The sequence below is a fragment of the Scyliorhinus canicula genome, chromosome 16 (assembly GCF_902713615.1).
Source record: "Scyliorhinus canicula chromosome 16, sScyCan1.1, whole genome shotgun sequence".
In the NCBI taxonomy this organism is placed as follows: Eukaryota; Metazoa; Chordata; class Chondrichthyes; order Carcharhiniformes; family Scyliorhinidae; genus Scyliorhinus; species Scyliorhinus canicula.
In genome coordinates this window covers 8,052,166-8,124,254 of record NC_052161.1, presented here as the reverse complement: position 1 = coordinate 8,124,254, position 72,089 = coordinate 8,052,166, and positions in this window count along the sequence as shown.

Here is a 72,089-nt window from a genome sequence, read left to right as displayed (position 1 = left end):
GAAACAATTCTCAGACCATAAATATTAATTCTTTGGAACATCGGTTCTTGGGAAGGATTGTGGTGGTAGACGGCGTAAGATTACAACGCGCAGCTTCCTTACTCACAAACCAATATTTTTGTTCATGAGCTGGAAGGGATGTGTGAGCAGACCTCGACTTTCCCTTTGAAGACGGAACAAGTGTCCTTCAAAGATACGCACACAAACTAAAGGAGTGGGGGTGACCTCTCCCCATCTGGGATTTGAGAGCAACTTGTAACCACCGAAGTTGGCCATTCCCTCAATACAAAATGGAGGAACCCAAAGCTTGCAGGGTAAAATGGACAAAGTTTGCAGCACAAGCAGGCTGCAACAAGCCACTGTGTATTCTGTCTGTTAAGAGAGCAGACAGCACCGAAACGAGCATTCCACATACAAATGAAGCAATCTCCAGGACAGTTAGCATGGTAATGGGACGATCCCAGGGACAAAGGACACAAATGGAGAAGTGATTGCAACATTGTATGGGAAGCCAGACACCCCGGCACCAGAGGGGTTCAAAGACAAAGCACCTGAAGGCCTGCCCAGCAACTGAGGGACAGCCTCAGTATTGGGGGGATTCAAACAAATCGATTGGGAAGAGACCCAATCGATTCCCAGCAGGTAGAGGGTCCGCCCAAAAGGGCACGAAGCCCTGGGACCTATAAAAGACAGGTCCCAAACTTAGTTCATTCTTCTTGACCAGCCCTCCTCTCTTGACCAGCCATCTTGACCAGCCTTTACCGAAGAAGACCTTGACCAAGAGAGAGGAGAGGTTCGGACAGCAGCCGCCAGCAAGTAAGTGTCTCACAACGATCGCTACCAGAGATAGACACTCCTGACCCCTTTTAACCCATACCAACCTGAAGTCTGCGGACCCAGTGCAGAGCAAGAGGCTATTGTCCCCTGATCTGGCAGTTCCTTATTCAGATAAGTATTGGTCTATTTAGTGGTAGGAATAGTTTAGTCATCTTAGCGTGTGCATGAGTAGTTTATAATTGTATTATAATAAACTTATTTGTTCGAACTTACTAATTGGTGTATGGTTTTATTGCTTTGAACTTGACCTTGAAACTTGTGGCGGTATCTTAACGATACCTGGCGACTCTAGAGCTAAGGAACGAAACAGAGCCAAATTGAGTGTTAAGCACACTCACCCAGAACAAGCAACAAACTCCACTCCTGACAGATGGGGACGAAGCTCTCCCACAATAAGGGCCCGAAATGAATTAACTTCCGCAACCTCCTCAGCTGTGGAAAAATAACAGAACGTGCCGGGGATGCTCAGTAAGTCCGGCAGCGCCTGTGGAGAGAGAGACAGAGTTAATGGGGGGGGGGGGTTCTCTGATTCCCCCAGCTGTGTGTTTCTGAGACGCCTTCTGATCGTTCTCTGGTGGCGGGCCCCGCCCCGTATCAACGGGATGTCCCATTGCAGCCAACCCACGCCGCCGGGAAATCCGTGGGCGGGAGATGGACTGCCGGGGAATCACAATGGCCGGAGAATTCAGGCCAATGTTTCAGGTCCAGATGATCTTTCATCAGAATTTTCAGATCATCTCAACTTGTAACATTCTCTCTCTCTCTCTCTCTCTCTCCCTCTCTCTCTCCATCTCTTTCTTCATCTCTCTCTCCATCTCTCTTTCCATCTCTCTGTTCATCTCTCCATCTCTCTTCCCTCTCTCCCTCTCTCTCCATCTCTCTTTCTCTCCATCTCTCTCTCCATCTCTCTCTCTCCATCTCTGTCTCTCTCTCTCCCTCTCTCTCTGTCTCTTTCTTCATGTCTCTCTCCATCTCGCTCTCTCTCTCCCTCTCTTTCTCCATCTCTTTCTTTATCTCTCTCTCCATCTCTCTCTCTCTCCACCTCTCTCTCCATCTCTCTCTTCATCTCTCTCTTCATCTCTCTTTCCCTCTCTCCCTCTCTCTCCATCTCTCTCCCCATCTCTCTTTCTCTCCATCTCTCTCTCCATCTCTCTCTCCTTCTTTCCATCTCTCTCTCTCCATCTCTCTCTCTCCATCTCTCTCTCTTTCTCTCCATCTCTCTCTCTCCATCTCTCTCTCTCCATCTCTCTCTCTATCTCTCCCTCTCTCTCTCTCCCTAACTCTCTCTCCATCTCTCTCTCTCCCTCTCTCTCCATCTCTCTCTCCATCTCTCTCTCCCTCTCTCTCCATCTCTCTCTCCATCTCTCTCCCTTTCTCTCCATCTCTCTCCATCTATCGCTCTCACTCTCTCTCCATCTCCCTCCATCTCTCTCTCTCTATCTCTATCTCTTCCCCTCTCTCCCTCTCTCTCTCCCTAACTCTCTCTCCATCTCTCTCTCTCAATCTCTCTCCATATCTCTCTCTCTCCATCTCTCGCTCTCTCCCTCTGTCTCTCCCACTCTCTCTCTCTCTCTCTCTCCATTTCTCCATCTCTCTCTATCTCTCTCTCCATCTCTCTTTCCATCTCTCTCTCCATCTCTCTCTCTCCCCCTCTCTCTATCTCTCTCTCCATCTCTCTCTCTCTCTCTCTCCCTCTCTCTCCATTTCTCTCTCTCTCTTTCTCCCTCTCTCTCTCCCCATCTCTCTCTCCATCTCTCTCTCTCTCTCTCCATCTCTCTCCATTTCTCTCTCTCTCTTTCTCCCTCTCTCTCCATCTCTCTCTCTCCCCATCTCTCTCTCCATCTCTCTTTCTCTCTCTCCCTCTCTGTCCACAGATACTCGCTGATATAGGCAGTCTCACTCTGAGGGGTGATAAAGGATGAGTGCAGTGTACGTTTTAACCTATGAAACTTGATGCGCGAGAGAGGAATTACGCCCTGCATTTGGTCAGCAACTCCATTCACCTCAACATTTTATGACACTTTATAAAATCGTAATACCTTTCACAGTTCCCGTAAATATGAGCTTGCCTCGCTTCTGTTTCATATGCTGAGACAGGATGAAAATAAAACTTTGATGTGACCTCTCTCTCAGAAAGAATTGTGGAACAGTCACAGCCCAGAAGAAGACCATTCGTGCCTGTTATATCCGTGCTGGCTCTCTGTAAGAGCAACATACCGAGATTCACTCTCCTGCATTTTCCTTGCAGCCTGGAAATCCTTTCCCCTTCAGGTAATTGTCCTGTTCTGTTTTGAATCTGCTCGAATCTGCCTCCAGGCAATGCATTGCAGATCCTAACCACTCTCTGCATGAAAATAAAATGTCCTCATGTCGTCGTTGCTTCCCTTACCAATCGCCTTAAACTGGTGCCTTCTGATTCTCTCTCAATCCTTTTCACCACTGATTTTTTATTATGATCACTCTTTCCCAAGACTCTAACTGTAGCATGCTTGTCATTTATTACAACATAGTATCGTGTGCTTATTTACTGTACAAGTTGTAATGCACCAATTGTTTAGAAGGGATTGGGTAAATACATTATGGGTTCATTTATTGAGACTAGGCACATCAGAACAGCTCTACATGGGTGTAAAACTTGAAGACACCAGAGCTGTGTGTATGTACTCTGCTAAAAGCAAAAGTGAAACTAAGGCTCGAACACATGACATCTTTCACTTCAAGTGATTTTCTTTTTAACATAGAACATGCAAGGCCATTTGGCCCATCGAGTCTGCACCGACCCACTTAAGCCCTCACTTCCACCGTATCCCCATAACCCAATGACCCCTCCTCACCCTTTTGGACACTAAGGACAATTTAGCACGGCCAATCCACCTAACCTGCACATCTTTGAACTGTGGGAGGAAACTGGAGCACCCGGAGGAAACCCAGGCAGACACGGGCAGACCCCGTACAGACAGTGACCCAAGCCGGGAATCAAACCTGGGACCCTGACGCTGTGAAGCCACAGTGCTAACCACTGTGCTGCCGTGATATCATGTTGATTCCCCTCAAAGTCATATCATAATAATACGATATTTCCTTAGTCTCTCTTTCCAATTATATGCTTTGAAGACCCAATCAATTTTTGTCCTCTACCCCTCCCAACCTTGCTAGGTTCCTCAAAAGTAAAAATAAAAAGGAATGGGAAGGGAAAGAATAAAATCTCCAGCCAATAATGGTTGACGGATAAAGAAATTCCTCATTGGGGCCCCAGGCAGATTTATTTTAGACGCTGTGGTGTTCAAGGTAAAGTAAGATATTAATGGATAGTTTAGTTGGGTAATCTAGGATACAGTCTAAAAATTAGTGCCAGATCTTAGTGAATTGCAGAAGTTTGTAAATACCATCCATAAGTGCCAATTGATGATAGATCAATTCTTCATTATAAAACTGAGATTGTTAGATTTTTGTTAATCAAAGGTACCGGGGATAGGGGCCAAAGTTTGATGTATGGAGTTAGAACACAGGTCAGCCATCACCTTGTTGAATGACAGAAGACGGCTTCAGGACTAAAGGCCTGTTTTAAGGGTTGCTTGAATATTGCAACCTGCGGATGTCCTGATACAATGCTTGGCAGCATGTGACTTCACACTGGACGATTTTATGGAGGACAATTGCACCACTGAATTTTGCATGTGGAATTTAGGGGCAGCCCAGTAGCACAGTTATTAGCACAGTTGCTTCACAGCTCCAGGGTCCGAGGTTCGATTCCCAGCTTGGGTCACTGTCTGTGCGGAGTCCGCAGGTTCTTCCCGTGTGTGCGTGGGATTCCTCCGGGTGCTCCGGTTTCTTCCCACACTCCCAAGATGTGCAGGTTTGGTGGATGGGCCATGATAAATTTCCCTTAGTGTCCAAAAAGGTTAGGCAGGGCTACGGGGATAGGGTGGAGACATGGCCTTAAGTAGGGTGCTCTTTCCAAGGGCTGGTGCAGACTCGATGGGCCGAATGGCCTCCTTCTGCACTGTAAGTTCTATGACTCAGCAATGGGGAGTACCCAATGATTGTCAGCCTGTGATACACCAGTGTTAACCCTCAAATGGATGATGAGGCAGGAGGACAGTCTTTAATGATGCTTTGACCCATTCATTTCAACGAAAGGGCAGACATTAACCCAATCATCCAAGAGCCCAGCCGCAGAGGAAGAGGCCCATTGTGGCTCTGTCAGGAAGAGCACTCCAATGATCCCCAGTCTATCGCTCTTTCCTCTGAGCCCCCCAATGTTTTGATGATCAAGGATGTGGCCAATACACGTTAGGTTGACTGGTCCAATGAGGCTTAGCCCGTCCTTTGTGAACAAAAGCTGCCTAATTCTGCTGAAAAGTGTCTCGCAAGACGAAAATACCGTTGACTCTGCGATCTATGAGCACTGCCGATTTCAGAATCCACATGCCAATCTCCACCCTATCCCCGTAGCCCCACCTAACCTTTTTGGACACTTAGGGCAATTTAGCATGGCCCATCCACCTAACCTACACATCTTTGGCCTGTGGGAGGAAACCGGAGCACCCGGAGGAAGCCCACGCACACACGGGGAGAACGTGCAGACACAGACAGTGACCCAAGCCGGGAATCGAACCTCGGATCCTGGAGCTGTGAAGCAACTGTGCTAATCACTGTGCTACCGAGCTGCCCCTAAATTCCACGTGCCAACCTCATCTGAGGTCCGCCTCGTACAGGCGTTAACAGATCGTTTCATGAACTCTTACCCTGTTTTGTGACAGAATTGCAAGAGTCCGTGTTGTGCACACTCCACCAAAGCCAGCAGCTTGAATCCACTCATTCCCGAATCTAAGCAGAGGCTTCTAATTTATTAAATTTCCATTTACTCCCACAAAATAGGAATTTGGGTCTAGCCATGAAATGCCTTGGCAGCCCGGTCTGGCATGATCAAGTTTCAGTTGCCTGATATCCTGTCCCTATAATGACTGGCTTTCACAGTGCAGACAATGGAAGCTGCGTCGCAACAACCTACAAATATTTCTCATATGTTTGGAAGTTATTGAAGCTGATATTTACCAACCAAATTATTACAGCATGTTTGGAGAGATGAGTTCAGTAAACTTGTTGAGCGGTGAGCCTGAGAACAGAGGCAATGCTAAGGTGATGGTGCATCAGCCGACCCATTGCGATTTTCACCAGGCTCAGTGGAAGGAAGGACACGTCCTCGGCCTGAATGTCCAATGATTGTCGACATTCTAACTGAGGGGAGGCAATGGGCTGAATCCATCGAATCAGTACAGTGCAGGAGGCCATTCAGCCCACTGAGTCTGCAGCGACCCTCTGAAAGAGTGCCCTACCTTGGATCACTTTCCCACTTTCCCTGCAACTCCACATGTTGATCGTGGCCTTACCTGCACATCTTTGGACTGTGGGAGGAAACCGGAGCACCCGGAGGAAACCGACTCAGACACGGAGAGAACATGCAAACTCCGCACAGCCGCAATTGAACCCGGGTCCCTGGCGCTGTGGGACAGCAGTGCTACCCCCTGTGCCACCGTGCCTTCGATGATGAGATGAGAGAGAATTTGACACCAAAACAGAAGACCATTCAACCCAGCATGCCTGTGCCAGCTCTTTGAAAGAGTTATCCAACTTTTTCTAATTTGTTAGAGCCATAGGGGTCTACAGCACAGAAAAGGCCCTTTGATCCATTGCATCGGCGCCAGTCAAAAACAACAACCTAACTGTTCCAATCCCATTTTCCAGCACTTGGCTCATATCTTTGTCTGCCTTGGTATGGCAAGTGCACACCTAAGTTGCTTCATAAATGTTAATAGGGTCTCTGCCTCCACCACCCTTTCAGGCAGTGAGCTCCAGACTCCCAATACCCTCTGGTCTTCGAGAACACTCCAACATTCATCCTGAAAACAGCATCACAAAGAAAACCACATGGAAGGTATCACCCCAATTGTAGCAATGGAGGATATCTTGGCCTTGGTCAGTGGAGCTGAACCTATACACGCGAGGCACCTTCCCTTTAAATGTTAACATAGAACGATGTTCAGGTTTGGAGATAATTGCTGGAAAATCAGTCAATGGATCAATTTACATGAGAGTCATAAATGACTGTGTTTGGGTGTGTATGTGTGTCACTACGTGTGTGTGTGTGACTGTGTGTTTGTGTGTGTCTGTGACTGCGTGTTTATGTGTGTGTGTGACTACGTGTGTGTGTCTGTGTGTGACTGTGTGTTTGTGGGTGTGTGTGTGACTGCGTGTTTGTGTGTGACCATATGTGTTTGGGTGTGTATGCGACTGCGTGTTTGAGTGAGACCATTTGTGTGTGTGTGTGTATGTGACTGCGTGTATGCGTGTGACTGTGTGTATTTGGGTGTGTGTGTGACTGCATGTTTGCGTGTTACCGTGTGTGCTTGTGTGTGTGTGACTGTGTGTTTGTGTGTGTGACTGCATGTTTGCGTGTGACCATGTGTGTTTGGGTGTGTGTGTGACTGCGTGTTTGTATGTGTGACTGCATGTTTGTGTGTGACCATGTGTGTTTGGGTGTGTGTGTGACTGCGTGTTTGTGTGTGTGACTGCGTGTTTGCATGTGACCGTGTGTGCTTGTGTGTGTGACTGTGTGTTTGCGTGTGAACATGTGCGTTTGGGTGTGTCTGTGACTGCGTGTTTGTGTGTGTGACTGCGTGTTTGCATGTGACCGTGTGTGTGTGTGTGTGTGACTGCGTGTTTGCGTGTGACCGTGTGTGTTTGGATGTGTGTGACTGCGTGTATGCGTGTGACCGTGTGTGTTTGGGTTGTGTGTATGTATGGCTCTGCGTGTGACATTGTGTGAGTTTGAACCGTTGTCGTTGGCGTTTTCCCATCTCGACACTTGGTGTAACCTTTACTTGCCTGGGAAGATCATCACGGTATTTGTTTAGCCCTGTGGTTCCAATCCAGCCCAGGCCACTTTCTCTGTTCATTCTGGGTGCAATTTATTTGGTTACTTGAGTGGAACCCAAACGCTGACATGGGCCACAAGGCCAAATGGCCTGTTTCTGGATTGTACTTCCAGGTGATTCTGTGTAACCTCAACCCAGTTATAACTGGCCGCGTGTCTGAAGTTTGCAGAGAACCACTCACAGTCTGGTAGCAAACAGCAAATCTCGCTTTTTTAGTTTCATGGCAAAGATGCAAAATTCCTCACCCACCATGGAGACCATGGGGTGAGAAAGTTCCCTCATTCTCCTGCCGTAGCCTCAGCAGGATGCCAGTGAGAAACAGCCAGCACTGATGGCCACATTCGCTCTTCGATTCACCCTCCGACACCCCCAGAACTCTGCGTTCCGTTGACTTTGACCTATTGTCAATTCCTGACTCTTTCTGTCCCAACATTTACGGCTGTGCCTCGATCCCTAAACTCCAGATCCCCCCACCCTAAACACCTCCTGTTCTCTCTCAGAAAACTGATGGATAAACCCAGCGGGTCTGGCAGCATCTGTGGAGAGGAACAGAGTGAACCTCTCTGGTCCAAATGACCCTTCTCCAGAACTGTAGAAAGGTCATTAAGACCTGAAACATTAACTGCGCAGATGCTGCCAAAACTGTTGAACCTATCCAGCCATTTGTGTCTTTATTTCATTTCCAGCACCAGCAGTATTTAGATGTTATCCAGTTTCTCTCTCATCATTTAAGACTAGCTGACGAGTCATCCTGTTACCTCCTTCTACTCGATATCAATTGCTGTCTGATTATGTCCCTGTGAAGTGCCTTTTGGTGTATTAAAGGTGAAAGCTGCTGTTGTAATAGGGTAATGCAGATTGGGAAGTGGCTGGGGTGTTTGTGTTGCAAAATTCCGGATGGTTGGCGCAGTGTTTCACATAGACCACAAAATGGCTTGAACTTGAACAAAGCTATAAATTTATTAGCACTACTAATTTGGATTTGACACGTACTAAATAATACACAGTTGATTATTAATATATAAACTACACTCATCTACAAATAATCTTTACACTGATATAAACTATGATCTGCTCTCACTCACACTATCTTTACTTCTGTCTGTCTCTAGCTAACTCCTGCACATTCTCTCCCACAAGGCTTAGCATCACTGCCTTATATACTTGTAACTGTAGCTCCCTCTCGTGGTTACTCCAGACATTTCATTAACTCTTGCAGTTCTTACATTTATGATAATACCACAGCGGCTGGATGGTAAATGGCTGACCTGCTTTGGCAGTCTTACAAACGCAGCCCGTCACAGGTGTCAAGTGTCTCGGACTCACATTAGGGGCATGTTACTTTTCAAATTAAAACATAGCAAAATCGTAAATGCGCATGCTTGACAAATGTAAAACAGTCAATAAACTCCTCAATGCTTTCTGTCTCGTCCTGTGTTCTGTCAGTTGGTGTGGGTCAGTGCAAAAACCACGCCATTGTGGGTGGGGGGGGGGGGGGGGAGACACTGACTGTGGTTTGAGAGAGAGAGAGCGAGTGGAGGGTTCGATTTAAGGCAATTGACCTCCAGCTTCACATCTGTGTTCATTCTGTGTGATATTTCTGTTCTCGGTACTTTGGGCCGCTTTTATGGGGCTTGACCTTGGCTGCTTGGGTTTCCTTTTTTGAAGTCATTTTTTTTTGTAGAACACATTTGGCAATCGAGTGACAAGTTAAGGCCTCACTCCCTGGAGAAGCTAATGCCACAGGCAAAAATCTCGGAGCTTAAATGCAAACAAAGAAAGACATCTTAAATCCTCGGGAGATTCCGAAAGAAAGAGAGTTGCATTATCCGAGACTCAGGTCTTCCAAAACCTATGCATTGTGTGCCTGCCAGATGTAAGTTTTCAATTGTCAAGAAACAGCTTACATTTATATAACGGCTGCAATTCTCCAGTAGTTGTTGTTCAATTTTCCCGGAACCGTAGCCCGGCCAATGGGTTTCATGGTGGCGTGGGGGGTGGATACAATGGGAGGTCGCATTCACAATCGGTGGGAAGATAGAATCCTACCACCAGTGAATGGTGCGCGACTGAGAAACATGCAGCTGGTGAACTGTAGAATCTCACCCAGTGTCTTTCATAACCTCAGGATGTCCGGAATCCCTTTCCCAGGACTTTTGAAGGATAATCACTAGTGTAAGATAGGAAATGCAACAGGGAACTCGTGCATTATAAACTCCCAAAAACAACAGGTCATCTGTGGTGGTTGTAGTGTTATCAGAAATAAAGGCAATGCAAGAGTTAATGAAATGCATAGAGAGAGCCACCAGAGGGAGCTAGTCCCATAAGTACATACGGGATGGGGCCAAGCCTTGTGGGTCAGATAGATGATGAAGAAGACGAAGAAGATCAGTCAGACAAAAGACAGTGAGGCATGAGAGAGCAGTTGTGTACTTGAGAGTTCTGCAGTTAGACATAGCATAATTCAATATAGAAACTTTCTACTTTCGGAATGTGAACTAATCTTAGTTCGTAGTGTAATAAATTTATAGTTTTGTTCGTTAACTAAGCTTTTGTTCTTTATTCAACACTATCCACATTTGCCTCGCACGTTATACCCATTGTCTTGAATTTTCAGAGCAACAGCTGTAAAATGAATTTAACACAACATAATAGGATGTGAGGTGTCCAACAACGGGTAGAAATCTGCCTAGAGACAGCAGTAGCTAATATTCAAAAAGGTTGCAATGAGATGCGTCTCTCCCCAGTAACGGGTTTAGAAGGCAATTTAGATAAGAGTCAATGTCTTATGAGGAGAAAGAGCTTACAGACAGTTGGGAAGATCAATGAGGTTAATAGTCAAGGAAGTTGATAGGGGCAGACAGCTAAATACGCGGAAGGCATAATCAAAAAGGAACAAAGGTACAACTGGCTGGGTGATCAGAAGCCAGGCAGGCCAGTTAACATCTATCAGGCCCAATAAGCAGACAAGCTAGTTTTCCAGCTGGCAGCCTAGAGGTCACGTTTACATCAAACAAGCCTCTAAGCCTCAGAGCTAAAGAGGTGTTGAAAATGTTTGGAAAGAGAATATATTTGCTGGACTAGGAGAAGATGTTTCCCAGACTTGTCTATCATCCCAGTAACTGTAAACTGCTTATTTAATTTAGATGTTGTTTAGGAAATAGGGAAAATCTTAAGAGTACAGGTATCGTAGAGAGATATTGGAATAAGGGGCACGTTCTACATAGACTGTGTGTGTGTGTTTAGTAATTCATATACTGTAATTCTCTGAGAGTACAGTAGTCCTGTTGGCGTGTATTTGTCTTTTCATTATTTTAATAAACAGTCTTTAATAATTGTTACATGACGATGAGGCTGTTTATTTTCACTGGAGTTTCACTTCACTCCAAAACAAAACAAAGCCATTCGACCTCACAAACAGCTGTTCCAAGTTCGGATACCCTCACAGATACTCTCGCTTCGTGACACCCACATTGCTCGACTAAAGTGTCAAGAAAGACCCTCGGGTACACTCCCACACAACTGTGATGCATGACAATATGTACTGTGTTCAGTTGCATAAAATCCATAGAATTCCTACAGTGTAGAAGACACGGGGAGAACGTGCAGACTCCGCACAGACAGTGACCCAAGCAGGGAATCGAACCGGGGACTCTGGCGCTGTGAATCAACAGGGCTAACCATTGTGCTACCGTGCTATTTACTGCTGTGACCATCGTGCAAATGGTTGCTCTCTGGGTGGACGGCTGCACTTTTCATTTATCTATTTCTTTCTGACATCTAGTAAGGTCTTGCTTATAATAGTTATCAGCTTGCTGTTCCTTACTCACACTGTAAGTACTGCCTTTAAATCAGATAAAAGCAAATTACTGCAGATGCTGGAATCTGAAACGAAAGAGAAAATGCTGGAAAATCTCAGCAAGTCTGGCAGCATCTGTAGGGAGAGAAATGAGCTAACGTTTCGAGTCCGATGACTCTTTGTCAAAGCTAACAGACAGAGAGAGTGGGAAATATTTATACTGTGGAGTAGGAATGAAAGGTGAGTCATAGCCACAGAAACCCAGGAAAACCGGGTGCTAATGGTCACAGAAACCAAGGGGAAAGAGTGTTAATGGCAGTCCCCAGAGAGAATAAAAGATGTGAAAGGTCAAACAGCAGGGAAACTAACATCAGAGGATGAACTGTAGATATGGGGGGGAGGGGAAGGGGGAAGCAAAGAGGAGAAATATGAAGGAAAGGTGGATAAGATTGGTGGAGAAATAAATATATATTAAGAAAGAACAAAATGGTAAAAGACAGTTAAAATGAAATGAAAACAAATGGGTCGAGGTGGGGTAGAGCTGACCATCTGAAGTTGTTGAATTCGATGTTCAGGCCAGAAGGCTGTAGCGTGCCTAACTGGAAGGTGAGATGTTGTTCCACCAGTGCCTTTAAATCAGAGTACATTTGTCCGCACTACCCAGATCTTTTACGAGCATTTCCTTCTCAGCTGTACTCCAGTTGGCCTTTTCATCCTGAGTCTGGAGGTTAGCCATATGTATGAATGAACAGTGCTGATTCTGTTCAATGGCTGCGGATCTCTGTTTCGGCTTTTCTAACTCCTCTCTTAATTTCTGATTTTCTTCTTCCAAATCGTCTCTCTCTCCCTCACTAGCAGGCGAGCACTCAGTTGGACCACTCAACCCCTTTGTTTTTTTACTCTGCTGCCTCAGAACTGCCTCCCATACCTGACTTCCTTTAGGTTTCCCGCGGTCTGTCACGCAGACCAGAACAACGTGGCCACTTTTTATCCAGATACGTGCACGGTACCTGCACCCATTCTGGCTTTGAATTTGTGGCCATTTCTCTTAGCTGGTCACTCGATATCACTCACTGGTCAGTTATGTCCAAGTATGGATTCGAAGGAATCTCTTCACCATCGAAGTAACGCAGCCAAGTCCCATCTGGGTCGTCGGTTCTGTGTATGGAAGCAGGTCCCACCCGCTTGCCAGTGATATCGAGTAACAACCCCGAGACACAAATTCCATTTTGAACAATCACAATGCTTTATTGCACTACAAGCAACTTACGAGCAAAGTATTAAAGTAAAACTATTCTTGTGTGTGCGATATCACCTGTGTGTTCTCAGGTTTATCAGGCCTGGTGCAGAGGTACACCTTCACCCAGGCGCAACATCGGGCAGTCTTCTGGAGAGTTGGTCCTGGAATCTCTCTCTGGATTGAGCGGTCGTAAACGTTCTTTCATCCTCCATTCTTCTGAGCTGCTGGAATTCGACATAACCGTTGTGCTGTTAATGAATTTATTTCTTGGGCCCATCCTGCTGAATGGCTCGTGGTTAGTGCCACTTGTCCTATTCTACACAATAGGACACGATGGGTGTGCCTCCAGGTTGGGACATCTCTGGCTCCAGATGTCATCATTTCTGTTGTGGTCTTGTTACAGTACAATACTCCAGGAAATACTGTGGTGTTCTTTGTGTTTCTAATGCTCAGGATGGATACAGGTTGCAGTGTGCACAAAGAACCACAAAGCCATGTTTAATTAACAAAGCTGATTTTATTGCACTATTCTCAATACAGTTCAAACACTATTCCTAAAGCTAGCAACACTACAAACACTATCTATCTACACTGCAGCTGACTACTGTCTCTAACACGCTAAGTCTTTAACTATCTCTGGACTATGTGTTCACTCCCTGCTCTCCCACCATACTCTCACTACACTCTCCCAGAAGGTATTCCCTTTCATAGGTCTGATTCCCCAGCTCCATCTGGTGGGAGAATAAAGTATCACATTAACACTTAATGTGCCAAATATTACACATAATGTCGCAAATGACACATCTTGCAGTTTGTTTCACGGTGACATTGTCCTTCTGGAATGTGACCAGCATCTCTCTTAATGAGATGAACTCCTTACTGGCTATCACGCTTCAGACCCGTCAGCATAGTGCGGGCAGACAAATTATTACTGCCGGCTTGCCAGGGGAGTTGGAGGGGAACGCTCCTGTGCATAATCAATAAGGTTCCAAGCGCAGGATCTGGCGCGGGATCCCGCCATTCCGGTCAACGGGACAAGCACCGCCGGCGTTGCCCACCACCGCACTTTGTCCCAAAATGGGCGAATTCCGTCCATTGTTTGTATTTCGGATTTCCAGTGGCTTTTGTGCCCATCGTATGTCAGTTTTATAGAATTTACAGTGCAGAAGGAGGCCATTCAGCCCATCGAGTCTGCACCGGCTCTTGGAAAGAGCATCCTACCCAAGGTCAACAACTCCACCCTATCCCCATAACCCCATAATCCAGTAACCCCACCCAACACTAAGGGCAATTTTTGGACTCTAACGGCAATTTATCATGGCCAATCCACCTAACCTGCACATCTTTGGACTGTGGGAGGAAACCGGAGCATCCGGAGGAAACGCACCCACACATGGGGAGCACGTGCAGACTCCACACAGACAGTGACCCAAGCCGGGAATCGAACCTGGGACCCTGGAGCTGTGAAGCAATTGTGCTATCCACAATGCTACCGCGCTGCCCGTTTCTTTCATGTCTGCACACTGCGAGGGCAGCACTGTGGCGCAGTGGCTAGCACTGCTGCCTCAGGGTGCCAAGGTCCCGGGTTCGAATCCCGGCTCTGGGTCACTGTCCGTGTGGGGTTTGCACATTCTCCTCGTGTCTGCATGGGTTTCGTTCCCCCACAACCCAAAGATGGGCAGGGTAGGTAGATTGGCCACGCTAAATTGCCCCTTAATTGCGAAAAGTTAATTGGGTACTCTAAATTTATGGGAAAAAAATCTGCACTCTGCTCGTGAACTCCGTTAGCAAGACCACATTAACAGTCCATCCCGAGCTTCACTGGGAGAGTGGGTCATGACGCTGATGATGGAACCGCACCAACGTTTGAAATTCGGCCCTTCGGAAACTTCCCAAATACAGTCACAGTGTAAACAATTTATTTCAGCACTATTTATCATTAACATTAAAGAAAATGGGCACCCATATTTCAAAACTTACTTTTATTCAGGTTATGATGAAGTAGGCCTGCTCAGTGAAGGAACGCAAATCTCAATGTTAACATTGTTCCATTATTAAAAAGAATGGTTTCCCATCCAACAATACTGATTGATCCATTGCCCAAGATTTGCTCTGCCAGAACATTAAGAAAATATTGATATGTTACTGGTATTTGAAAGGGTGACTGCCTCGGAACCGTGTGTCAGCTCAGATTGAAACGAGCTGAATGAAAGAGCCAATGATCTCGGCGCAGGAGGGTGAATGAGGAGAATGGGTGGGAGAGTAGGTCTGACTTGAGAGATGTGAAACTCGAGTTTTAAATCCCAAGGAAGGGGAACATGAGGGGAAGCGGAGGCAATCTCCGCCACTTAGAGACATCAGAAAGATTGGGTTAATTTTAAATCCAGGCTGCATCACAGCCTGGTATGGCAACTGCTCGGCCCAGGACCGCAAGGAACTTCAGAGAGTCGTGAATACCGCCCAGTCTATCACACGAACCTGCCTCCCATCCATTGATTCCATCTACACCTCCCGCTGCCGGGGGAAAGCGGGCAGCATAATCAAGGATCCCTCCCACCCGGCTTACTCACTCTTCCAACTTCTTCCATCGGGCAGGAGATACAAGAGTCTGAGAACACGCACGAACAGACTCAAAAACAGCTTCTTCCCCACTGTCACCAGACTCCTAAATGACCCTCTTATTAACTGACCTCATTAACACAGCACCCTGTATGCTTCAACCGATGCCAATGCTTATGTAGTTACATTGTATATCTTGTGTTTCCCTATTATGTATTCTCATGTATTTTCTTGAATTCTGTTTAATTCCCTTTTCTTCCCATGTACTGAATGATCTGTTGAGCTGCTTGCAGAAAAATACTTTTCACTGTACCTCGGTACACGTGACAATAAACAAATCCAATCCAATCCAAAATTGCTGTGTGGGCTTAAATTTCAGGCCTTCCTGGAGAGTTTTAAACTCACAGACCCTCATTCAAATATCCTGTTCTGTTAATTGAGGCTAATTATATTTTTAAGCTACAAATATGAAGATATTTGTTAATCATATGCTTTGGAGTACATATAAAGAGAAACTGCTGGGATATTGGGTTGGTGGGTAGGAAGCAGACATATGTAATGCTGCAGTCTGTGAATAAACCTATTATCAAGAAAAATATTGGTGTCCAGTTTCATATCTCACCAATCGGCCAGGGATCAATTTGACACCTTCTCCCAGTGTGATGAGGGAGAGCTACAATCAGCAAGAGGAGGTCCATTGGTCCCTTGGTCTCCCAATGACAGGCAGAGCATGGAGATGTCAGAATGGTTTTGTTGGAGATTAAAGGGATGAATGGACGACGCGACTTTCCTTGTTGTGTCTGGAGGAACTGTCAATTGATCCACATGTCTCCACGGCCGCACCATGTGGCCAGCGGGCTGGCCATGGAGCCATCTCTCAGTGTATGGTCTTGCAAGGTGGCACTCTCACTGTTGATTCCAAATCCCTCTGTGGTCTTGGCCCCTCCCTATCTCTGTAAACTCCTTCAGCCCCACAGGTCTCCAAGATCTCCATGCTCCTCCACTAACCTCCTGTCTTCCCTGACTTCCATTGTTTCACCTTACCTCAAGCACTGTATTTTCCTCCATTAGCCTCTCTACTCCTCTCTCCTCCTTTAAGATGCTCCTTTACACCTACTTCTTTGACCAGGCTACTGGCCAGCTGTCCTAATATCTACTACTGCGACTTGGTGTCAAATTTTGTCTGATATCCCTGTGAAGCAGGAATTGGGGCAATTTACTGCCGTAAAGGTGCTATGAACATAGCAGATGATAAATGCTGATCAAACCAAATCCCTGGGGGAAACATGTCTGAAGGGCCATAACATTTTTCAAAAACCAGAATGGGGACATATTCTGATTTCAGCAGCAAGTGGTTCAGTAACAGTTTTGAAAATTTAAAATTTAAATTAAAAGTAAAAGGTTTACAAACAAGAGGTAAAGAAAACCTAACATAGAACATACAGTGCAGAAGGAAGCCATTCGGCCCATTGAGTCTGCACCGACCCACTTAAGCTCTCACTTCCACCCTATCCCCGTAACCCAATAACCCCTCCTAACCTTTTTTGGCCACTAAAAGCAATTTAGCATGGCCAATCCACCTAACCTGCACATCTTTGGACTGTGGGAGGAAATCGGAGCACCTGGAGGAAACCCACACAGACATGGGGAGAACGTACAGACTCCACACAGACAGTGACCCAAGCCGGGAATTGAAACTGAGACCCTGGCTACCGTGCTGCCCAAATGCACAACATTACAGTTACACAGTTAAAATTTGTCTCACAAAACAATCCCCCAAAACACTCCCTATTTGAGCACAGCCACAGGTAAATACCATTCAGGCAATACTCCCTTCTACGGGTTTAACTTTAAAAATCCAATAATATTACCCAAGGCAAGCTGCTGTCATTGTAATAAAGGCATACCTCGTGATCTCTCAAATTCGCTTCCACTCTGCTGTGAAAATCCAATAAATCTTCAGAAACAAGATGGCTTTTTGCAGTCCAAGACTTTTCTGGTTTGTCTGGATGGTTGATTCAAATTGATCCAGCCCAGAGCTTTTCAACATTTCTCCTTAAATATTCTTTCTCCCCTCCATCCACGATTCCATTGTGTCATGAGAATGTTGCTTTAAGAAATCTTTAGCTGCTCATATTACTGCAGTGATGTCAGAGTGTGGGTGGAGCTGGGCTGTCTGTCAGCTTTTTACTTTTGTTTTAGGCTGTTTTGCTGCAGGGTGTGTTTTAGTTTCGTTTTCAGAGCTGGATAGCTGCAGTCACAGCCAGAAGGTGTATTCGAGTCTCTCTCTGTAATCTAAAGACTGTAAATCGATCCTGGTGATTTAAAACTAATAACAGTAGTGACTTTAACCTGATGTGCTTCTGGTAAAAGGTGTTTTAAGTCTTATGGATGTTAAAAGGAAAGCTTAAAAGATTACTTAGTGTTGTATTCTTTGGGGGTTGTATTTGAATAAATGGTTGCTAAGATGTTCACTGTATGTTTTAAAAAGGTTAACTTGAATTCACAGAATAAATATTGTTTTGCTTAAAAAATACTTTTCCATTTCTGCTGTACCACACCTGTAGAGTGGGCCATGAGCTCCCCATACCACAATATATTAAAAGTTGTGGGTCAGGTGAACTCCATGATACACTTTGGGGTTCGCTAAACCCTGGCCCATAACAATTGTTCTCACCACTTCTTTGAACTGAACGGAACTTTTCCAAAATATAAACTTCTTTCTGTTTCTATTTTGCCCCTGCGTTTGGGTCAATAAAATATAATATCCCCACCTCTGTTTACCCTGGAACTCCTGTAAGATGAAAAATGTTTCATGCCCCCTCTCACCTCCCTTTGACAGACATCAGCTGGAAATGTCCCTGTATATCTACTAATGCAAATTTCCAAACCTAGCATATCGACTTATAAACCACTTGACCAGACAAGTCTCATTACAAATGCATGCATCTCGCACCTTTGCTCTTTTTCACTCAATTTGTAGGGGCTGGTTTAGCTCACTCAGCTAAATCGCTGGCTTTTAAAGCAGACCAAGCAGGCCAGCAGCACGGTTCGATTCCCGTACCAGCCTCCCCGGACAGGCGCCGGAATGTGGCGACTAGGGGCTTTTCACAGTAACTTCATTGAAGCCTACTTGTGACAATAAGCGATTTTCATTTCATTTCAAATGGTCCCATTAACCTTTTCCCAGCTTAATGCCCATGGGTCGTGTCCTATCTTACTGGTCTATTAGTTGAATGTCTGTGTGTCATGTCTCTGGTGCTCCCTCTAGTGTCTATCTAGACACTATTTACATTAACCCCTTGTGTATTTGCAGTGATGCATATCACCACAGGAGCCATTTGGCCCATCAGGTCTGCACCGGCCCTTGGAAAGAGCACCCAACTAAAACCCACACTGCCATCCTATCCCCGTAACCCAGTAGCCCCACCTAACCACTTTGGACACTAAAGACAATTTAGCATGGCCAATCCACCTAACCTGCACGTCTTTGCACTGTGGGAGGAAACCAGGGCACCCGGAGGAAACCCACGCAGACACATGGAGAACGTGCAGACTCCGCACAGACAGTGACCCAAGCCGTGAATTGAACCCGGATCCCTGGCACTGTGAAGCAACAGTGCTAACCACTGTGCTCTTATGCCACCAATCATTGTGTCCCAGTTTCAATTAGTCCTCCATTGGTGGCCACACTTTCAGTTTCTTGGGTCCCATGCTTTGAAATTTCTTCCCTCACGCTCTCCTCGTCATTACCCTGCTTTTATCTGTCAAGACATCCCTTACAACTTACCTCTTTGATGATGAAATCTTAGAATCACAGAATTTACAGTGCAGAAGGAGGCCATTTGGCCCATCGAGTCTGCACCGGCTCTTGGAAAGAGCACCCTGCTTAAGCCCACACCCCATCCCTTTAACCCAGCAACCCCTTCTAACCTAAGGGCAATTTAGCGTGGCCAATCCACCTAACCTGCACATCTTTGGGAGGAAACTCACGCAGACATGGGGAGAACGTGCAGTCTCCGCACAGACAGTGACCCAAGCTGGAATCGAACCTGGGACCCTGGCGCTGTGAAGCCACAATGCTAACTACTATGCTACCTTGCTGCCCTAAAGGGCTTGGTCAACTAACCTAATGTCTCCTTATGTATTTATGTGTCATACTTTTGGTTTATAATGCTCCTGTGAAGGCTCCTCAGGATTTTTCGTCATTATGAAGGTGCAATATATAAATATAAGTTGTTGTTATTGCTGTTACTCTTTAAGGGCTGATTGTGCACCCCAGTTCTCATTGCTGCTGTAACTCTGCAGTTTATTGCACTGACGTAATGCTGGCCTGGCACACTGAAGTCATCAATAACTCAATTCCACCTGTATGATAAGCTGACCTCCATTCAGCCACCTGCCATGGCTTTAATCAGACAGACTTAGCGTGAATGGTTGGTTAATAGGAGCAACTTTACCCTTTAACCTGATGTTTGCACATTTTAAAAAACCCATAAAACAGATTGTGGAGCCCATTTCTTCTTACCTGCTGCAGGTGCGAGCCCCTTTTCACAGATTGCCAGCCAGTCTCTGATAAATGTCATCACTCTTGACAACAAAAGAAAGTTTAACCGATAATGTTTTTGCAGTCATAAAGATTTTTAAAATCTTTCTAAATAACTAACTAGGATCAATAAACCAATAAACATATCTCCCTCTTAATGATGCAGAACAGAGAGGCCAGTTTCTAATGGTGAAAGATTTTCTTGTAAATATTTGGGATGATTACAATTCACAAATGTCAACAAATTAGATCACATTATCAAACCCATCCCAGCAATCAATAGTTATAGAAATCCCCACACGCGATTTTAAAATCCTGATCCTTCTGTATTTCAAATTGCTCCAAGGCTTTGTCCTCTCCTGTTTCTGTAACTCCCTCCAGCCCCACAACCCCCTCCAGCCCCACACCCCCTCCAGCCCCACACCCCCTCCAGCCCCACACCCCCTTCAGCTCCACAGCCCCCTCCAAGATCAAAGAGAACAAAGTAAATTACAGCACAGGAACAGGCCTACGCCGACCATGCTGCCCGCATGAACTAAAACCCCCGACCCTTCCGGGGACCACATCCCTCTATGCCCATTCTATTCAGAGTAAGAAGTCTTAGAACACCAGGTTAAAGTCCAACAGGTTTGTTTCAAACACTAGCTTTCGGAGCACTGTTCCTTCCTCAGGTGAATGAGGAATGAGGAAGGAGCTGCGCTCCGAAAGCTAGTGTTTGAAACAAACCTGTTGGACTTTAACCTGGTGTTGTAAGACTTCTTACTGTGCTCACCCCAGTCCAACGCCGGTATCTCCACATCATTCTATTCATGTACTTGTCAAGACGCCCCTTAAACATCACTATCGTATCTGCTTCCAACACCTCCCCCGGCAGCGCGTTGCAGGCTCCCATCATCCTCTGTGTAAAAGACTTGCCTCGTATATCTCCTTTGAACCTTGCCCCTCGCACCTTAAACCTATGCCCCCTAGTAATTGACTCTACCGCCCTGGGAAAAAGCTTCTGACTATCCAAACTGTCCATGTCCCTCATAATCTTGTAGACTTCTATCAGGCCGCCCCTCAACCTCCATCGTTCCAGTGAGAACAAACCAAGTTTCTCCAACTTCTCCTCATAGCTAATGCCCTTCATACCAGGTAACATCCTGGTAAACCTTTTCTGTACCCTCTCTACCGCCTCCACATCCTTCTTGTAGTGTGGTGACCAGAATTCAGCACTATATTCAAAGCGCGGCCTAACTAAATTTATATAAAGCTGCAACCTGACTTGCCAATTTTTATAATCAATCCTACAAAATGATGAAGGGCATAGGCAGGGTGGATAGTCAGAGACTTTGTCCCAGGGTAGAGGGGTCATTCTGTATTCTGACTTGTATACAAAGTAACTACATAACACCGGCATCGGGTGAAGTGTTAATGAGGTCAGTCCATAAGAGGGTCATTTAGGAGTCTGGTGACAGCGGGGAAGAAGCTGTTTTTGAGTCTGTTCGTGCGTGTTCTCAGACTTTTGTATCTGCTGCCCAATGGAAGAAGTTGGAAGAGTGAGTAAGCCGGGTGGGAGGAGTCTTTGATTATGCTGCCTGCTTTCCCCTGGCAGCGGGATGTGTAGATGGAGTAAATGGATGGGAGGCAGGTTCGTGTGATGGACTGGGTGGTGTTCACGGCTCTCTGAAGTTTCTTGCAGTCCTGGGCCATACCAGGCTGTGATGCAGCCCGATAGGATGCTTTCTATGGTGCATCTGTAAAAGTTGATAAGAGTTAATGTGTACATGCTGAATTTCCTTAGTTTCCTGAGGAAGTATAGGCGCTGTTGTGCTTTCTTGGTGGTAGCGTCGACGTGGGTGGACCAGGACAGATTTTTGCTGATGTGCACCCCTAGGAATTTGAAACTGCTCACCATCTCCACCTCGGCACCATTGATGCTGACAGGGGTGTACACAGTACTTTGCTTCCTGAAGTCAACGACCAGCTCGTTAGTTTTGCTGGCATTGAGGGAGAGATTGTTGTCGCTACACCACTCCACTAGGTTCTCTATCTCCCTCCTGTATTCTGACTCGTCGTTATTCGAGATCTGGCCCACTATGGTCGTATCGTCAGCAAACTCGTAGATGGAGTTGGAATCAAATTTTGCCACGCAGTCGCATGTGTACAGGGAGTGTATTAGCGGGCTAAGTACACAGCCTTGCGGGGCCCCGGTATTGAGGACTATTGTGGAGGAGGTGTTGTTTATTCTTACTGATTGTGGTCTGTGGGTCAGAAAGTCAAGGATCCAGTTGCAGAGTGAGGAGCCAAGTCCCAGGGGTTGGAATTTTGATATGAGCTTGGCTGGGGTTATGGTGTTGAAGGCGGAGCTGTCATCAATAAATCACGTCATGTTGGTGTGCTTTGAATAATCAGCGAGGGGGATCATGCGGTGGGGAGAACCATTAATAGTATTCACATGTATCGAAATGTATTTGAATGTGGTTCCCATGTGCAGGGACCTCGTTACGTCACTGGTGAGGAGCGGGGGAAATCGAGAAACGTGTTGCTGTTTGCGCTCTCGATGAATCAGGCGCAAAGTTGTCCTGGTCTGGCAACTAACCTGGGAGGTGTCTTGGGATGTTTAACGATGCAAAATCCAAGTGCTGGAATTGTGGAAAATCAAAGTGGCTTTCGACTGAACTGTGCATTCCACAGAGTGGGATTGAATAGATTGAGTGGATGGGAAACACATTGACTGATGGCACAAAAATAAATAGCAAAATAAGTTGTCAAGAGGACGCAAGCAGTCTGCCAAGGGATTTAGATAGGTGAAGAGAGTGGGCAAAAATTTGGTAGATGGAGCATTATGTGCAAAACTGTGAATTGTCCACTTTGGCCGGAAGAATAGAAAAGCAGAATATTATTCAAATGGAGATGGACTGCAGAGATCTGCGGTGTAGAGGGATCTGGGTGCCCTGGTGCATAAATGACAAAGTGTTAGCCTGCAGCTACAGCAAGTGATTAAGAAGGTAAATGGAATGTTGGTGTTTATTCCAAGGGGAATTGGTGGCGGCACAGTGGTTAGCACTGCTGCCTCACAGCGGCAGGAACCCGGGTTCGATTCCCGGCTTGGGTCACTGTCTGTGCGGAGTCTGCACGTTCTCCCCGTGTGTGCGTGAGTTTCCTCCGGGTGCTCCCGTTTCCTCCCGCAGTCCAAAGATGTGCAGGTTAGGTGGATTGGCCGTGCTAAATTGCCCCTTAGTGTCCAAGCAGTTAATTAATTGCTTTTGGGTTGAGGAAGGGATTGTTAAATGATAGTTAAATATGTGTAATGTAATTAATGCAAGAACAATGTTGAAAAAGCTAATAAAAATATTTATATAAAAAAAGAAAGGACCTAATTGCATTATGAGTAGTTCGGAGGCTGGGTTATTGAAATTTAAGGCCGAGTTAGATAGATTGTTGATTGGCAATGGTGTCAAGGGTCATGAGGGGTCATAGGGGCAGACAGGTAGATGGAACTGAGGCCACAATCAGGTCAATTTTATCAAATGGTCAAGATGTGCAGCATTTAAAGCTGTACGAGCCTGAACTTCAAAGCAACCATGGACAACAAATCAACATCATCAGACCAATTTGGACTGATCCTAGTGTCAGACCAAACACACAATTGGGGTCCTTGGTGGAAAAGATTCTTAAGATGCATGACAGCTTCAGAGTTAGACAGAAAGACAGAAGCTGAACAAATGAACACACTACTTTATTCAGTAGGTCCAATAGCCGATGATATTATTGCGAGGCAAGGAATAAACAAGTCCTCAGATAAATCTGATCACGTTCTAAACTCATTCTAAACTCATGGCAGCATGGTAGCATGGTGGTTAGCATAAATGCTTCACAGCTCCAGGGTCCCAGGTTCGATTCCCGGCTGGGTCACTGTCTGTGCGGAGTCTGCACGTCCTCCCCGTGTGTGCGTGGGTCTCCTCCGGGTGCTCCGGTTTCCTCCCACAGTCCAAAGATGTGCGGGTTAGGTGGATTGGCCATGCTAAATTGCCCGTAGTGTCCTAAAAAGTAAGGTTAAGGGTGGGGTTGTTGGGTTACGGGTATAGGGTGGATACGTGGGTTTGAGTGGGGTGATCATGGCTCGGCACAACATCGAGGGCCGAAGGGCCTGTTCTGTGCTGTACTGTTCTATGTTCTATGTTCATTTGATACATATTTTAATCTAAGAGGTAACAACATTTCAGAGAATTAAATTCAACACATTTGTCCAACAGTCTGGCGAATTGATTGACTCTTATAAATGATAGGCTTTATAAATTACTGTACAGAAAGGCTGAAGGCTGTGACCTTAAGTCAGTACTCATATAGAATTGTTGCTAGAATGGCGGCCGACGCCCTTTCACACATGCTACAGGCCAAGGAAGATCTGACTGTACAAAAGGCCATCCAAATAGTCATAAATCTGCCCAAAGCACTAATCCATCTTACATGGAGAAAACAAGCCACAATACAGAGCACCCCAACTGTCCAGTTAGTAAAATAACAATGGGGCAGAGAGACTTCACTCCAAGGACCACAACAGGGTGGACAAACCATGTCAGCAATGCGGAGCAGAATGGCCTCACGGGCAGAAGAACATCCAGCAGCCTCAGTGCAGTGTTCAAACTGCAACTTCCTGGGGCACTTTGGAAAGCTACACAAAAGCTGAGACACCCAGACTGGTGGAGAATCCCGTGACAATCCATGAGACTGAAGTACCACAGCTGGAAGACATCCAACCCAAAGCTTCTTGGGTCAGGTCAAGGATCTCTTTGTTGTAATGCAGCCAAATGGTCAGTAAACGGTCACCAACTTCAGACTGGACACAGGAGCCAGAGTTATGGTCACCTCGGACAAGGAACCGAGGCTGAGAGACCTCTGGCTGCCAATAACAAACACACCACGCCCCTGGCCTGGAATCAGGACCCTGGTCATCTGAACCTGAATGTCAACAAGCAGATATTCAAAGTCATGTATGCCATCCAAAACTAATCCTGTTCTCTCTTGAACAGAGATGCCCATTTTGCCCTTAAAATTCTGCAAACAGCCGCCAACTACATGGAACTGCAAGTTACACGAGGCTGATGGGGGTCAATAAAGGTCGATGGGAACTTCAGTTCGGAATTACTTTCACTCTTTGCAGAGCCGGTTTGTCTCGTTTCTCTGCAGGGGCAGAAGCCCCTCTTTGGTCAGAGCAGCCAAACCCTGCAGATAATCACCACTCACCTCGAGTGGGGAAGGCACACAGGAAAATCACCAGCTATGGAAGAATGAGCCTTAACCCTGGGCTCCAGCGGTTACTGTCACACTAGCTGTAAACACCTCAACACAAACACTACAACCTCCCGCCAATGCACAAAGCGGCAAGGTGATGCTGGGGCAAGGAAGCAGCGCCCATTAACTCACCAGAGGGCACCTCAGGAGGCGTAGAAAAACCCTGAAGAACACTGCATCGTGAGAAAATCCAAACTGCAAGGTTAGCCCATGAGGACCATCCAAGTGACAGGGAGAGACACCACAAAATCACAGCGGACCAGACGGAAAAGAAAAACTGGGTTCGTACCGTGAATGAACGGAGTGAACACGTTCTCCAGAAAGAACAGGATAAGCTGGTGGCCCCCGAGCAGAGCAGGTGGGGACTTGGCAACGAGAAGTCCAACTTCAAGGAGCGAGAGAAACACTGACTACAATGCAAACTCTGAATCAACAAGGTTTCCCAAATTAGCAAAGCCTCCCACTCCAGCAAATGTGATCAGAACCAGATCTGGAAGAATTGTCAAGCCTCCAGACCCTCAGAATTTTCAAGTTAAAGACTTGAGGGGGGAGAAGGGGTCGCATGATTGTAATGTAGATGCATGGGGCAAAGACTTGGGAGGCGGTGTGGTATCAGGGTATCTGCACAGCAAGGGTTAATGTGAGACTGGGAAGCAGTGTGATGTAAAGAGACACATGACCTGAGACTAGAAAGAGTTGCAGACTGGACCGAGACCTGTGTAGAAGCAAGCATGGAGTTAGTCCATAGCTTGGATTATACCCTGTATATATGTACCTAGTAATGTCAATAATTACCTGACATTGAACTATACAAGATTTAGAATCTCTTCATGACACCAACTGAATATACAACAGAGAGCACTCCCTGACCTTTCTGATCTCCGCAACACCCTGATTCATTCCTCAGTGTCTCCCAACACATTGTCTACCATTGCTCTTCCACTTCTGCGGCGCTCCCTCAACGCTGCGCTGGGAGTGTCAGCCCAGGGTTTTGCGCTAAAGACTTTGGCACGGGGCCCAAACGTCACAGCCTCCAAACTCAGTGGTGGCCACTGATCCACAGCTGATGCCACACACGAAGCCCTGTCAGGAATGACAGATAGCTGTGCCTCAGTAAAAATCAGCCCTGTTTGACACAAAAACAACTGATCCATTGATTATGAATGATTAACTGGAAAATCTAATAAATTCCCAAACTATCATGACCTGAGGTGTAATACCAGACTAGAATTGGGTTACATTTCCAAGTGTTGCCTGACTCAAATAGTTTTATTCTGTTGTGTGGGGAGATTGTTTTCCTGTCATGAAATCGTGCGATGTTAGGGTCATTGTTCCCCTTAAATTGGCAACGCTTAGATATTTGCAGGCAAGAAAAACAGATGCCCTACCGAAAAGGGCATGAGTTATTCTGATCGTTTTTGTTTACAACAATTCAGTAATTTATGTGAACCATTTTATTCTTGATGGGCCATCAATTGCACGTGAGACGAGTTGCTGTACAAAAGTTAGACTTTAATAAGCTAGAACTTAGCCCTGCGGTCGACTACAATAAATGGACGACCGCTGGGCGTTCTGACTATTTATACCTCGGTATGGAGGCGTGGTTAACTCAGCCTCTCGACCAATCGGAGAGCCGTCACATGACTGGTCTCAACCAATCGTTCGAGAGGTACATGACCGACCAGGGCCAATGGTAAGCCGGTGTTCTGCACCAATGTCAGGCAGCTATGCTAATCATACCACCACAATTCTTGATTAATTTTAGGTAACTAACTTCAAACTCCCCTTACCGCTTTGGAAGCAAGTGATTGATGACACAGCAGAAGATGGTTGGGTCGAGAACACTAAACTGAGCAACTTCTGCAGTCATATCCAGGAACTGAAATGTTTGACGTCCAACAACCCCAATCATCTTCCTCTGTGATAGGCGTGGATTAGAGAATATAGGCCATGATAAACAATCCCCGCTTATCTAGAACTTCTGTCTCAGGATGATCTGTCGAGATCTTGCTAGATTGCAAACAGAAACATAACCATTAGGCTACTGCCTCCTCAGTGAGGGTACTTGACCACTCACTCACCAAAGACTCATTCTCTGGATTTGTTTTGAAATGAGGCCACTCAAATCCAGACCGTGTTCTCTTGAATCAGAGGGCACAGATTTAAAGAAATTGGCAAAAGAAGCAATGGCAAAATAAGGAAACATTTTGTTTTTCATATGAGGAGCTGTTAGGATCTGGAATGAGTTGTGGAGAGTTGTTCCAGGTGAATTGCTCCTTCAGAGAGGGAGTTCAAATACAATGGGGCGATTGGCTTCCTTTCGTCTTCTAACCATTCTGTGGTTCTATGGTTTTTGTTCTACTGTTCTGGACAAGATGGGATATCTTATCATGGCCAATATTATGTAATCCATGCCTGGCACAAAGGAAGATGGTTGTGGTGGTTGGAGGTCAATCACCTCAGCTCCAGGGCAGGAGTTCCTCAGGGTTGTGTATATGGACCAACCATCTTCAGCTGCTTCACCAATGACATTCCTTCCATCATAAGGTTTGCTGGTGACTGCACAATGTTCAACACCATTCGCGACTCCTAGATACTGAAGCAGACCATGTCAAAATGCAACAAGACCTGGACAATACCCAGGCTTGGGCTGACAAATGGAGAGTAACATTTACGTCACACAAGTGCCAGGCAATGACTATCTCCAACAAGGAGGATCTAACCATCGGTCTTTGACATTCAATGGCATTACCATCGGTGAATCCCCCACTATAAACATCCTGGGGTTACCATTGATCAGAAACTGAACTAGATAGAACTGTGGCTACAAGAACAGGTCAGAGCCTGGGAATTCTGCGGTGAGTACCTCACCTTCAGACTCTCCAAAGCCTTCCCACTATCTACAAGGCACAAATCAGGAATGTGATGGAATACTCTCCACTTGCCTGGATGAGTGCAACAACACTCAAGAAGCTGGACACCACCCTGGACAAAGCAGCCCCGCTTGATGGGCACCCCATCACAAACATTCAATCCCTCCACCAACGCATAGCAGCAGCATGGGCTATCATCTACAAGTTGAACTGCAGCAACTCACCAGTACCTTAGACAGCAACTTTCAAACCCACGGTCACAACCATCTGGAAGGACAAGGAGAGCAGATACCTGGGAACCCCACCAGCAGGAGGTTCCCCTCCAAGGCCACTCCACATCCTAACATGGAAATATTTCACTGTTCCTTCACTGTCGTTGGGTCAAAAGTCCTGGAACTCCCTCCCTAACACCTAACAGTGACTTCAACGGTTCAAGAAGGCAGCTGACCACCACCTTCTCGAGGGCACAGAGGGATGGGCAATAGCTGCTTACCTATCCGACAAAGCCCACATCCCTTGATGAAATTAATAAAAGATAATCCCTTTTGAATTCTAAATGTTGCCATTATATTATCTCTCAACTGTACCTTTTCCAGTGGGAACCAGTGACCATTCATTGTTTTTATATCAGATGAACTGTATTGTTGTGTAATGCACAGTTAATGATCTACAGTCCAACCTGCAGTGAACATTTCCTAAATCCACAAACTAAGGTGTCTGTTGACTTTCAGGATTAGATCTTTTGTGGCTGACTATCTTGAGACATGTTACTTATTAAACACACAGCATTTACATTCAGTTGGGGAAACCAGGTGATCAAGGAGGGCTCATTCAAGGGCACCGCAGTAGCATAGTGGTTAACACAATTGCTTCACAGCTTCAGGGTCCCAGGTTCGATACCCGGATTGGGTCACTGTCTGTGCGGAGTCTGTACGTTCTCCCCAGTGTGTGCGTGGGTTTCCTCCGGGTGCTCCGGTTTCCTCCCACAGTCCAAAGATGTGCAGGTTAGGTGGATTGGCCGTGCTAAATTGCCCTTAATGTCCAAAATTGCCCTTAGTGTTGGGTGGGGTTACTGGGTTATGGGGATAGGGTGGGGATGTGGGCTTGGGTAGGGTGCTCTTTCCAAGAGCCGGTGCAGACTCGATGGGCCGAATGGCCTCCTTCTGCACTGTAAATTCTGTGAAATTCTATTCTATGATACTACTGCCCCAAGGTTGAAGAACACAGGAGAAAAGAGAAGACACACAGGCCCAGATTTTCAACACAACGGGGAGCCTCTCCATTGTGGCAAAAATAGTGGACCTGCCCCAATCACGGCACTTCCCATGTTCATGTCCGTGAGAATTGGCGCGAGCCATGCTTTGCACGTGCATGTTTTATGGAGTGGAGATGCCGGCGTTGGACTGGGGTGAGCACAGTAAGAAGTCTTACAACACCAGGTTAAAGTCCAACAGGTTTGTTTCAAACACGAGCTTTCGGAGCACTGCTTCTTCCTCGGGTGTTTTATGGAGGCAGCTGGCCACTTAAATTAGCTACCCCCACTGAAGTGGGATTTGATAGCCTTTGAGTGTGAAACCTGAATTATGCAGATGGAACCTGGTAAGACCAAGTCTGAACTTTGTGGATTGGTTTGAATAATCAGAATCTTTGGACCTGGTCCTGGGGCACCTTTGGCGGAGGTAAGGTGTCCTTAGAAGATTGAATGTCGGCATAAATGTGTATAAAAAGTGTGTAAACTCAACTCTATTAAGCTAATCAGAACTGGCCTTAGAATCCCTACAGTGCAGAAGAAAGCCATTCAGCCCATCAAAAGAGCACTCGAACTAGGCCCACTCTTCTGCCCTATCCCCGTAACACCTCATATTGATCATGGCCAATCCACCTAACCTGCACATCTATGGACTGTGGGAGGAAACCGGAGCACCCGGAGGAAACCACTCAAACCACGCCAGAATTGAACCCAGGGATCTGGTGCTGTGAGGCAGCAGTGTTAACCACTACGGCACTGTGCTGCCCCAACAGATCTATCAACAGACCTGTCAAAACCAACTGTCAGCAGCACCTCTCAAGAGGACCTGTCCAAAAGACCAGTCAAAGGGAGCTGTCAAGCTGGCACGGCATTTAAAAACCCTCTCCTTTAAATCCTTGAAAGAAATGTCAGGAGAGTTGAAGAAAAAGATTGCTTGCTATTTTTCTCTGTCTTGTGATGTGAATTGAGCGTTTCCATTACTTGATTAGTGTGAAGGACTGATTTCACAACCTTTATCACAGTAAGGCGTCTGCAATTTGACAGATTGATTGATAGATACAAGTGGTTATACACTCTGATGTGGGACTATGAATTCCAATGCATGTAGTTGTAAGGGATTGAGAACTTGAATGAAATGTTTGTGGTTATGAGGCTTTATTTAGTATAATGAATGAAAATGTAATGGATGGGTTTCTATAAATGAGTATTTTTTTCAATATAGAGAAGTCTGCAATAGATACTTAGAACTGTATTTCACTGAACTTTAATTATCCTAATCTCTGCATGGGCTGTGAGATCTGCCAATGGTGGATATTGTGAGCTGGTATGCTAGGTGTAAGGACAAAGGTTGGTGGGAGCATGTGTTGGTATGAATTGACATTAAGTTGGCATGGGGCTGTAAAGGATCATGGGACAGGTGGAGGGGTATAGATTGGCATGGAGGATCCATAGGGTGTATATGCGGGGCATACTCCGGATGTAGGCATGAGAGGCCATAGAGGCCGTTTGGGGAGCAAAGAATTGCTAGAAATCCTACAGTGCAGAAGGAGGCCATTCGGCCCATCGAGTCTGCACCTGCCCTCTGAAAGAGCAACCCCATCCAAGCCCAATCCCGCACCCTATCCCCTTAACGTCGTCCAGACCTTGCCGGGTCGCTGCGGAGCGTGCCCCAGTCTCAGGTTCCCAGTCTCAGCTTGGTGTTACTGAGGTGCTCCAGAGCAGTCCCGGTCGCTGAGGAGCTGGCAGTGCCAGGTAACCCAGGAGCACCCAGAGCTCAAACCCAGCTGCCCCGAGGTGACACCCAATGCCCTACGGCCACCGACTGGGAGGAGGGAGCGCTGGAAGCCAACCCGGAGCCTCCTTACAGAGTGACGATGGCAGACGCCAGCTCTCCCGAGCCCCACCCCCCGATACCCCCTCCTCCCCACCCCCCCCTCACCCCCTTACTGTCATAATATCCACTCATGTATATCATGAGATGCAGACAGGCAGTGATTGACACACAGGATAACCAATGAACACACACGACACAGAACAGCCAATCACCAGACAGGACACCACCACGATAAAGCCCAGAGGGCATTAAGGCTCTCCCTCTCTCACAGGGAGATAGTCGAGGTGCACACCATGTGATAGAGAGCTAGTCTGGCCGGTCAATAGGAGGTTATCCGTTAGGTTAATAGAGTGTCAACCCACAGCAGATTATGTACAGCAATCAACAGGTTCAATAAAACCGTGTTGGACCATCTCCTGTGTCGGAAGCCTGTTTCTCGTTTTACTGCATCCAGTTGCAGTCGATGTTAGACCAGCACAGGTAACACATCACTTATGACAGCACATCTTGGGGTCAGCGTGCAGAACAGGGAGACACAGCACAGCATGTGCCACCACCAAGTCAGACAGGGCCCTCCAGAGGACGCCTACCGGGGCACCAAAGGCCACGGGACACGGTAAGCAGCAGACTGCCCCCACCTCTGATGTGCATCCTGCGGGCACACCTAGACATAGTGGTAGAGGATGAAGGGCTAAGCAGGTGGAGGATCAGGTTGAGTTCAGTTGGCTGGGCAGCTGCTTCGTGATGCAGAGCGAGGCCAGCAGCGTAGGTTCAATTCCCGTACCGGCTTAGGTTATTCATGAAGGCCCCGTCTTCTCAACCTTGCCCCTCACCATGGGTGGGGGAGGGGGGGGGGTGGATGGGGGAGAGGTTGAAGGCGTGGAAGGGAGAGGGTCGTGCAAGATGGGCTGGTTGGGGGGGGGGGGGGGGGGACAGGTGGCGGGGGGATTGTTGGGTGGAAAGGGGTAGTAGGGAAGGGTGACGGACGAAGCCATGTCCTATGAGAAGCAGGGGAGGATGAGGGCCTCCTGGTCCTCAGGGCATGCCAGACCCTCATCGCTGCCTGTCCTCCACCATCCGGCTGCTCCCATGGGTCTTTCCTGGGCTCGTCTTCCTGCACTTCCTGGTCTGGCTCCTCTTCGTCCTTCCCCTTGGAGTTCCTCCTCTTCCACCTCCAGCACGTCGCTCCGCTGCTGTGCAAGGTTGTGGAGGGCACAGCAGGCCACCACAAAGCGGGCGACCTTCTGGGGGTGTACTGCAGTGCATCACCAGAGTGGCCAGGCATCGGAACCGTACTTTCAACAGTCCGATCCACCGCGCAACGACAGCCAGATTGGCCACATTGCCTTCATTTTCCAGGTCTCCGCATCGGTCAGCAGCCTCTCTAATGCTATAATTAGTAAGTGGGTACCCCTTATCCCCCCAAGAGTCACCCTGGGGTGTCCCTCGAAGATGCCAGGGATTTCCGACTGCCCCAGGAAGTATCTGTCGTGCTGACTCCCTGGGAAGTGTGCATACACGGGCATGAGATGGTGGTCACACATGAATTGGACGTTCAGGGAGTGGAACCCCTTCCTGTTGATGAAGGGCATTTCCGGACATTCTGATGCACACAAGGCGACATGCGTGCCGTCTATTTCGCCTGGACCTGGGTATCCTGGTGATTGTGGAGAATCCTGCTACCCGGGAACCTTGATGGGCCTGGTCCAGATCAACGTTTACAGTCAGCTGCCCGAGCATACAGGGCATCCGTGTCTTCATGGATGGACTTGTAGTTGGTTGATTAGGAAACGCTGCTCAGGTCCCCGCTCGAGCCCTGGAATGATCCCGAGGCGTAAAGGTGCAGGGCTGCGGTGACCATGATTGCCACCGGGAGTGGGCATCCTCCTCTTCCACGTGGTGCCAAGTCCGTACGGACATGGCACAGGTGTCGCACCATCATCAAAGGAACAATGACGTCTGCACACCTTGGGCAGTCACCAGCTTCCCTCTCTGGGTGCCTCCCTGGCCTGATGGGAGGCCGGGCTGTGGGGTGGACCCTGCACATGGGCCGCGGCCTCTAGCCTCTGTCAACGTTGATGCCGCCACCTTCTCCAGCGTCTGGTCGCCTGGCCTGTCAACACCACCACAAGGACAGCTTCCATGGGAGCCAGGATATCATCCATATTGTAATCAGGAATTGGAGAGGGTGGGAGACCCACAGTCAGTTATGGTTTTCACCCAGACCTACCGGCCCTTCTGCCTCCTGCACCCTCACATCCCCTGCCATCCCTCGGGGTGCCATCCAACCCACCCTGCACACGCACCCCCAACCACAGCAGGGGCCCCTGGGCAATGGACCCCAGACCCTGTACCCCAGGCCCCTGCTGGAAACATGACCGGGACCGGGTGCTGGTCCCCTCCCCGGTCCGCACACAACCCCCTGGTCGCAGGGATGCCCCCTGGGATGGGATGACTGGGATGTGGGGCGGTAACAGTCGCCTGTAACATGGCACGTGTACCCAGGGGGATCCACTTGGGAGCTGTGAAGTGCCCACATTACTGGAATTGCTAATTCCCCAGATCCTTCAGCTGTCGCGGCCGCCATGGCCCGTGGAGGTAAAAGTGACCATCACTGTATTACCGCGCACGGGGCTTTGCCTTGGGGTGTTCGGTGGCACAGACAGACAGCAGCCCCCGTTACGGGTATACACGATCCGGGGGGGGCGGGGGGGGGGGCGGGGGGGGGGGGTGGCATGGCGAAAGCATGAGTACTGAGCTCACCTGCCCCACCCCCAGCCCAGGGAGACATAACCCACCAGCCCACCCACCCCTCCCCACCCCCCGCCAACGATGGTGGTCCACTCCCACAAACTGAGCACGTCCACGCTTGGGCCAGCCTATCGTGCGCAGGAACAGCAGTCGGCCATTCGGCCCGTTGAGACTGATTCACCTTGCGGATGGCCATTACAGCTGTATCTATACATTCCCTGACCCAGCTCTCAATTTAATCACTGAATCATAGAATTTACAGTGCAGAAGGAGGCCATTCGGCCCATCGAGTCTGCACCGGCTCTTAGAAAGTGCACCCTACCTGAGCCCACACCTCCACCCTATCTCCGTTACTCAGTAACCCCACCACACCTTTTTGGACACTAAGGGCAATTGATCATGGCCAATCCACCTGACCTGCACTTCCTTGGACTGTGGGAGGAAACCGGAGCACCCGGAGGAAACCCACACACACACGGGGAGAACGTGCAGGCTCCGCACAGACAGTGACCCAAGCCGGGAAGCGAACCTGCGACCCTGGAGCTGTGAAACAACTGTGCTAACCACTGTGCTACCGTATTTCACATCACAGGAAAATTTATTTGAAATTTGGACGCAGGATAAATGTGTCAACATTGCAGCCCAGACAATTTAGCTGTCTGGAAAGATGATTTGCTGTAAAGACTGTGGAGGTTCAATGGTTCCTGTGTTTGAACATCTGATGAGTCTTCTCACTGGGAGATGGGTCAAACCAGGACACTTAAGACCTGCATTTCTCTTGAACTGTGATTCCCAAACTTTTTCCTGGTGTGAGTTGCCTGACCTCCGAGTGAAAATTATGAGTATGAGAGTTATTGAATGGGGGTTGCGATGGGGTGAGGGGCTGAGTGGGTCGTGAGGGGTGGGGGTGGGAGGGTGTCAATGAGGGAAGTGCCTAAACTGCAGGGTTTTAAACCCTGAATTTTCACAGGTTTTTATTTCAGCTGCAATCAGACCTCAAAGATCCATCTGCTCATCACTCCCACCACCAGGAGCCTGAGCATTTATAGGGGCCTCTCAGTTGTTAGAAATTGAGTTCCGGAGCCATGAGGTCATGTTGCAGCTGTACAAAACTCTAGTACGGCCGCATTTGGAGTATTGCGTACAGTTCTGGTCGCCTCATTATAGGAAGGACGTGGAAGCTTTGGAACGGGCGCAGAGGAGATTTACCAGGATGTTGCCTGGTATGGAGGGAAAATCTTATGAGGAAAGGCTGATGGACTTGAGGTTGTTTTCGTTAGAGAGAAGAAGGTTAAGAGGTGACTTAATAGAGGCATACAAAATGATCAGAGGGTTAGATAGGGTGGACAGTGAGAGCCTTCTCCCGCGGATGGAGGTGGCTAGCACGAGGGGACATAGCCTTAAATTGAGGGGTAATAGATATAGGACAGACGTCAGAGGTGGGTTTTTTACGCAAAGAGTGGTGAGGCCGTGGAATGCCCTACCTGCAACAGTAGTGAACTCACCAACATTGAGGGCATTTAAAAGTTTATTGGATAAGCATATGGATGATAAGGGCATAGTGTAGGTTAGATGGCCTTTAGTTTTTTTCCATGTCGGTGCAACATCGAGGGCCGAAGGGCCTGTACTGCGCTGTATCGTTCTATGTTCTATGTTCTATGTTCTAAATCAGTCCAATCTCCACAGCAGCCATTGCTGCCTTGGAGTTCATCAGCCCAAAATCCCATCTTGTGATCTCATCGGGGGCTGGGTGGGTGGGATATCTGTCCCAGGGTTTGGGGAGCCCTGCTGTAAAAAGCAAGCACCTCAAATGGATTCCGCGTCAATGGCTTTTACAGGAACAATGTGACATGTGCATCTCTCCGAAGAAACCTTTCCCGCATTCCCTTCATCACCTGTCGAGTTCCAATTGAAAGGCTATGTTGCCCCATCTGCTGGCCTCCCTGAACCACAGAGATGGGGGGGGGGGGGAAGCGTCACCCTCATGCCTCTGTGACCTGGCACAGACGGTCGAGGTGTTGCTGGACTCTTTGGATCGCGGCATGCAGTATCCCTTTAAGACACCCGCGACATTGGGGCAGCACGGTGGCGCAGTGGGTTAGCCCTGTTGCCTCACGGCGCCGAGATCCCAGGTTCCATCCCGGCTCTGGGTCACTGTCCGTGTGGAATGTGCACGTTCTCCCCGTGTCTGCGTGGGTTTCACCTCGAAGATGTGCAGGGTAGGTGGATTGGCCATGCTAAATGGCCCCTTAATTGGAAAAAAAATGAATTGGGTACTCTAAATTTTAAAAAGAAGACACCCGCGACATCAAAGGAATGCCAGGCTGTGGCATACTCTCTGAAATATTGGAAGAGCATCAACAGATTGTAGCAACAGTTTCCCAATCTTGGGATCAATCATAATCCAGGAATGCTGCTCAAAGTTCCATTCTGGAGGCCAATGTCACGCTTCGATAATTTTATGTAACCGCCTTTTTATTGTAACCTAACGACAACTATTTGATTGGACTGATTTGCAACTCAGTGACAACCATCCGGGAATTCAATACTCATTCCTAAATCTACCTTTAATAATTTACTTATCATGTACTTCAATACTATGGTTTGAGATCTCCTCGATCATTTTGAAGATAAAGCATACAGGTTTCTTTGTTCCTGATCCAACTGTACAATAACCCAGGATGGTGATTCCTTCACAACTTAGCGAATGCCTTGATTACCTTCACTGTTGTGACTTTTAGCATCCATCTCTGATTCACCAGACGTCAATGCTCTGGAAGGTCAAAGCTGTTATGACTTCCTGGCTGCTTTTCAAACTAAACTGATCCATAAATGCAAAAGCCAATGAAACTGGAGTTTTTTAAAGTTCAGGAACTAAGACCCCCATGGCTGGGGATGGGAAAGGAGAACAGGGATAACAACAAAAGGTTGTGCCTCGATTAAAACCACCCCGAGCTGCCTCTCAGGAGCCTTGGAAAGAAAGTTGAGTTGCACACCAGCACCATCAGAGCGGGCGATCAAAGGTTTGATCAAAGAGGTTGGTTTTAGCAAGTGTCTTCTACGAAGAGAGTGAGGTGACGAGGCAGAGAGGCGTCATGAGGGAATTTCCAGAACACAGTGGCGAGGTGAAACGTTTCAAATCAGGATGTGCGGAATTGGAAGAGTTTAGGGTTCTCGAAGGCTGCAGAGCTGAAGTTACTGAAATGGGGTGAAGCAAGGACCAGGCCAGGCTCCATCCTACTGGCTCAGTGTAGTTTACATTACAGACTCAATCCCATTGGCTGAGTGGAGATCATTCAAATCCTGAGCACCATTCCATTGGTCCAGTATCAATCACTCAGGGGCTAGGTCCATCCCATTGGCTCACCATTGATCCTAAAAGCCCCCAGGTTCCTTCCGTCGAGAAACATGTTGAATCATACCAACCTGCAATTGGACAGCAGGCCCTGTAGCCCCTTCTCTGCCTTCTGGTAAAGTCAGCCCTATTCAGAAGCCCCTCTCCAGTATCCATTGATGCAAGGCTGACTCAGTGGGTGGTCATGTGGGCAAGTGTTCTAAGGATTAAAATTACAGTCACGTTGGGAGTGTGGGTTCCGCAGCTGGGATTTGTGGAGCGATATATTTTCCAAGGTGCTAGCTGGACACCTCCTCCCAAGAGCTAGCACAGGTCGGATAGGTTGAATGGCCTCCTTCTGTGATGTAAGAGAGCATTGATTGAATTTTCCTGACTGCACCTCAATCCCGTGACACGTCCCAAAAACATTTCTCCTGGAGCTTCAGGTAGAAACAGCCAAGGGATGGATCTTCAATGGTGTAGGCTTCTGGAGATTGAGCAATATCTACCCCGGACCTTCTTGCAGGTCCTTCCTGAGCCAAACTCTAGGTTTACCTCAACAAAATTGTCTGGCACTGGCTCATTTTGAGGGGAGGCATCCACCCATGCAGCCCCTGACTGAGGTACCCAATCTTGCCCTCCCCCTGACCCCTATCAACCCCCCCAAAAAGCAAACTACACCCATTTTCCAGCAGAGGTACTTTGTTTTTATAATTCTCTCTAAGTGGCACTTGTCCATAAAGATCTAAGTGTTGTCTGGTTGGTGGGAAGGGTGTAGTGTAGGCCCAGAGTAAAGAATCAGCGAGGCCAAGCCAGACTCAGGCTCTAGTTGCAAGCTCAGCAAGTCACAGGCGGCTGGCCCAATTAAACGAGTCAGTGTGAACTTTTGGGAGCTCTGAGTGTTTTACTCCTGCCAAGTTGCAGATACTGTTACAAAACCAAACTTTATCATGGGGGGGGGGGGGGGCGGATAGGAAAGACGTACTGGGGAACGGTTCCACAGCACACAGTTTAATATTTCAATGTGTATGAAATCAGTTCTCCCCAAGTGACTGAGGCAGCCAAAACGGTCCCGATAGAAGGTTTCACGTACCCAGATTTGACGAGACACAGCACAAAACACACCTCCCAAAGCGCCCGCTGTTGTTTATTTTCAATTCTTTCCTTTATAAGTAGTGTGAGGATCGTAGTCTAGTCCACAGAGTAATTGTTCAAAAGCATAAAGACAAAGAAACTAGGAGTAGAAGGAGGCCATTCGGCCCTTTGAGCCTGTTCTGCCATTTAATACGGCCATGATTGATCCCCTATCTCACTGTCATCTTCCCACTTTCTCCCGCACGCCACGATGCCATTGAAATCTAAAAATATCTATCTCTTTCTTGAATACATTCAGCGACTCGGCCTCCGCAGCCCTCTGTGATAGAGAATTCACTAGTTCATTCCCCTTTGAGGGGAAAAATGTTTTCTCAGCTCAGTTGTAAATGTTCTACACTGTATCCTGAGACTGTGGTCCCTGGTTCTAGATTCCCCAGCCAGGGAAAACATCCGCCTCACATCTAGGCTGTGCTGCCCTGCTAGAATGTTGCAGGTTTCAATCAGATCGCCTCTCGAACCCGAGTGAATACAGGCCCAGTTGAACCAATCTCTTCCCATAGGCAGTTTCACCAACCCCGGCATCAGCCTGGTGAACCCCCGCTTGAACTTGTCGAAGAGGGAGTTAGCTTCATTGCGCCAGCGTCCCGGGTTCAATTCCCGGCTTGGGTCAGTGTCTGTGCGGAGTCTGCACGTTCTCCCCGTGTCTGCGTGGGTTTCCTCCGGGTGCTCCGGTTTCCTCCCACAAGTCCTGCTTGTTAGGTGAATTGGACATTCTGAATTCTCCCTCTGTGTACCCGAACAGGGGCCGGAATGTGGCGACTAGGGGAACGCGGCAGGGTCGGAGAATCGCCGGGAAGGGCGCGAATCCCACCACACTGCTGGGCCGTCGATTCTCCAGCGACCGGAGAATCTGCGCCAATCGCACCAGCGTGGTCGCCACGGCACCGGTCGGGGGCTGTTGAAAGTGGCCCCCGCGGTGATTCTGCGCGCTTGATAGGCTGAGTGCCGGCCGAGTTCCTCCGGCGCCGTTTGCGTATGGTCCTACCCTGCGGGACCTCGGCGTTCTAGCTGTGGGGCGTGTCATGGTGGGGGGGGAGCGGAGGGGGAGCTGGGGGGATCACGGTGGTCAGGCCCGTAATCGGGGGCAACAATTCCGGGGGGGGAGGGCCTATGTTCCTCCGTGCCGGGCCCCTGTAGGGCTCCGCCATGTTGCCCGTGGGCCGGCGCGGAGACGGCCGTGGTGCGTATGTGCGGACCATGCTGGCCACGTAGGGCCGGTTTTAGCACCGGAGCAGCGCACAACACTCTGGCACCGTTCTAGCCCCCGAGGATGGGGAGAATGACTGGGCCTGGACCGCCGATGTCAACACTTGGCCAGGATTTCGGAGAATCCTGGCCACTACCTTTCCTACAGTCTGGCTTCTAGCTTTCTCCTCAACCTCTCACAAGGCTTAGCATCAATGCCTTAAATAGTTCTACATTTAGCTCCCTCTAGTGGTTGATTTGAACATAACATTAACCCTCACAGTTCTGTAAATTTATGATAATGCCACACTTGTGACACTAATAAAAACTATTATTAATAACTGCAGTAAGGCATCCCTACTTCTGAACTCAAACCCTCTTGCAATGAAGGACAACATATTATTTGCCTTCCGACTTGCTTGTGACACAAGCCTCTCCACATTCATTGCCCGGTGTACAAGGACAGCCAGCTACCATTGCACATCCACACTTCCCAGTGTACCACCGTTTAAATAATACCCTCCCTTTCTGTTTTTCACACCCAAGTGTATAGCTTTACCTATCCTTCTACCAGTGCAGGGCGTAAATCTGTAGAGGCAGGAATTTCATTGCCCACAAGCCATATAATAATAATAATCTTTATTGTCACAAGTAGGCTTACATTAACATTGCAATGACGTTACTGTGAAAAGCCCCTCGTCGCCACACTCCGGCGCCTGTTCGGGTACACAGAGGAAGAATTCAGAATGTCCAATTCACCTAATAGCACATCTTTCCCACATAGACACGGGGAGAACGTGCAGACTCTGCACAGACAGTGACCCAAGCCAGGAATTGAACCTGGGACCCTGGAGCAGTGAAGCAACAGTGCTAACCACGTTTTTTTTTTATAACTTTAGAGTGCCCAGTTAATTTTTTCCAATTAAGGGGCAATTTAGCGTGGCCAATCCACCTAGCCTGCACATCTTTGGGTTGTGGGGGTGAAACCCACGCAAACACGGAGAGAATGTGCAAAATCCACAGGGACACTGACCCAGAGCCGAGATCGAACCTGGGACCTCGGCGCCGTGAGACAGCAGTGCTAACCCACTGCGCCACCGTGCGGCCTTCGTGCTGCCTCGATATGATGAGAGTGGGCAAATCCCACACGTCCAGGTCCCACTGCATGAGAAGCTCACTGGCTCTCATTGAAGCTGGAAAGAGGGCTCGAGACTCAGCGAGGTAGTTTAAGAAAGAGAATTTGAGAATGCAAGGAACGTCTGCTAGTTGAAAGCTTGCCTTATATTACACACAGGAGCCTCTGTAAGCCTTAATTAGTCAACTGCAGTGATTTATAGAACTGGATAAGCTCTTTATGTTGTCTCATTAGGATATCGTGTGCCTGCAAGATTCAAACCAGATTCCTGGGCCGTTCATTTGTCAAGTAGGCTGAATGAGGTGCCCTCTTAAATACTTTGAAGTCACCAGGTACGACTCTATAACAGGGCATTACTGGAAGAAAGACACCGTTCAGTAAAGGCCTGGAAATAAGCTGCAACAAAAAAAAAGCAATGGATTAGGGTCCCTGAAGGATTCTTGTGGGGGATATTGCGAAATTGCTATTTACAGGCTTCCCCATTGTTGGACAAGATAGAGGAGCATGAGGCAGGCGACACGAGGTGCAACATGTCCCTGTCTAAGTTACACCGATTACACCAGGGTATTTACTTTTTGTTTGTTACGCCGAACGGAATGAGCTGGAAATCCCGACTGAAACAGATCACAGCGGGGATCACTGATCCTTTAGCTGGCCTCAAAATCCACTTCGTTCACCAAACATACCAAAGCCTGAAGGGGAAAAGGAAGTCCCCTCAACCCCTGAAGATGTTTTTAATAGAATTAACCTTGCGCTGCCCCTTGTGGAATCAGAGAGAAGTGCAGTTCTCGTTCAGGTCTTCAAATTCCTCTGTGGTCTCCTCCCGCCCCACCCAGCCCTCGATTGCTATCTCGATAATCCCCTTCAGCTCTACCATCCTTAGAGAGCTCTGCGCGCCCCCCCCCCCCCCCCCCCCCAATTCTGCTCTTTTGCAGATTTCCGATTTTAATCAATGCGTTGGATTGCCAAGGTCCAAGCCCTGGGATTCCAAAACATCTCTCCACTTCCCGGTCCCTCATCTCTCCACTTCCCTTTCCCTCATCTCTCCACTTCCCGGTCCCTCATCTCTCCACTTCCCGTTCCCTCATCTCTCCACTTCCCGGTCCCTCATCTCTCCACTTCCCGGTCCCTCATCTCTCCACTTCCCGGTCCCTCATCTCTCCACTTCCCGGTCCCTCATCTCTCCACTTCCCGGTCCCTCATCTCTCCACTTCCCGGTCCCTCATCTCTCCACTTCCCGTTCCCTCTTGTTTTCTCCAAGGCACCCCTTAACACCTTCTTCTTTGACCGAGCTTTTGGCCATATGTCATATCCCCTTCTGTCAAATTCTGCTTGTCAATGCTCCTGTGAAGCATCTCAGGACATTTTGCCGTGTTATTGTTGTTGTTCCTCGACAGAGTGAGCTCCCCCACTCCAACCTGCCATCGTCAAGGTTGCCTCGCAAGATCCACACTCCAGGCTGGTCGTGGCAGAACCAATCCGCCATGACCAGCCACAGGGCAGCACGGTAGCACAGTGGTTAGCATAGTTGCTTCACAGCTCCAGGGTCCCAGGTTCGATTCCCAGCCTGGGTCACTGTCTGTGTGGAGTTTGCACGTTCTCCCCGTGTGTGCGTGGGTTTCCTCCGGGTGCTCCGGTTTCCTCCCACAATCCAAAGATGTGCAGGTTAGGTGGATTGGCCATGCTAAATTGCCCTTAGTGTCCAAAATTGCCCTTAGTGTTGGGTGGGGTTACTGGGTTATGGGGATAGGGTGGAGGTGTGGGCTTGGGTGGGGTGCTCTTTCCAAGGGCCGGCGCAGACTCGATGGGCCGAATGGCCTCCTTCTGCACCCCAAATTCTATGAAATAGTTAATAAAAGGTCAAAGGAATTTCTGGTACAGCTGCCTTTCAAAGGGCGTAATTGAAAGCTCTTCTCTGATACGGGCTGTAAGGAGTGGGCTCTGTGAGGGGCTGAGAGAACTTGCATTTATATAGCGCCTGCAGGAGTGTGGATTGAACCATATACAGTTCTCGGTACACGAGATCCAGGAGCGAGATTAGAACGTTCAGCCCTCCCAGCCTCTATGCCATCATTTTGATAAGATCCTGGCTGATCCGTTTGTTCTCCCTGTTCCGTTTCCCTGCCTCCCCCAGTAACCCTCGGCTGCCTTGTCTATCAAACACCCATCTAACTCTGCCTCGAATAAATTCAATGACCCAGCCTCCACTGCTTTCTGGGCAAGGAAATTCCACAGACAAATGCCTCTTGGGGCGAGTTTCTTTATCCTTACCCCCCACTCCCATCTTTAAAGGACAACTTCTTATTGTTAAACTGTGCAAGTGTAGTAATCCCGTCAGGCACTGTGCCGTCAGGTAAGAGTGGGAATCGAGCAAACTCATTTCAAGAAAATCTCAATTGTCCGGCTACTTTGGACAACAATGGGGTTTAGAACATAAATAGGACTTAGTAGCCGGCCATTTGGCCCCTCGAGCGTGCTGTGACATTCATTGTGGCCGATCTTTCACCCCAACCCCACCTTCCCACATTATCCCCAATTTCCTTAATTCCCTTAGGTCAGGATTTTATGTTCCCCCCCCACCCCCCACTGCGAGACCCTCTAGCACAGCTGAAAGTTCCGCCCTCACCCATGTCCATGCTCACAGTGGACGCTGCCAATGTCGCACTGAGATTCCAGCCTCCTGCTCGTAGAGGAGGTACAAAAACTCCCTGAGAGCAGAACGCAGTGTTTAAAATCATGGCTCCAAATTTTATGTCCCCCCCCCCCCACTGGCAGGATTTGAGGCAGGGAGGGGGGGGGGGGGGGGGTGCTAAATTTCAATGGTCAGGCCACAATATTCAGAATGGCAGATATCTCACCTCGTGCTCGATGGCGGACTCCGCCTGCGGACCCGGACCGCAAAAATAGTACCCCCCGCTTTGGCCGCTCACACACCACGGAACCAACCCCGTAGTGCCCCCAGCCCCCCTGCCCGCGGATCGGCCCTCCCCCGACTGTGCCGGACTGAGTCCGCAGCTGCCAGGCTGAGTTCACGACGGGTAAGACCACACGTGTCCCACGCCGCCGGGAACTCGGCCGGTTGGGGACGGAGCATCGCACAGCCGGCCTCAGGCAATGGCCGGAGACCGTGGATATGGCGTGTGCCGTGCTCTCTGGGTAGGCCGCTTTTCAGGGTGCGCAGCATCCCGAAAGCAGCACTGCCCCCCCCCCCCCCCATTTTGGCGTCATGGGGGATTCTCCGCCCCGTCCCCGTACGCGATTTTGGCGTCGGGGATCGGAGAATCCAGCCCATGGCGGTCAGCCACAAATTAGCCGCAATCTCATTGAATGGCAGGACCAGGCTCGAGGGGCCGAATGGCCTGCGCCTATTTTCTGTTCCTCCCATCTTCAAATGTACTTTGCTGTGTTTTCTTTCACTATTTTGAATCAACAGCCTCCGACACATGGTGCAGTAGTTATAATCTTCTGAATTCTTGAGTGGGTTCTGTCATAAAGTGCTGCCCAGTTCACTAGTAAAAGTCTTTGGCGCGCTGCCCTGCTGTCCATTCAGCAGCTGAATTGCCATTTAATACCTCATAAACTCGAGTGTTCCAGTATTTATTGCCCCACCGTTTATCCTCTGCGGCCAGCCCACTACGTAACCAGGGAAGGAGAAGCAATCCTTGCATTTCAGCAGCGCCTGTCACATGGTCACAAATGGCCAAATGCGCTTTGTAAAGTCTAATTGCCTTTCCGAGCCTGGCAAAGTGAGAAGACAGACCTGTGCCAGCTGCAAAGCACCAAACAAGCTGCTAATTTGCTATTTGTTTCCAGGAGCTGGAGAGGGAAGAATATTGTCTGTACTCCAGGCGAACACACAGCTCTGTCCCCGACACAATGGGATCTTTCTGCACTCACTTAAACCACAGGGACAAACCGGTGGGACCTCAAGCGGGTCGTTCAGAGGTTAAGTTGGCTGCCGGTCAATACGTTACGCACTCTCTACTGGGAACTGCGTTTGGAGCAAACATTCCGGGGAAGGTTACGTGTTCAGTTTTTGGCTGCATCATCTGGAAAGTTCTAGAATGCAAACTGGAGGTCACCGAACTTTTAAAAATCTGCGACATCACAAATGGGCAGCTTTCTTGTGTTTGGAGTGTGGATCAGGGATGAAGGGGAAAGGTTCCTTTCCTGCACTGGGGCCCACGACTCAATTCTGATCTGCAGATTAAAAACTATAGAGCAGGAGAAGAGTCATCTTTATTCTCCAACTTAATAAATGCAAAACCAAAGAAAATCAATTCATAAGGCAAATAAAATCTTGCTCACAATCATTTCAACCTTCCTCCTTGTAAATTCCAATGTTCTCAGTTATAATAATAATCTTTTTTAGTGTCAGAAGTAGGCTTACATTAACACTGCAATGAAGTCACTGTGAAAATCCCCTCGTCGCCACATTCCAGCGCCTGTTCGGGTACACGGAGGGAGGATTCAGAATGTCCAATTCACCTGACAACACGTCTTTCGGGACTTGTGGGAGGAAACCAGAGCACCCGGAGGAAACCCACGCAGACACGGGGAGAACGTGCAGACGCCGCACAGACAGTGACCCAAGCCGGGAATTGAACCTGGGACGCTGGCGCTGTGAAGCAACAGTGCTAACCACTGTGCTACCGTGCCGCCTAATAGGAACTATGTAAACTAGCTGTGCGGTAATATATATTCCTGCCAAAGTTGGTTCTGCCGTGTCTCCACTGGTGAATAGGTGTAATGACAGCGTGACATGTTGACATAGAGAGTTGCCATTATCAACGTGGATATTGGAATTGATACGTGAAAATAATTTAAAAAGGGACTCAAGATTTTTAAATGGGGATTGAATTATGAACATTGATCTCACCCTGGCTGGAGATCCTCACTCAAACCAAGTCTTGTTCGTCCATCTCCTCTCTGCCCTTTGACCCACACCAACTCCTGGTCCAGCACTGCCTCAGATTGGAGCTTCTCACCCTTTGCTTCTTTGTCACTGATCCTTATCTCAGTAATCTCCTCCAGCCCTTTAATCCTCCGAGGTCTCCGTGCTCCAACAGTTCTGGCCTCTGGCACATCGCCGGTTTTAATTGCTCCAACATTGGTGATTGGTTGCTGACATCTGAAGGTCAGGAATTTCTAATCGAAGCCTTTCTACTTTTCTACCTCTCGATCTACCTTAAATCCTTTTCTCCCAGATTTTGGTTGCCTGTCCTTAATATTATCAAATTGATCACCCCATCTTTAGTGTCTTGGGATGTTACAGGCACTATATAAATGCTAGCTTTAACTGTTGCCTGCATGCTGAGGTCAAAATATTGTTGTTTAAATTTACACTCAAAGCTCTAAAAAAAAAGGGGGTGGGCAGCACGGTGGCCTAGTGGTTAGCACTGTTGCCTCACGGCTCCGAGGTCCCAGGTTCGATCCCGGCTCTGGGTCACTGTCCGTGTGGAGTTTGCGCATTCTCCCCGTGTTTGCGTGGGTTTCGCCCCCACAATTCAAAGTTGTGTAGGGTAGGTGGTTTGGCCACGCTAAATTGCCCCTTAATTGGAAAAAATGAATTGAGTACAGTAAATTTATTTTAAAAGCTCGAAAGAAGGAAATTGCTGGTAAGAGCATACCCAAGCTTGTGTGATTTAATTTCTGTCCTTAATATTGGAAAAATATGTATTTTAATGTTTTATATATATAGCATATATATTTTTCAACTCATTGTGATAGCTTGCTGATGTAACATGCTAGCTGGCAGCATGAAACTGTTGGAATAAAGTGGGGCTGAATGAGAGTTATCATTTTACATTTTGAGGATGTGAGGTGCAACGGCACGACTGTCCATAAAGTTCAGAAGGTTGTGGGTTTCAAGCCCAACTTCGGGGACTTGAAAATTGAATCTAGGCGGTCACCGCAATGTAGCGCTACATTGTCAGGATGTCTTCCAGACGCAGTGTTAAGCTGAGGTCCCATCTGCTTGTTTTGGTGGATGTAAAAGATCCCACAATAGTACTCAAAGAAGGACGCAGGGAGATTTGAGACATGGCCAATATTTATCCCTTAATTGTGGCCACTGTTTCATTGCTCTCTGTGGGAGCTTGCTGTGTGCAAGTTGGCTGCTGCGTTGCCTACACTACAAGAGTTTCTAAGGGGAGGCGATGTCTGGACGAGCGGTATCTGGGGACCCAGGTTCAAATCCCACCACTGCAGATGGTGAAATTTGAATTCAATGAAATTCTGGAATTAAAAGTCTAGTGATGACCATGAAACCATTGACTGCAGTAGGGCGGCACGGTAGCTCAGTGGTTAGCATTGTTGTTTCACAGCGCCAGGGTCCCAGGTTCAATTCATGGCTTGGGTCACTGTCTGTGCGGAGTCTGCACGTTCTCCCCGTGTGTGCGTGGGTCTCCTCCGGGTGCTCCGGTTTCCTCCCACAGTCCAAAGATGTGCAGATTAGGTGGATTGGCCAGGCTAATTTGCCTTTAGTGTCCAAAACAGGTTGGGTGAGATTGCTGGGTTATGGGGAGAGGGTGGAGATGTGGGCTTAGGTGGGGTGCTCATTCCAGGGGCTGGTGCAGTTTCAATGGGCCAAATGGCCTCCTTCTGCACTGTAAAGTCTTTGATTCTATGATTGTTGTAAAGACCCATCTAGTTCACTAATGTCCTTTAGGGAAGGAAAGTTGTCGTCCTTAGCTGGTCTGACCTACATGGAAGCAATGTGGTTAACTCTTGAGTGCCCTCAGGGGTGGGCAGTGACGCCTACATCCCATGAATGAACTTCAAAAAGTGTCATTTTCACTTCGCCATGACCTGGTGCTTTTGCCTGTAATGGAGAAAAAGTCACTTGCTCCAACAGCGGAATGTAGGGTGGGATTCTCCCACCTCCCAGCCGAGTGCGTGTCGGCTGCAGGAGACGGCACGCCATTCACTGGGGGGGGGGGGTTCTCTGTTCCCGCTGCTGTCATTGAGAATTCCCATTGAAGCCACTCCACACCGCTGGGAAACCTGTGGCAGGGGTGCGCTGCCAGCGGGAGCAGTGAATCCCACCGCCAACGAACGACCGTAGAACTTCGGCCATAATAAGTGAAAGTGTGAGTATTTGTAGAGGAGCAACGTCCCGAAATATATTTGAATAAACGTGACAGAAAATGATATAAAAATGCTTGTTCTTACTATACAGAGCACCAAAGGCATTCATAACATTTGTTTTAATTGAAATACAGCCCTTGGATAGGCTAAAAGCACTAACACTGTTCAGATGCTGGTCATAGTCTTCCATCCCATAACTCACATTACCTGATGTCACTGTCGGTGCCTCCGAATGAGGCAAGTGGGCAGCACGGTAGCATTGTGGATAGCACAACTGCTTCATAGCTCCAGGGTCCCAGGTTCGATTCCGGCTTGGGTCACTGTCTGTGCGGAGTCTGCACATCCTCCCCGTGTGTGCGTGGGTCTCCTCCGGGTGCTCCGGTTTCCTCCCACAGTCCAAAGATGTGCAGGTTAGGTGGATTGGCTATGATAAATTGCCCATAGTGTCCAAAATTGCCCTTAGTGTTGGGTGGGGTTACTGGGTTATGGGGATGGGGTGGAGGTGTTGACCTTGGGTAGGGTGTTCTTTCCAAGAGCCGGTGCAGACTCGATGGGCTGAATGGCCTCCTTCTGCACTGTAAATTCTATGAACTGTAAATTCTATGAATTTCACTGGCAGGTAACAATGAAATCACTAGATAGGTTTAGTAGCCCACAGGCCTCCAAAAAAACACATCATCTAAACTCTGCTGCCCTTATGACCTCAGTGCTATACATCAAGGGGCCTGACCTTAATCTCCAGCCATTATCACCAACTCTCCTCTCTCTCTAATGCTGTTGATTACGGCTTGGCCGCCTGTCCATTATCTGATCAGTTCAAAATCGTTATGATGCTCTGAGCTTTTCCAAAGGATATTCCAGATTTCCTACAACTGACAGCCTGGGCTCCTCTTGATTGATGTGCCAAACTGCCCCTGACTGATGTTTTAGCATCTGTTGCATAGAACTCTGAGCCCTCCCACAGTCCGACATGTCACTGCTCCCGTTCAGATCTTTCAAATTGCACTGGCGAGCATCAAGCAGGCCGTTGGCACCTCATCTGTATCTCCGTCAACGGGCACTGGCCTGTCAGTGCAGAATGTACATCCTAATCACACTCTGAAACGCCTTTTATATTTGAGCGTAAAGCAGTCCCCGGTGTTAAATTGCAACATCCACCCATGTCCATCAGGCAATCAGCGCCTGACGTCGCTCGCTCCAAAGCGGAAAATAGGAAACCGGAACACTGCTACTCATGATTCGATTGCTAGTTCCCTCGCCTGTGAGTCAGAACTTGTGAGTTCCCATTCCAGAGACTGAAAGGACACAATGTTGACCGTTCACTGCAGTAGGTGCGATACCGTCTGAGTTGCCACCTTTTGATGAAAGGTTAAACCTGCCAGTTGGATGTAAAGATTCCATGTTCCTGATGTTACTGCAAAACGTTGAATTTCTCCCCAGTGCCCTAACCAAAAACAAACCAACATCATGAAAATGAGTCATTTATCATATTGCGGCTTGTGGGAGCTTGCTGTGCACAAGCTGGCAGCCGTGTTTTCGACATGACAACAGTGACTACTGTGGTGAATGTATTACAACAACCATTCACCACTGTATTGCATTTTACTATGTTGGTGCCCTTGTGGGCTCCACCTATGGACCATTGTATTACATTACATAGCATTGTATCATGTTGGTCCCCTTGTGGGCTCCGCCCCGGCCCCGCCCCCTCGGGGGAGGTATATAGATCTGCTGCCCTGTAGGCGGCACTCAGTGCAGAGCAGTCGCAGGCAGGCACAGTTCTAACTGATTAAAACCACTCTTCACTTCAACTCTCCGTCTCGTGTGAATTGATGGTCACATCAACTACAATTCAAAATGGACTTCATTGTCTGTAAAGCACTTTGGGGAGTACTGAGGGGCGGGTTGATGCTATAGAAATGGAGATCTGTCTTTCTTTCTCTTCTCTCCCTGCCTCCCTTAGCTCTTGGGTTCCATGATATCAGCCTATATGTTGGGCTGGATTCGCAGTTGCGAGTCCGCCCGCTATCGCTACTAACGAGGCCCTTCCAAATGGGAATTCTCATTGAGGCCACCCACGTTACCGGGAAATCCGAGACGAGAGAACCCCGCCGTCAATGAATGGCCGGAGAATTCCGGCCGTTGTGTTTGAGGGCTCGAAGATATGTAGCGATGACATTATACGTGTGCAGGAACTTTAATTGCAGCTATTTAAAAATCTGTCTACAGTCACAGAATCCCTTCTCTCGTGCTTACAGCTCCTTACTTCAGCTTAGCCTCTCTTTCGCAGATCACCAGACCCGAGCCTAAGTAATCATGGGAGGCGCTGGCGTAGTGGTATTCTCACTGGGTGAGTAATCCAGAGGCCCACGGTAATGATCTGGGGATGTGGGTTCGAATCCCACCACGGCAGAACGTGGAATTTAAACTCAATAAAGTATCTGGAATTAAAAGTCTAATGATAACCAGGAAACCATTGTCGATTGTCGTAAAAACCCATCTGGTCCTTGAGGGAAGGAAATCTGCCATCCTTACCCGGTCTGGCCTACATGTGACTCCAGTCTCACAGCAATGTGGTTGACTCTTAAATGCCCTCTGAAATGGCTTAGCAAGCCACTCAGTTGTAGTCAACCAAAGAATGAAACCGGACAGACCACCCACCATCGACCCTGGCACCAGAAATGATAACGGCAAGCCCAGCCCTGGGGATCAGTACTCCTCCATGTTGAACACCACTTGGAGGAATCACTGACAGTGGCAAGGTCGCAGAATATGCTCTGGGTGGGGGAATTCAATGTCCCTCACCAAGAGTGGCTCAGTAGTACTATCACAGACCGAGCTGGCCGGGTCCTAAAGGACATCGCTGCTAAACTGGGACTGCAGCAGGTGGTAAGGGAACCAACAAGAGGGAAAAACATACTGGACCTCATCCTCACCAATCTGCCTACTACAGATGCATCTGTCCATGACACTATCGGTAAGAGTGACTAAGTGTTTAAGAAAATATTTTATTGAGGCATTTCTAATTTCAAAATTTCAACATTTTAGATAACAGAGAGATCCAACACACACAAAATACCCACAATAACATAGCCAACTCCCCCCAGCCCTAAACCCTAATTCCCCATACATTAGAGTCCTTACACTTATTTGTCACTTTCATGCCTCCCCCCCCCCCGCCCCGCTGACAGTCAATGCTCTTTGAAGAAGTCGATGAACAGCTGTCATCTCCAAGCGAACTGTAATGAACTCCTTAAGGCGAACATCATTTTATCCAACCTAAGCAACCCTGCCATGTCACTGATCCAAACCCCCCCGAATTTGGAGGTTCCAAGTCCCTCCATCCCAGCACAATCCGTCTCCAGGCCAACAGGGAGGGCTCTCTGCTCCCCTGGGCTCCCTAGTCTTCCGACACTCCAAATATTGCCACGTCTGGGCTCGGAGTCACTCTCCCTTCCAGGACCTCTGACATGACATCTGGAAACCCCTGCCAAAATCCCCTCAGCATCATTTTGGAAGGTCGAATTTGAATGCTGAATACAGGGTTAAAGGCAGGATTCTTGGAAGTGTGGAGCAACAGAGGGCTCTTGGGGTTCAACATACATAGATCCCTCAAAGTTGCCACCCAGGTTGATAGGGTTGTTAAGAAGGCATATGGTGTGTTGGCTTTCATTAGCAGGGGGATTGAGTTTAAGAGCCGCGAGGTTTTGCTGCAGCTTTACAGACCACACTTGGAATATTGTGTCCAGTTCTGGTCGCCTCATTATAGGAAGAATGTGGATTCTTTGGAGAGGGCACAGAGGAGATTTACCAGGATGCTGCCTGGACTGGAGGGCATGTCTAATGGAGAAAGGTTGAGGGAGCTAGGGCTTTTCTCCCTGGGGCGAAGAAGGCAGAGAGGTGGCTTGATAGAGGTGTACAAGGTGATGAGAGGCATGGATAGAGTGGATAGCCAGAGACATTCCCCCAGGGTGGAAATGGCTGTCACGAGGGGACATAATTTTAAGGTGATTGGAGGAAGGTATAGGGGAGATGTCAGAGGTAGGTTCTTTACACAGAGAGTGGTGGGTGTGTGGAATGCGCTGCCAGCAGAGGTGGTGGAGTCAGAGTCATTGGGGACATTTAAGCGACTCTCAGACAAGCACATGGACAGCAGTAAATTGAAGGGGTGTAGGTTAGGTTGATCTTAGATTAGGATAAATTGTCGGCACAACATCGTGGGCTGAAGTGCCTGTACTGTGCTGTACTGGTCTAGTGTCACACGGGAGGGTTTAAACTAGTATGGCAGGGGGGGTGGGTACCGGAGCAATAGGTCAGAAGGTGAAAAAATTGAGGGAGAACTAGGAAATGGGGCCAGTATGGCTCTGAGGAAGAGCAGACATGGAGATGTTGCTGAAAACAGTGGGACTGGTGGCCTGAAGTGCATATGTTTTAATGTAAGAAGTATAACGGGTAAGGCAGATGAACTTAGAGCTTGGATTAGTACTTAGAACTATGATGTTGTTGCCATTACAGAGACCTGGTTGAGGGAAGGACAGGATTGGCAGCTAAACGTTCCAGGATTTAGATGTTTCAGGCGGGATAGAGGGGGATGTAAAAGGGGTGGCGGAGTTGCGCTACTGGTTAGGGAGAATATCACAGCTGTGCTGTGGGACGACACCTCAGAGGGCAGCGAGGCTATATGGGTAGAGATCAGGAATAAGAAGAGTGCAGTCACAATGTTGGGGGTTTATTACAGGCCTCCCAACAGCCAGCGAGAGATAGAGGAGCAGATAGGTAGACAGATTTTGGAAAGGAGTAAAAGCAACAGGGTTGTTGTGATGGGAGACTTCAACTTCCCCAATATTGACTGGGACTCACTTCGTGCTCGGGGCTTGGACGGGGCAGAGTTTGTAAGGAGCATCCAGGAGGGCTTCTTAAAACAATACGTAGATAGTCCAACTAGGGAAGGGGCTGTACTGGACCTGGTATTGGGGAATGGACCTGGTATTGGGGAATGAGCCCGGCCAGGTGGTAGAAGTTTCAGTGGGGGAGCATTTCGGGAACAGTGACCACAATTCAGTAAGTTTTAAAGTGCTGGTGGACAAGGATAAGAGTGGTCCTAGGGTGAATGTGCTAAATTGGGGGACGGCTAATTATAACAATATTAGGCGGGAACTGAAGAACATAGATTGGGGGCGGATGTTTGAGGGTAAATCAACATCTGACATGTGGGAGGCTTTCAAATGTCAGTTGAAAGGAATTCAGGACCGGCATGTTCCTATGAGGAAGGAGGATAAATACGGCAAATTTTGGGAACCTTGAATAACGAGGGATATTGTCGGCCTCGTCAAAAAGAAAAAGGAGGCATTTGTCAGGGCTAGAAGGCTGGGAACAGATGAAGCCTGTGTGGAATATAAGAAAAGTAGGAAGGAGTCAGGAAGGCTAAAAGGGGTCACGAAAAGTCATTGGCAAATAGGGTTAAGGAAAATCCCAAGGCTTTTTACACGTACATAAAAAGCAAGAGGGTAGCCAGGGAAAGGATTGGCCCACTGAAGGATAGGCAAGGGAATCTATGTGTGGAGCCAGAGGAAATGGGCGAGTTACTAAATGAATACTTTGCATCAGTATTCACCAAAGAGAAGGAATTGGTCTTTGTTAAGATGTTAAGTCTGGAGAAGGGGGTGTAGGTAGCCTGGGTCACATTGAGATCCAAAAAGATGAGATGTTGGGCGTCTTGAAAAATATTAAGGTGGATAAGTCCCCAGGGCTTGATGGGATCTACCCCAGAATACTGAAGGAGGAAATTGCTGAGGCATTGACAGAAATCTTTGGATCCTCACTGTCTTCAGGTGATGTCCCGGAGGACTGGAGAATAGCCAATGTTGTTCCTTTGTTTAAGAATAGTAGCAAGGATAATCCAGGGAACTGCAGGCCGGTGAACCTTACATTAGTGGTAGGGAAATTACTGGAGAAAATTCTTCGAGACAGGATCTACTCCCATTTGGAAGCAAGGGGTCGTATTAGCGAGAGGTAGCATGGTTTTGTGAAGTGGAGGTCATGTCTCCCTAACTTGATAGAGTTTTTCGAGGAGGTCACAAAGATGATTGATGCAGGTAGGGCAGTGGATGTTGTCTATATGGATTTCAGTAAGGCCTTTGACAAGGTCCCTTATGGTAGACTGGTACAAAAGGTGAAGTCAGACGGGATCAGGGGTGAGCTGGCAAGATGGATACAGAACTGGCTAGGTCATAGAAGGCAGAGAGTAGCAATGGAAGGGCGCTTTTCTAATTGGAGGGCTGTGACTAGTGGTGTTCCGCAGGGATCAGTGCTGGGACCTTTGCTGTTCGTAGTATATATCACTGATTTGGAGGAAAATGTAACTGCTCTGATTAGTAAGTTTACGGACGACACAAAGATTGGTGGAATTGCGGATAGCGATGAGGACGGTCAGAGGATACTGCAGGATTTAGATCATTTGGAGACTTGGGCGGAGAGATGGCAGATGGAGTTTAATCCAGACAAATGTGAGGTAATGCATTTTAGAAGGTCTAATGCAGGTAGGGAATATACAGTGAATGATAGAACCCTCATGAGTATTGACAGTCAGAGAGATCTTGTTGTACAGGTCCACAGGTCACTGAAAGGGGCAACACAGGTGGAGAAGGTAGTCAAGAAGGCATACGGCACGCTTGCGTTCATAGGCTGGGGCATTGAGTATAAAAATTGGCAAGTCATGTTGCAGCTGTACAGAACCTTAGTTAGGCCACACTTGGAGTATAATGTTCAATTCTGGGCGCCACACTACCAGAAGGATGTGGAGACTTTGGAGAGGGTGCAGAAGAGATTTACCAGGATGTTGCCTGGTATGGAGGGCATTAGCTATGAGGAGCGGTTGAATAAACGTGGTTTGTTCTCACTGGAACGAAGGAGGTTGAGGGGCGACCTGATAGAGGTCTACAAAATTATGAGGGGCATAGACAGGGTGGAGAGTCAGAGACTTTTCCCAGGGGAGAGCGGTCAATTACTAGAGGGCATAGGTTTAAGGTGCGAGGGGCAAGGTTTAGAGGAGATGTACGAGGCAAGTTTTTTACACAGAGGGTAGTGGGTGCCTGGAACTTGCTGCCGGCGGAGGTGGTGGAAGCAGGGACGATAGTGACATTTAAGGGGCATCTTGACAAATACATGAATAGGATGGGAATGGAGGTTTACAGACCCCAGAAGTGTAGACGATTTTAGATGAGTTGGGCAGCATGGTCGGCGCAGGCTTGGAGGGCCGAAGGGCCTGTTCCTGGGCTGTACTTTTCTTTGTTCTTTCTTTGTTCTATGTTCTAATCAACCTGACCCCAGTTCCTTGCCACTTGAATCCCCAGGTAACTAATATTCCTTCCCACCACTTTGAACAGCATCTCCCTCAGTCTCCTCTCCTGCCCCCTTGCCTGAATCACAAAATCCTCACTCGTGCCCATATTTACTTTGTAACCTGAGAACCAAATTCCTCTAATCACCCCATAATTCCTGAATAAAGGAGCAAATCGTCCACATAGAGCGAGACCCTATGTTCCACTCCCCCTTCCTCACTGACCACCGCCAAATGTTCGATGCGCTCAGTGCCATTGCCAAAGGCTCTATGGCCCGGGCAAACAGTAGTGGGGACACCGCATGATCCTTGCGAAGACAAAGTCCCATCTTCACATGTGTTGTGTGGCACTACCACCGTGCTAAATAAGATAGACTTCAAACAGATCTAGCACCTCAAGACTGGGCATCAATGAGTTGCTGTCGGCCATCACCAGCATAAGAATTGTCTTCAAACACAATCTGCAACCTCAAAGCCCAGTTTCTCCCCCACTCTACCATTACCACCAAGCCAAAGGATCACCTGAATACAGGAGAACGTGTTAGGAGAAACACTAGGCATGCCTAAAAATGAGATGTCAGCCTGGTGAAGCTACAACACAGGACTACCTGAGAGCCAAACAACATAAGCAGCAAGTAATGGACAGAACTAAACAATTCCACAACAAATGCATCTGATATAAGCTCTGCAGTCCTGCCACATCCAGCCGTGAATGGTGGTGGACAATTAAATGACTCAATGGAGGAGGAGGCTGCACAATATCCCCATCGTCAATAATGGAGGAGCCCAGCAGCATCAGTACGAAAGACAAGGTTGAGGCATTCAAAACAACAGCCAGAATTGCCGAGTGGATGATCCATCTTGGTCTCCTCTGGAGGTCTCCAGCATCACAGATGTCAGTCTTCAGCCAACATGACTCACTCCACATGATATCAAGAAACAGCTGAAGGCACTGGATACTGCAAAGGCTATGGGCCCTGGCAATATTCCGGCAATAGTACTGAAGACTTGTGCTTCAGAACTTTTCGCGCCCCTAGCCAAGCTGTTCCAGCACAGCTACAACACTGGCATCTACCCAGCAATGTGGAAAATTGCCCAGGTGTGTCATCTACACAAGAAACAGGACAAATCCAACCCAGCCAATTACCGCCCTTCAGTCTGTGGTGATATGCATCACTGTAAATACACAAGGGGTTAATGTAAATACACGTAGACTAGCTAGACACTAGAGGGAACACCAGAGACATGACACACAGACATTCAACCAATAGGCCAGCAAAATAGGACACGACCAATGGGCATTCACGACACACACAGAGGTGACACTACCACAGGGGGGCATTACACCAACCAATATATAAGGACACAGCACACATGATCTTCCTCTTTCCAGTGGAGACAGTGAGTGAGTAGAGACACAGGGTTGATTCAACACATCACACCCACCACGTGGATTGTAACAGACCAGTTTGTCAGCCTGAGTAGCTATAGCAGGATTAACAAGAGAGTTGAATCCAAGTAGGAGAATTGTTAACAGTTTAATAAATGTATTAAAGCTATCTCCAAGTCTGAACCTTCCTTTGTTAGAGTGCACATCAAGGAAGCAGCTTATGCTACGTCAAGAGCATAACAAAACAGGACACTGGCACTGTGCCAGGCAATGTCCATCCCCTACAAGAGAGGATCTAACCATGGCATTACCATCACTAAACGCCCACAATCAACATCCTGGGGGTTACCGTTGATCAGAAACTGAATTTGACTAGCCATATTAATACTGTGGCTACCAGGGCAAGTCAAACACTAGGAATCCTACAGTGAGTAACTCACCTCCTGACCTCCCAGAGACTGTTCGCCATCTACAAGGGACAAATCAGGAGTGTGATGGAATACTCTCCACTTGCCTGGATGAGCGCAGCTCCAACAACACTCAAGAAGCTCGAAACCATCCAGAAGAAAGCAGCCCCGCTTGATTGGAGACCCATCCACCACCTTCAACATTCACTTCCTCCATTGCCCACGCACAGTAGAAGCCGTGTGTACCATCTACAAGATGCAATGCAGCAACTCACTGAGGCTCCTTCAGCGACTCCTTCCGAACCTGCGACATAAACCCCCTCGAAGGACGACGGCAGCAGATAAACGGGAAGACCATCAACTGCAAGTTCCCCTCCAAGTCACTCACCACCCTGACTTGGAAATATATCGCCATTCTTTCAGTGTCTCTGGGGCAACATCCTGGAACTCCCTCCCTAACAGCACAGTAGGCCTACCTACACCTCAGGGACTGCAGCGGCTCTAGTTGGCAGCTCACCACCACCTTCTCAAGGGCAATTGGGAAGGGCAAATAAATGCTGCCCGAGCCCAATGATGCCCACATCCCATAAACAAATAAAAAGTGATAGCAATTGATTACAGTGATTAATGATCAACTCCATTATTACATCATTGTCTTTCAGCTGCAGTTTCCCACGTTGATAAACTGGACACTATACATTGGAAGGGAGTTGAAAACTCAGGAAAGTTTTCCGAGCCCTGTGTGGGGTTGCCAACACTCCTGGATTGGCCTCGACTCTCCAGGAATTGAAGACCAATCTCCAGGACACTGCCGTATGCAACCCTGGGGAAAGAAAATCATCAGCACATTAAAAAGGTTTTGTTTTTGGCATTTTTCTTTGTACATTTCTCTCCGGCAGACACAAAAGTGTTGAAAATGGGCAAAAAATACAAGGTTGTTTGACTGACGGTCAATCATCAGGCAATTATGTCACGAGCCTTTTTGCTTTCCAGTTGCCGTCGTGGGGCAGTGCGTCAGGAGGATGGATGTGTTGGCCCACTGGAGTGTGTGGGGGGGGGGGGGGGGAGGGGGGGGACATCATGTGTTGGGAACTTTGGGACTGTACCTTCTAACGGCTGGTGGAGCACAAGAGAGTGACTTAGTCCCGGAGGCCCCCCTCACAGCATCAAAGGAGCTGAGTAATGAGAAATAGAGAAAGCACTTTGGAGACAGAGGCCGGAGTTTTCTGGCCCTACCCGGCCAGTGGGATCTTGCAGTTCTGCTGAAGTCAGTGGACTACATCCGGCTCGTCACACCTTCCATCGGGCAACCCACCTCTGCTGGCCTGGAAATCCCCACCCATAGAATTCCACATCAGTACACTAAGTGATTGCAACACGGTCTCCTTCTTTCTTAGTTCGAACATTCTGGTTACCCTATCACTCTATTTCACTGCCTCTGGGATGGGTTTTTCATTTTTTACCTCCACGAGCCACAATCTGCCTTTGACCAGCTCGGTTCTATGTCCTTCTTTGCTACAGTTATGGTTAATGAAGTACTGTAGACTTTGGCGATGTCACTCGTGCACTCCGTCGCTGTGTACTGTACCAGAAGTCGCCACACTCGACTGGTTGATGTTCAATTGAATACTGCAGTCAGATCCATCGCTGGAATCCTCAAGTCGACCGCAACACCCATTGCCAACCGTGCCGGCGCATCTCGCCTCACACTACCAGCCCACCACCGCTTATCCGTGGTGATGCACCAAGCCCCTGTGGAGCTCAGCCAATCAAGGAAAACAAAGTCCTCCCCAACCACCAGGAACCTCACCATCGCCCCTCACCCCTGCTTGAAGCCACGTGTACACAACGTCGGTCAATGTCGTTTCAACCCAGGGCGAATGAATGGTCCTCACAAGAAGTCAGGAAGAAACACCTCATGAAAGGTCCAACACAGAATGTCCTTACGTTCAACCTCCCACGAAGCTCATGGACATAGTCATTGAATTTACAGTGCAGAAGGAGGCCATTCGGCCCATCGAGTCTGCACCGGCTCCTGGAAAGAGCACCCTACCCAAGGTTAACACCTCCACCCTATCCCCATAACCCAGTAACCCCACCCAACACTAAGGGCAATTTTAACGCTATGGGCAATTTATCATGGCCAATCCACCTAACCTGCACATCTTTGGACTGTGGGAGGAAACCAGAGCACCCGGAGGAAACCCACGCACACACGGGGAGGATGTGCAGACTCCGCACAGACAGCGACCCAAGCCGGAATCGAACCTGGGACCCTGGAGCTGTGAAGCAATTGTGCTATCCACAATGCTACCGTGCTGCCCTTACATCACTAACCTGCATCTGTATAAACCATGGAGGATGAGGATACCTAATGGACGAATGGAAAATAAAGAACTCTCCTGTGCGACAGTGGTCACCCAGAACAGACCGTGGAACACAGAACAACTCAATTGCCAATAAATTGGAAGGCGGTATTACAGCGATGTTCACCGTCATTGATTTGACCACCTTGATGTAAAATTCTCGTTGTTGCTCTGAAGTCAACCACGCGAAAGAAGAAGTTGAAGATGTATTACTCAGGATTAACCTTTTCTTTCAACTCCACCTTTCAACATGTGAGACAGTTCTTATGGGGTATGGCAGCATAGTTTGTATTTTACTGGACTATTCATCCAGAGGCCTGGACTAATGATCCAGCGACATGGGTTCAGATCCCAGCACAGCTGTGGGGGGGAACATCAATTCAATTAATCTGAAATAAGATATTAATCTCATGAAAAATCCATCTGGTTCCTTACTGTCCTGCTGTCCTTACCCGGCCTGGCCTCACACTCACTGCATTGTGCTGGACTCGTCACCCTCCTCTGAAACGAACGAGCAGACTGTGGGTGTGCCCACATCGCATGGACGGCAGCGGTTCCAGGAGGCAGCTCCTCGCACCGTCTTCTCAGGGGCGATCAGGGATGGGCAGGAATGCCAGTCTCGCCAGTGATGTCGGCAATCCGAGAGGACATTTACACATTAAGGTCAGAGGTTTCCTCATCGGTTTCTCATCAATGAAGATTTCACCGGGATTCCCCGTTGCGGGTCCGCACCACTACCGCTGCCAACGGGAATGGGGAATTTGGCGCTCAGCCACAACTTCATTAACCGGAGCAGGACCGGCGAATCCCGTCAGCGTGAACAGACGGAGAATTCCACCCTGTGCTTCTGGTATGGTGAATGTAGCAATTTCAGTTGTTGTGTTATAGGTATTTGGTGCAGTCGGGGTTTAAAGCCTGGGCTTTTTGTGTATGTGTGTGTGACTGCTGCAGTCATGTTTTTAAAGAATCCTGGTGTAAAAGGTTTTGGGAGCTAGGGGTGCAATTAATGCATCGTAAAAAGCTTGGGAAAATGCAGTTTTCTTTAGGTTGAGGGGGGGGTTCATTGTGGAATTGATTTGGTTTCAGCTTGGTATGATGATGTAGTTGCCGGGTGGAGCTAAGGTACCACGCATTTTGCAGAAAAGCAGGTCAGTTGAGAGTTAGATGGGCTGTCAGCAGAAGTCAAGCATTTCGCCCTCACTGCAGTTCAGTTAAAGATATGTAGACATATGAGCAATTTCTTTCCAAGCAATTCAGAAATGTGTGATTAGAAAGTGAGCAGAAACAAGCTGATAAGCATCTTCTGGAGAAATGCAGCCAGGGTTTCTGCATGGTTCTGACAGAATTCAGGTATTTTCTTTAAAGCACTGTCAAAAGATGTCTCTTTCACAAAGAACATCTCTGTACAGCAGGTATTCCTGAGTGCTGACAGTATTTGAAAGTGGATTGAGAGCTGAGATGGTTTTGTTGTTTGAGTGGGAATAAAGACAGCAGTTAAGGGTTATTGTGTCCCTGCATTGATTTGCATTGTTTAAGGGACAATTGTAAGTTGTTTTCTGGTGTGATGTTAAAGATATTTTAATACTGTGCTAGTAATAAAGTTTGTTTTAATATACAATGTCCCCACTTTTGCATTGGAATCACTCCTGGAGTCAGGTATCCTTTCCTCACAATCTTGCAAAATTAAAATAAAATATTGGGGTTTCTGTCCAGTATCCTCGTCACTATCGGGATCTGGTCTGTGTTCGTAATGCTGGGTCTCGATGTCAGTTGGCAACATTGAACCAGAAGAGTCAACCTTGCATCAAGGAACGTGAGATTAATGGTTGGTAATGACCTGAAAATGAGTTCTAACAATGTAATCATTTTTATGAATTATGTCTGAGCTCAGATCGCCCAAGGTTCTAGACTTGGCCCTTTCTTGTTTGACCTCTACTTAAACTGAGCTGCAAATCAAATATATGTAAGCAGTTCAATGCATTAGCATGTACACACAGTACTTCTCCTTCTATAAATGTATCAGTAGATAATGTTTCCAGTGACTGGGCCAGCAAATGCACTGTGTTACCGACTGGATAATTGACAAAACCCATAAGTTTGAATATTCGTCAGATGCATTTTTGATGCGAGTTCTGACTTTGACCAAGAAAGTGGTGATAAAGTTAACGGCCGTTCCTTTTACTGTTTTTCTCCCCCTTGTTAAAAGGGCGCAGTGAAGCTGGATTTCCTCATTGCACAGAAAGAGGCCGCTCTGCCACCGCAGCCCTGCGTTTTCCAGGATTTACCTGATTCCCCTTATGGGGGCGTTTGGGGGCGGGATTCTCCAATCGCCCAAGGTGAAATCGCTTTCCCCGATCGGCTGGAGAATCTATTTTTACACTGAAATCGGGGGGGGGTGCCGTTTTTCCGATGCTGCGCCCCCTCAAAGATGGCGTACTCTAGGAGTACAGTTTACGCCGTTGGGATGGCCACAGGTCTTCACTTGAGGACCTTCCCCGATGCTACGCCCCCCCCATGGGTGACATCCCGGCGGCGTGGGGCACATGTCCACTCACTTTTCATATACCTGGCGTGGTGGCTGCTGACTATGTCCAGTGGCACCACAGTCGGGGAGCGTGGAGGAGGGGGGGGTTCCTCTGATCATGGGGGTCTTCAGCAGGGGCTGGGGGGACTGGTGGGGTGTGGTCCGGGGGTGCCGAGGAGGCTTACAGGGGGGGCAGTTTTTGGCAGGCCCGGTCCGCGGCGAACGCCGCCATGTTGTACGGTGCGGCCGCTGAAGGCCGCCGCTGTGCGCATGCGTGGCCACGGACCCGGCCATTTTGTGGCCATATCTGCAGGTAAATCAGGGGCTTTACGTGGCGCAGCTGCTCGCCCCTCACCGGCCGGAGGATCGGTGCGTGTGCGGCGCCGATTTCTGGTCACAGGACCAGAGATATCCTGCGGCCATATCCGCAGAATGGGAGAATCCAGAACATCATTGTATTAGCTCCCAGCATCCTTTCAGTCAGCGCATTTCAAATAATAACAACTGTTATGTCAATAAAGTTAACGACCGTTCTTTTTACTTTTTTTCTCCCCCTTGTTAAAAGGGCGCAGTGAAGTTGGATTTCCTTATTGCACAGGAAGTGGCCATTCAGCCCGAATGTTCCCACTCTGCCACCGCCGCCCTGCATTTTCCAGGATTTACCTGATTCCCCTTTTGAACGTTTGGGGGCGGGATTCTCCAATCACCGACGGCGAAATCTCGTTCGGCGTTCGGCCGGAGAATCTATTTTTACACTGAAATCAGGGTGGGGGTGGCACCTCAAAGCTCCCTCTTTTACCAGTTATCTAAAATCAGTTTCCTCCAGTTACTGTCTCTCCTGCCAGTGGGAACAATTTCCCTTCTTTACATTATTAAGGCCAGTATGATTTTGACCAACTCTATTAAATCTCCCCTTAACCTTCGCTGGGCTAGGGAGAACAACCTCCGCTTCCCGAGCATCTCAAGCGACACGGTAGCACAGTGGTTTGCACTATTGCTTCGCAACACCAGGGTCCCAGGTTCGATTCCAGCTTGCGTCACTGTCTCTGCGGAGTCTGCACATTCTCCCCGTGTGTGCGTGGGTTTCCTCCGGGTGCTCCGGTTTCCTCCCACAGTCCAAAGATGTGCAGGTTAGGTGGATTGGCCATGATAAATTGCCCCTTAGTGTCCACAAAAGGATAGGTGGGGATTCCGGGTTACGGGGAGAGGTTGGAGGTGTGGGCTAAAGTGTGCTGCTAGGTGAATTGGATATTTTGAACTCTCCCTCTGTAATAATAATAACCGCTTATTGTCACAAGTATGCTTCAATGAAGTTACTGTGAAAAACATTCCGGTGCCTGTTCGGGGAGGCTGGTACAGGAATTGAACCCGCGCTGCTGGCCTTGTTCTGCATTACAAGCCAGCTGTTTAGCCCACTGTGCTAAACCAGCCCCTACCTGAACAGGCGCCGGAATGTGGCGACTAGGATCTTTTCCCAGTAACTTCATTGCAGTGTTAATGTAAGCCTACTTGTGACAATAAAGTTTATTATTATTATAATTAGGGAGCTTTTTCCAAGGGCCGGTGCCGACTTGATGGGCCGAATGGCCTCCTTCTGCACTGTAAATTCTATGATTCTATGTTCTTCATATCATTGAGGTTTCTCATCGTTGGGACCATTCCAGTAAATCTCCTCAGCATCCTTTCCAAGGCCTTGACATTCTTTTATGTTGACATAATTTCTCAAGATGTTATCTTAATGGAACCGTAGATGCAGTCTATTAGATTTCAGAGATCTTGCTGCAGTAATTCATCAGCCCATAGTGGTCAACTAAAAATGTCCTGCTGTGCTGAGCCAGGCTTTACCCAAGTCCAAGTTTTTTTTAAATTCCTAAATCTGTTAATATTTCCTTCACAAATGGCTTGGGAACATTATCGATCCGAATCCAAGCGCCAAAGAGGAATCACAGCGGAACTATGGCACACTCCACTACTCCGTTGTCAGTTTGTCCATTCACCATCAGCTTCCGAGCTTGCTGGTAAGCCAGTTTGCAAACATCGAACAAAGAGGCTTAATCTTCTTTTAAATTCTCACAAGCCAAATTTTGTGAAATGAACCTTGAAGATCCAAGTAAACTCTATCCCTTGGATCGCCCTCGGCTACTCGGCAGTCACCTCCTGAAAGAAGATACAGTAGATTAGTGAGTTTTCAAAAACATGATGGCTCCCACTCATGGGGTCTGTGCTCTTTAGAACATAGAACATAGAACAGTACAGCACAGAACAGGCCCTTCGGCCCTCGATGTTGTGCCAAGCAATGATCACCCTACTTAAACCCATGTAACCCGTATACCCGTAACCCAACAATCCCCCCATTAACCTTACACTACGGGAAATTTAGCATGGCCAATCCACCTAACCCGCACATCTTTGGACCGTGGGAGGAAACCGGAGCACCCGGAGGAAACCCACGCACACACGGGGAGGACGTGCAGACTCCACACAGACATGATCCAGCCGGGAATCGAACCTGGGACCCTGGAGCTGTGAAGCATTGATGCTAACCAGAGCCCCTTTGCATGAGCTCTTGGCATTCTGGTCAGTCGCTTCAGTATTTCCGCACTTGTTCACTGACTGGCCAACACGTCTCTGATCCGCAGCTTTTGCTTTTTATTCCCACATAGGGGAAGCAACTGATTTTCTCCAGTTCTCGGAAACAGCTTGTACATCAATTGGGCAGCACAGCGGCACAGCAGTCAATTCTCCTGCCTCACAGCGCTGGGGACCCTGGTTCAATTCCGGCTTGGGTCACTGATGGAACCATCAATTCACCAGACACGTGTTTCTGATATGAATCTAGGCTTTAATCGACTTACTACAGAGCCAGCCTGTTACCCGTTGATGAACTCTCAGTGAACTGCAGGCTGACTCTGGACAAGGGTATTTATACAGCAGCACTAGGGGGAGGAGTCGTGGGGCAGTGCCAAGGGTGGAGCCCTGTACAAGCTCCTGAGCATTCCCAGAGCTACTCCCCTAGTGGTCGGATAACGCTACTGCGCTTACAAAGACATAGTGTGAATTATCATATTACATTCACCACAGTCACCATCGGTGCAAGTCTGCACATTCTCACCGTGTCTGCGTGGGTTTCCTCCGGGTGCTCCAGTTTCCTCTCACAGTCCAAAGATGTGCAGGTTCGGTGGATTGACCATGCTAAAGTGCCCCTTGGTGTCCAAAAGGTTGGGCAGGGTTATAAGGTTACAGGGATGGGAAGGGGGGCCTGGGTGGGGTGCTCTTTCCGAGGGTCGGTGCAGACTGGATGGGCTGAATGGGATTCTATGAAAGCTTTAATTAAAGCTCATTATTTTTTCTTCTGTTCACACCACAACAGGCAGGGACAATTTCAACCCAGTATTAACAACGTTGCTGCTGTGGTACTTTGGGAACAGAAGTGGTTCCGCCCTCCAATTAGATCTGGACCTCCAGTCCTTTTCCCTCTCTTTGGTCCATAACCCTTGTTAACTGTACTTAACAAAAATCTCTTCATCTCAAACGTGCAAAATTCCAATTGTCCTCCAGCATCCACAGTTTTTGGGAGTCGAAGCTTGGGTGGGGGGGGCGGGGGGGTGGGGATTGCGTTGCCGGATTTCCTAGAATCTTAGAATTTACAGTGCAGAAGGAGGCCATTCGGCCCATCAAGTCTGCACCGGCTCCTGGAAAGAGCACCCTACCCAAGGTTAACACCTCCACCCTATCCCCAAAACCCAGTAACCCCACCCAATGCTGAGGGCAATTTTGGACACTAAGGGCAATTTATCATGGCCAATCCACCTAACCTGCACATCTTTGGACTGTGGGAGGAAACCGGAGCACCCGGAGGAAACCCACGCAGACACGGGGAGGACGTGCAGACTCCACACACAGTGACCCAAGCCGGAATCGAACCTGGGACCCTGGAGCTGTGAAGCGATTGTGCTATCCACAATGCTACCGTGCTGCCACTAATGATGAATTTGATGAACTATTATTAGGCAGCAAATATTGAGAAGGTGGAGGGTTTGGGAGCAGATGGAGGAAGCTTTCTGTATAGGTTCGAGTCCGAGGGCACTGATGATGATTCTGCTTCCATTCTCACCGGCCAGGTAATCGACAAGTTCAGCAATTGTCGCCTCGTTTAGGGTTTGGAACCAGTTCAGGCAGCATTTTCAGTTGGAGCGAATGTCGCTGTGTCCATGATACATGGAAACCATAGATTTATCCCAGTGGGGTTGGATTCGTCATGCAGTGTTTGGGAATGGGAGGGGATAGAAAAGTTTAAGGATTTGTTTGTGGAGGGTAAATTTGCGGGGCTGGTAAAAAAAGTTTCAGCTTCGAGCGGGAAATGGGTTCCTGTATTACAGGTTCGGAACTTCATGAGGAAGGAGCTGGCCATGTTTCCACGGTTACCACCCCCCTTCGTTTGATGGTAAAGATCGTTTCTGAGGATGAGATGGGAGAGGGTAAGATCTCCGATACCTACGGGCGGTTGATGGAGGGGGAGAGGGCCTCATTGGAGGTGGTAAAAGAAGGAGTTGAAGAAGGGGCTGGGCGGTACATTTAAAGGGGAGTTGAAGCCCTACACAGGGTAAACTCTACCTCCTCATGTGCAAGACTGAGCCTGATTCAATCTAAAGTCGTCCGCGGAGCGCACATGACTAAAACACGCATGTGGGGTTTTTTCCGGAATGGAGGACAGATGCAAGCAGTGTTTAAGGGGTCCGGTGAGCCACACACACATGTTCTGGTCCTGTCCGAAATTGGCAGGGTTCTGGGAGTCCTTTTCTGGGACAATGTCAGAGAGTTTAGGGGTGAGGGTGACCCTGAGTCCTTGGGTAGTGGTATTTGGGGTTACGGCTGAGCCAGCAGTGAAGGAAAGGAGTGAGGCTGATGTTTTGGTGTTTCGCTCCTCGATATTCCGGAAGTGGATTTTGCTGGGATGGCGGGCTCCGGAACGGCCAAGGGCGACGCTGCGGGGGGGTGACCTTTCAAAACTTCTGCACTCGGAGAAGGTTAGGTTTGCCATCAGGGGTCGGAGGAGGGGTTCTACCGGAGGTGGGGGCTGTTCATCGCCTTCTTTAAGAATTGGTCATCGTCAGTGGGGGAGGGGGAGGGGTGGGGGGCAGTTTGCCTTGTAAATATAAAACGGAGCATAAGGGCGGGCCCAATGTTTATTCTGAGAATTGTATCATATTTAATAAGTGTTACGTTTTATTCATAAAATGGAAAATGTACTGAATAAAAATATCTTTAAAAAAATAGATCACAAAATAGAGAGCTTACAAACTATAAGCGAGAAAAGTAATATATACTTAACCAACCATACTCACCAATCAGCTGTTTCCACGTGCCACACCTCACTGAGAGTCAGAGCGGAAATTGGAAAAGAGCGGGAGCTGAGATTTAGAAAGAGCGGGAGCTGAGAGTCAGAACGTGAGATGAGAGTCAGAGCTGGAGCTGACAGTCAGAGCGGGAGCGGAGAGTCAGAGCGGGAGCGGAGAGTCAGAGTGGGAGCTGGGAGTCAGAGAGGGAGCTGAGAGTCAGAGCGGGAGCTGGGAGTCAGAGAGGGAGCTGAGAGTCAGAGCGGGAGCTGGGAGTCAGAGCGGGAGCTGTGAGTCAGAGCGGGAGCTGGGAGTCAGAGAGGGAGCTGAGAGTCAGAGCGGGAGCTGGGAGTCAGAGAGGGAGCTGAGAGTCAGAGCGGGAGCTGGGAGTCAGAGAGGGAGCTGAGAGTCAGAGCGGGAGCTGGGAGTCAGAGAGGGAGCTGAGAGTCAGAGCGGGAGCTGGGAGTCAGAGCGGGAGCTGTGAGTCAGAGCGGGAGCTGGGAGTCAGAGAGGGAGCTGAGAGTCAGAGCGGGAGCTGGGAGTCAGAGCGGGAGCTGAGAGTCAGAGCGGGAGCTGGGAGTCAGAGCGGGAGCTGTGAGTCAGAGCGGGAGCTGAGAGTCGGAGCGGGAGCCGAGAGTCAGAGCGGGAGCAGAAAGTCAGAGAGGGAGCTGAGAGTCAGAGCGGGAGCAGAAAGTCAGAGAGGGAGCTGAGAGTCAGAGCGGGAGCTGGGAGTCAGAGCGGGAGCTGGGAATCAGAGAGGGAGCTGAGAGTCAGAGCGGGAGCTGAGAGTCAGAGCGGGAGCTGGGAGTCAGAGCGGGAGCTGGGAATCAGAGAGGGAGCTGAGAGTCAGAGCGGGAGCTGAGAGTCAGAGCGGGAGCTGAGAGTCAGAGCGGGAGCTGAGAGTCAGAGCAGGAGCTGAGAGTCAGAGTGGGAGCTGTGAATCAGAGTGGGAGCTGTGAATCAGAGCGGGAGCTGAGAGTCAGAGCGGGAGCTGAGAGTCAGAGCAGAGATTGAAAAAGAGCGGGAGCTGAGAATCAGAGCGGAGATTGAAAATTCACAGCTTCGAGAAACATCCTGAGATTGGAGCCCCCAAAGCGAGGAGCAGGTCTGTGCGCTGCCAAGCTTTTGTGTTGACTGGGAATGAGTGTTGAGAGAGCGTTTAAAAGCAGCTCCCCTTGTTACCAGCCACCAACTGAGGCTTGAGTCGGGCAAATCAGATGGCAAGCAAGTCAGTAATATCAAGAATCTCATGGGGGCTCATTTTTGGAACTGATTGCCGTTGAATACGGCTGTGATGTCGCCAACGTAGCCGTCACCAAACACCCTGCCAAACTCGCCCAAAACCAGACCTTAACTTTGGTCCGCTGAATCGCACCCAAAATCTCTCATAAAACATCTACACCCAGGGGACCTACAAAGCAAAATAATATTCCATTAACCACATATTGAGAAACAAGTAAATACTTCTCAAATCTATCAGCAACACACTCCCCCTGCAAAATCAAGGATTGACTCACTTTTACAACCCCTTAATTACAGCTGTGGCAGACATACTGGCTGTATGCACCTTCAACCCATTTTCTAATACCAATACAGCCGAAAATCTAACAATTTCTGACATGTATCGAAATGCGTACTGCAGACTGGAGTATTCCGCCTTGTGCGTGGGGTAATATCTCTGCCAGGGGAGACAGAGTGAAAACACAAACACTCGCTAACAGAGATTGTGTGATTCAGGCTCACACTTGGTTTTGATGCCATAAAAGCCCTGCAGCAAACCGCACCTTTGCCTCCCCCCCCCCCCCCTCCACCTCAGTAATTTGCAGCTGGCACATCGGCTGTCTGACATGGAGGTCTAATCCTTTTTCTTGTGATTGGAATGGAAGCTAAAGAGTAACTCCAGCTTCCAGCAATGAATGGGTAAAGCAATCCCATTCTTTCTGAGTGCGAGAGCAATTCAGGCTCAGAACAGAACAAGTTTGCTCCTTGCTTTCTGCTAAATTAACCGACCTGAATAATTGTGACAAGCAGCCCTCATTTAGGGAGGAGCAAATGAGCAGTGTGTGGGCACACATGTATTTGTGTGTGGGCTTGCGTGTGCACAGGCGTGAGCCTGTGCGTGTCTGTGTGCACACGGTGCACCAGGGGAGAATGGGATTGCCCTCCCCCCCCCTACTGTGATGAATTCCATGGTCGATCAACTCGGTGCCAGTCACTGTTTCTGCTCAGCCTTAAAACATGGCCACTCATTGGAAGGTTGAGGGGTTTGGGTAGTCCAGGCAACCACACCTCAGATGAAGGTGTGACCCACAGTTTTGGACAAATATTCGCCTCATCCAAAAAGGTTGACCGGATTCTCAGACTGAAGTTTGTCTATCATGGCATCAAAGGCATGTCAGCAGAGAGTATTCAGTCAGCCACTGTTTACACAAGGGTGTGCTTTGAACTTTCCCCTTTATCTCACTGCTTCGACTTGGGAAACCTGGCGTCTCAGAGATACAGGCAAGAGAGATTCGGAAGAGCTCAAATGAAACAGAAAGTGGGAGGGTAACCTGAGAGGGCTTTGAAGCTGCAGGAGGAAATTCAGAGTGCAGGTCAAAAGCAGTCCCTCGGTGGGAGGCTTTAGCATAGTGGTATTGTCGCTGGACTAGTAAACCAGACACCCAGAGTAATGATCCGGGGACCCAGGTTCAAATTCCACCGCTGCAGATGGTGAAATTTGAATTCGATTAAAACCTGGGGTGGGATTCTCCGATCCCCCTGCAGGGTCGGAGAATCGCCGGGGGCCGGCGTGAATCCCGCTCCCGCCGTCTCCCAAAGTCTCCGGCACCAGAGATTCGGAGGGGGCGGGAATCGCGCCGTGCCTGTCGGCGGGCCCCCCCACCGGCGATTCTCCGGCCCACGATGGGCCGAAGTCCCGCCACTGTCATGCCGGTTCCGCCAGCGGGAATCAAACCACCTACCTTACCGGCGGGACCAGGCGGTGCGGGCGGGCTCCGGGGTCCTGGGGGGGGGGCGCAGGGCGATCTGGCCTTGGGGGGTGCCCCCACGGTGGCCTGGCCTGCGATAGGGGCCCACCGATCGGCGGGTGGGCCTGTGCCGTGGGGGCTCTCTTTTTCTTTCCCCTTCGCCATGGTCTTCACCATGGCGGAGGCGGAAGAGACCCCCACCCCTGCGCATGCGCCGGTACGACGTCGGCAGCCGCTAACGCTCCGGCGCATGCGCGGACTTACGCCGGCCGGCGAAGTCCTTTCGGCCCTGGCTGGCGTGGCGCCAGAGGCCGTTCATGCCAGCTGGCGGAGCAGGAACCGCGTGGGCCTAGCCTCTCAATGTGAGGACTTGGCCCCTAAAGGTGCGGAGACGTCTGCACCTTTGGAGTGGCCCCACGCCGGAGTGGTTCACGCCACTCCAACACGCCGGGACCCCCCCCCGCCCCGCTGGTAGGGGAGAATCCCGGCCAAGGAGTGGGGAATGCGGCCTGGCGGCAGTGCTGCCTTGTTGCTAACTGCGATGGGAATGAGGAAGAGAAGGGCCCATTGCCAATTAGCACAGGTCTGGGAGGAGCATCGATCGGAGCAGCAAGTGGCAGCGAGACCCCAGCAAGTCTCAGAGGTATGTGGCGAGACCAAGTGTTCTACAGAAGATGCAGCTCATGTATGGAGACAGGTGCCTTCGCTTGACTAGGGATATGGTAGATCACATTTGTCACTTTCTCTGTGAGGAACTCTTACCACATGGAATTGTCTTTGCTTCAATGCTTTGTGCTTGATTGGCTCAACAGGGAGGAGTTTATAGAGAGATCTATTTGTCCCATCACCAGCTCTATTTAATGCAGAATGCTGAGGCATCATCTTGTGACTGACCTCCCAAATTGCCCTTCACACATCAGGATGCGGTGACCTGTAAATCTACATCATCGAGCGGAGCTACGAGATTTGGTTATACTGTCCTCGCAGAGAGTATCTCACCAGGACTAGGATTTGCCGAGGTACAGCCATTCGGGTCTCTTCAATCGTCAGAATCCTGACAAGTCTCTGTCCTTGCTGACCAGGGTGAACCCCCCCCCCCCCCCCCCCCCCCCCGGCCCAGTCATTATTGGCACAGCAGCCAATGCCAACATCTGCTGAGGAATTAGGAGATTTAGCAAATGCAACTCCTTGAAGGCATCACAGTCCTCAACATGGTCCAGCTCACAAAGACTGTTCCTGTCTGTGCACCTACATACCTACATCAACGAGAGCTTTGTCAGGCAATGAATTCCAGCTCGGATAGTGTGCCGTGCCTCCGCACAAAGGAGTCCTGCAAGTCAGCCAACTCGGACCAATGTAAGACCAGGTAAGGAGTCTCATGCCCCTCGTACAGACATTTGCAAGGTTCCTGGTGGACCTTCACTTGCCTGGTTCAGCGTGAAAAATGGGAAAAGTGGGAAATCAGCCTGCAATGACGTTCAGCCTTAAAGCCAAACACCTCACCTTCCTGTGGAAAGGACTGGAAGCCCACGGGCTTCGAAGTTTGCAATCACATTTTTTGATGAACTCACTCTCATAACGTAGACACCGTTGCAAACAAGCCCATTGGAGAAATGAATATACCGTTGGGCATGACAACTGCTTGTGCCATTTCACAAACTACAGACATCACGGCAACTGCAGCAGGATAATCATTAACCTTGATTAGCAATTCACCAAAGTCCAATGCATGTCTGCCTGAGAGTTTAAGGTTGACAGATGTGCTGGGCAGATAGCAGCGTCTCAGACGATGCACGTTACCTGCTGCCACAGACGTGGAAATAAAGGTTGTGGTGCGATTGTGAGAGAATTAATGCAAATGAAGACTGAGTGGAAGGTTGTGGGGGGGGGGGGGGGGGGGGGGGGAGCTTATGGGACATCGCGGAGACACAGTCAACCGTCAACGGCCTTGGTCTTG